The 62,283-nt window shown below is 42.1% G+C and overlaps 2 protein-coding genes across 10 annotated transcripts; one reads left to right on the top strand and one right to left on the bottom strand.

The window, feature by feature from the left end:
* The first annotated feature begins 16,614 nt into the window (after positions 1–16,614).
* Positions 16,615–57,568, top strand: rap1gds1 (RAP1, GTP-GDP dissociation stimulator 1). 8 transcript variants are annotated; one of them, XR_012952999.1, is made up of 18 exons: positions 16,615–16,985; positions 20,463–20,570; positions 23,327–23,449; positions 25,039–25,164; positions 29,417–29,563; positions 34,877–35,005; positions 35,815–35,940; positions 37,355–37,498; positions 38,281–38,412; positions 38,548–38,682; positions 40,049–40,174; positions 40,544–40,683; positions 41,900–42,026; positions 42,143–42,271; positions 43,551–43,788; positions 44,578–44,659; positions 46,842–53,385; positions 53,478–57,568. XR_012952999.1 is itself a non-coding variant. In XM_076087205.1 (15 exons), the coding sequence occupies exons 1-15, from the start codon at positions 16,982–16,984 to the stop codon at positions 43,676–43,678; spliced, it is 1,824 nt and encodes a 607-aa protein (XP_075943320.1). In that variant the 5' UTR covers positions 16,615–16,981; the 3' UTR covers positions 43,679–45,794. The 8 variants fall into 8 exon arrangements, 3 of the variants coding, with proteins under 3 accessions (XP_075943320.1, XP_075943321.1, XP_075943322.1); XR_012952998.1 differs by having other exon boundaries at positions 43,551–44,659; positions 46,842–53,057; positions 53,156–53,385; XR_012953000.1 differs by lacking the exon at positions 44,578–44,659.
* On the bottom strand, positions 46,949–57,332 carry tspan5a (tetraspanin 5a). 2 transcript variants are annotated; one of them, XM_076087208.1, is made up of 10 exons: positions 56,943–57,332; positions 54,367–54,417; positions 53,448–53,594; positions 53,187–53,357; positions 51,503–51,628; positions 51,335–51,382; positions 50,605–50,721; positions 50,461–50,522; positions 49,402–49,442; positions 46,949–49,300 (listed from the first exon to the last, which is right to left on the bottom strand). In XM_076087208.1, the coding sequence occupies exons 1-9, from the start codon at positions 57,021–57,023 to the stop codon at positions 49,430–49,432; spliced, it is 816 nt and encodes a 271-aa protein (XP_075943323.1). In that variant the 5' UTR covers positions 57,024–57,332; the 3' UTR covers positions 46,949–49,300; positions 49,402–49,429. The 2 variants fall into 2 exon arrangements, 1 of the variants encoding a protein (XP_075943323.1); XR_012953001.1 differs by having other exon boundaries at positions 50,461–50,721; positions 55,031–57,332.
* Positions 57,569–62,283: the final 4,715 nt, after the last annotated feature.

The following is a 62,283-nucleotide window of genomic DNA, read 5'->3' as shown; positions in this document are numbered from 1 at the left end:
AAAAGTATTTTGAGAGACTGGTGGGTGGATGCTCCCACAAAAGGACAATTTCAAAGATAAATGCATCAATCTGGCGAGCTTTGAGAGAAAACTGAAGAGGCTATAGTTATACTAAGAACGTTGTGCTCGTGCAACCAATTTTGTGCTCTTCTATACAATTGAATCATAAACACATATGTTGTGGAGATATGAATAGTGATGACAGCATGGTTAAACGAGACAGGGTCCGTGTTTCAAGACGGGTCGCTGACATTGCTGCAGGTCAGTCGCAGCGGGAAGAAATCCTCCCACACCGAGCTTCCCTTTCTGACCCGCTGAGTCGAATCTCCCTGGCAGACTGCACGGACCAACCCGTTGAAAAAACATAATCCACAGAGCTGTAACTATTTTAAGTGGATGGCAATTTATAGTTAAAAGAGGAAGTATTCTTTTTTCTGATCGGTCTTCTCTGGCTGCTTCAGCACCCAGTCACCTACATGATTGGTGCATAAGAACTTCTGCTCTCTGCATGGAGACTTGCCACTGCAGTCTAAGTTGATGGTGGCTAACCTTCTTTTTGGACATGTTGCAACTGCTGTCCATGGCAATCACAGAAACAACACTCTGTAAAAACAATGCCAGGGAAAATTTGATTCATATTCTATAAAATATACTCCTCACCAGCAGCAAACTAATAAAGAGCAAAGAAAAAAAGTGAGAATCCGCTGGACTTGAAGAGAAGAAGCACATGACCTCAACAGTTTCTACAAACAATTACTTGTGTGTGATTGTTTTGCCTTGTGGATTTCAGTAATTATTCAGTTTGTGATGGTAACGTCCCATTTAGCACAGTTGGGAAATTACAAATCCAGCGGCTGATTCATTCTGCTGTGAGTTCAACTGAAAAGATAGATGAAGGTATGAGTGAATGTTTAACTTATTCATTCTCAAAGTCTGAACCTGGTTATGATACAAACAATAACATTAACGTATCGCTTCTGTCTGGATGTGAAAGTGCTATGGAGTAGCATTAGCCAACCCAGCAGGAATTTCTAGCATATGATTAAATTAATCAAACATCATTTCTTGCATTGTAATCAGAGGAAAGGGATCATTTAATATCAGTTGGAAGCTCATGATTTTGTAAAAGGAATTTTGACCAAGAAATATAGCAACAACAGATCAGCGGGGTCTCATTATGCTTGTCTACTTCTGCTAGACACATGGGATGATCACTTGCCATTGACATACACTAAAGGATCTCAAGGCTAGCATCCCATCGTTATTAAACCGAAAATGTACCGTTAACAAACCTCACATTGCCTGTAGATGGCGCACATCAGCACGTTGTAGCTACAGGTTATAGCTGCAGGTCCACAACCTTAGGTTTGGACCCTGCTGCTCACACTGTGTGTGCTCCTATCTCACTCCATGATATTATAACCACACCAGACAGCATGTCAGTATCACTGACAGTAAACAGAGAGCACTGAAGGATCACAACATACCTGATACTCTCCAGACTCCGATGAGAACTTGGCAAAATCTTACTTGCTTTGTCAAAAATACAAAAGAGAATATTTAAAATGTTTCCGCCTCCAAAGATAGTAATAATCTCTCATTTTGGATGTGAGGTCGTTTGTAATCCAGCCTTTATTACTGTCAAGTTCCCCGTTTTTTACTGTTAAGTTAAGTTCTTAACGTCTGCATTTTCCCCACTTGAAAAGGATCGAGTCCACCTGAAGGGTCCCAACTGGATTCCACTCAGAAACCAAACAACTTTTTCTTTTTCCTCCCTTTATTTTTGGTAGGTTCAGTTCAGTTCAGCACGCCACTCAGTTCAGTTAGCCACTTAGTTCAGTTAGCTTAGCACCTCTAGCCTTTTGGCTTTAGCACTTTTAGCACTGTTAGCACTGCTCAGTTCATTCAGTCAATCAGGTAAAAAAACCTTTAAATAGAAAAGAAACAGAACCCATATTAAATACACAAATTAATTTACACAGGCAAAGCTTTCATGATAGCTTGATTAAATAAAGCACCAGTGTCAAATCCTATAATCTAAAAATGCCTTGATATTAATAACTACAGTTAATGTTATATCATGTATATTTACAATCCCATCAGTGAATAATTTAACCTCTTATTACAAGTTACCGCAACCAGATAAAACACATTTGTGGGCAGTCAATCATTAAACAACAGCATTCCAAACAAAGGGTTATCTGTGTATGCAGCTGTGAAGATCGCTGTGGCGTGATGCTAATGCTAATGCTAAAAAACTGGTCGGCAGTTCTCTTCACATCAGCTTCAAAGTCTCAGTTATTTGTGCAGTGTCAGCTCCCTTACCGGCTGCCTCTCCAGACCTTTCCGACTCGTCAGTCATGCAGTGACGGCCGCAGATCTCCACACGATACGATCTCGACGGTACTTCCTTGTCCAATTTTCGGACCGTATTTTCTGCGAACCTGTGTGTTACTGCGTCTCTGGTTATATACCTCCAGGCAGATTGGTTCCGCCCTGCTTTCCCTCCGAACACTCACACAGTCAGTATCAATCCCTTTACTAACGGCTTCATTTATTATTTTATTTACCATTAGTTTAAATTCCTTTCCGTTATCTATATTGTTTCTCTCTACATAAAAGAAAACCCCTGTTTGACTTGACACCTCCCACTCGATCTTCCCATGGAACCACTGGGCAGATCGCCAGCTTCAAAGGCAAACTTTGTGGTCCCACTTTGGTGCTCTTGATCATCTTGAGATGCTGTCCTGACTTGACTCTCCATCTGTTCCTCAGCAGGTAGTAAGACAATCAACCGCCTTACGTCTCTGTGAAGGATGGTAGCTTGGGCCTCTCCTTTCTGCTTGTCCAACGTTCGATGATTTGCTCTGGCCTTTAGAGCTTTCGTCACAGGAGCATGGTAACTTGGAATGATTCTGACGTTGACGTCCCTAACGATGCCTTTAGTGTCAGGATTTGTACTGATGACCCTGCCAAGCTTGAATTGCCCCCTCAGTGCATTTTGGTCACTTAGCCAGACAATGTCCCCAACAGCAACGTTTCTCTCTGCAGTGTGCCACTTGTCTCTTACAAATAGATTGGGACCAGCGAGCTGGCTCCAATTCTTCCAGAACCTGGTCACCTCTGACTGCATTGCTCTGAGTCTTTTGTAGGGGTAGCTGGAGAAGTCAAAAGTTTTGAAATCACCACTTTGAGATGCCCGGCCAAGAAGGAGCATGTTGGGTGTGATATATTGAATACAGTCTTCCCGGCTCTGTATCCTGGCGTCGATTGGGCGCTCATTTGCCAGATTGGCTGCTATGTGAAGAGTTGTCTGGAACTCGCTGTAACTGAGCTCAGACTCCTTTCCAAGACTCTGAAGCGCTTTCTTTACAATTCGTACAGCAGCTTCCGCAGCACCATTCCTGTGTGGAGAATCGGCTGGGTGGATTTTCCACATCCACTCTGTCCCGTTCTTTGCCGCTGTCTCCTCAAGAGCTGCATTGCTTAGGCCATCCAGGAATCTGTAAAGCTCCTCCAAGACTGGTTTTGCTCCAATGAAATTGGTGCCTGGATCTGACCAGATCTTTCTTGGGTGCCCCCTGAGTGCCGTGAACCTTTGGTAGGACATCAGGAACCCTTCGGTTGATAGAGTATTTACTAACTCTGTGTGGATGGCTCTACTGGCCATGCAGCAAAAGACCACCCCCCAGACTTTTAGTCTCACTCTTTTCTTTACGTCATCTCTTACGTGGTATGGTCCGAAAAGGTCTACTGTTGTGAACTCAAACAGTGCAGCAGGTTCTGTTCGTTCTGGCGGCAAATCACCCATTACTTGTTGACATTTCCTTGCTTTTGCCTTCCTGCAGATCATGCACCCATCAACAATTTTTTGGGCGATCCTCCTTCCCCGTATGACCCATGCTCTCCTTCTCATCTTGAGCAGGGTTCCGGCCACTCCGTCATGACTTTCACTGTGGGCCTCCCCCTAGCAGTGTGGACACCCATGCGTCATAGGGTAAGATAGGGACCCCAACTTGATCTTCTTTAAAGATTTGCACTCTGCCACCACAAACCAATAGCCCAGAGTCTCCCTCTTTATAGACTACCAGTCTGTTTGTCGTGGTGCTTGGGAAGGTTGTGCCCTCTTGTGCTGCAAGAAAGATGTCTCTCTGGGCATCTTCTCGTTCTCTTATTGAGACAACTCCTGCTAAAGAAACTGCCTCCCACTTTGAACTCTTCAGGGCTTTCTTTTGTCCAATGAACTTTTTTGCTGCTCTCCAGATCCATGCAATCGCTTTGACAAGTCGGGTTAAACTGCTGAACCTCTTGACATCGACAAGGCCTCGGATGGCTGACCCTGCAGGTGGTCTCCTTTGTTCAGTTTGTGCCTGGTTCTGATTTTGTTCTGCTTCCTTTGCCTTGGCTCTCGTCAGCGCAGCAACAAATGCTTTCTTTTGCAACTTGTTAATGCTTTCTCTGGCAGCGGTTGCTAGTTCCTTAGCCGATTTGATTGGCCACTCATTCACTGGCAAACTTAGAAACTTTGGTCCATTTTGCCACTCTGAGTCCTCATCCAGGTCTTGAGGGTTGGCTCCTCTGGTGATTATATCAGCAATATTTTGCAGACCAGGGATCCACCACCAGTCTTGGATCCTTGTGCCGTTTTGAATTTCTCCAATCCGATTTGCAAAGAATGTTTGATAGCCATAGCTTTCTCGCTGTACTGCACCAAGGACTGTTTGGCTGTCGATCAAATGGTACCACCGCTCAACTTGGATTCGGCTGTGTAGCTCAAAGTACCTTCTTAGCCGTGAGGCAAACACAGCTCCACAAATCTCTGCCTTGACAGCATCACCTTTGCAGTCCAAGGGAGTTAATTTTGCTTTAGACTCCACCAGCCTAACAACTGGGCCCTGGTCTGAGTTCCACCTTAGGTACATCACTGCTCCATAGGTATGCTCGCTTCCATCGGAGAACGTGATTGCCCAAGGTTTCTCAATGTAGCATGGAGGCGTTAATGCTCTGGTGAACATGACTTTGCCAAGTTGGATGTACTCTTCGAATAGCTTAATTGCATCCTCCCTGAGGTCGTCTGAGAGTGCTGTGTCCCATGTGTCCTTGACATGACATCTTTCGCTCTTTGCCTCTTGGAACGCCCTTCGCACCAGAATAGCTCCCTTTTGCTTAGCAGGAGTTACCAGGCCGACTGGGTCAAAGAGCCCTGAAACTTGGCTGAGCAGTTCTCTTCGCGTCAGGGGATTTGGTATCTGATCTCCGACTTGTCCTTGATGAAGGTCCTGGCCAATTCTCATCTTTTTCTTTCTTTTCGAGAAATTGATTGCGATCCTGACATGGAGCTTGTCCTCTTCGACCATGTAGCCCAGGCCGAGTGCCTTATTGTCATCATCGCTCATTTGGTTTGGCAGGACCATGGTCTTCGCCTTGGTCCTCTCTAACTTGTCCTTCCAACCCATCCTCCCACTTTGCCCAGAAAAGACCCACGGCTTGAGCTCAAAACCTCCAGCTTTCAAGATCTGCTTTACATTCGCTGTGATGGTTTTTAGCTGGTCCAGATCATTGTGGGATGTGAGAATGTCATCAACGTAGCTGTCTTCTTGTAGCACCTGACGCTCCTCGTTGAGGTGGGTGAAAGGAGTGAGGTTAGCAGTCTCGCGCATTGCTAGCTGTGCAATGCACCCTGCCGGTTTGTCGCCGATGTTTACTCTCGTGATTGCATATTCTTCCAGCTCTTCATCCTCCGAGTCTCGCCAGAGGAATCTATGAAGGTGTACTTCCCGGTCCTCCAACCAAACAGAGTTGTACATCTTTTTTATGTCACCCAGGGCAGCATGTACTCCACACCTGAATCTGAGAAGGACAGCACGAATCTGGTTGAGGACATCTGGACCTTTCATTAGCAGGTCATTCAAGCTCACACCTCTGAACTTCTGACTGCTGTTCCACACAAGTCTTACTGGGGTTGTGACAGAGTGTGGGTTAGGAGCTATAAGGTGACTCACATACCACACTGGCCCATTCCAGCTGTCTATTGCGTCCTTGGACAGTTTGATTGCAGCTCCTCGGTCAACCATGTCCTGCACTTGAGCGGCATAGGCAACCCTCCACTCTGGTTCCTTGGCTAGCTGTCTTTCTGTCCTGAGAAACGTAGCCTCCACTGTTCTTTTATTGTTTGGCAGAGAGGCTGGATCCTCTAACCAAGGATATCGGGAGTGCCAATGTGGTTCCTCGCTGTGGTTATCACCTGTGACATAGGTGAGGCCTTCCTTTACTATTTCGAGTTCCCTCTCTTCAGCAAGAGTCATTTCTTTGCCACCTGGCTGGCATTTTCCACAGCGACAACCCCCACATTTTGGCTCACATGCTGCACCAATACTGTCCCATTTCCACCACTCAAGGAAGTCCTTATTGGTGGTTGAAGTACTTGACTCCTGAAGCTTGGTGGCAACCTGTCTGCCTGGTAGAAGTCTTACTGGTGTCCTGCTAGTGAGCTCCTCGTATCTTACAGCCGCTGCTCTCATTGACCTTGCAAAGTGTGTCTTGGACATGTGGGCTGACACAGTGAGTTCCTCAAAGAGGTCTGGATGCGTTCCACCGACCGTCTTTCCAAGTGGTCCGTCCCACAGTACGAGATTTCCAACAGCTTTGGTTCTTTGTGGTGCTAGTTGACCTTCTCTATGACTTATGAGCAAATTTATTTCTTTGGGTCTCACAAGTTCATCAAGTGGTATGTCTGGGAAGAATTTGTGCAGCTGCTCCGGAGTCACATTTTTGTGGATATTTGCAATGCTGTCCAGTCCATAGCAAACCAATTGATGGGGTTTGAGAGTGCCCTTGGAAGTCTTTACTCTGATCTTTAGAAGATACCGTCTTGTCTCCACACGAACCTTCATCCCTCCAACTCCATGGACGACGAGAGTCATTTCCTCGCTCCTGAGGTTCAGTCTGCTTGCAGCCTCGTGGGTTATATAATTTGTGTCTGAAGCCAAATCAATTAATGCTCCGATTTTTTGTCCAGCATTGGCTGTGACCTCGAGAAGCATCATAATTACTGGTAGCTCTTGCAGTCCACTTTCCACCAGAAGGCTTGGTTGATCTTGTACAGTGCTGAAGGCTCTTGAAGCAGTGTTGGAAAAAACATCCCGGCATTGTTTTGCCAATTCTGGTGAAAGTTTGTTGAAGAACTCCTCTTGATTATCTGTATATTTCCTCCTGGCTTTCTCCCCCTCTGGGCCATATCTGTGACTTTTCTGACTCATGCTGTTTCTTTTCACCTCAGCATTGGGGCACAGGTAGTAGTGATGCCCAGGAGCATGCTCATCTTTGCAGCCTTTGTTTTTACACAGAAAGTCAGTTTTGCAATATGAAGAGTCATCATGAACCTCAAGACACCTTCTGCATGCTCCCAACTTTCTTACTGCAGCCTTTCTCTCTCCCAGCTTCAGTGCGCGAAATTGTCTGCAAAAGTAGAGCTTCTTCCTATGCTTTCCATCACCACAGACTACACACCCTAAATGGTCATCGTCTGATTTGGTAGACTTGGTTCTTGCATGTCTTGGCTCCCAACTGGTCTCTTTTCTACTTGGCTCCTCATCCTTCAGTTGCTCGAGCTGCTCATATATGCTTTCTTGCTCTTTGAGGAATGTCAGGAGGCTGTCAAATCGATTCTCTGGTGCCACTGCATTTGTCCTGTCAGTGACATAGACCAGCCACTCCTTCTTCAGAGTTTCTGGAAGTTTGCTTTCAATTGACCTTGTTACCAGAGGGTTTCTGATTGCGCCTGCGTCTCCAAGATCGTTCAAATCTTGAAGCGCCTTCTCCACAGCTTGGATTAATTCCACTATCTTCCGTGGCTGATGACTTCTGACAGCTGGCATTCTCTGCAACTCCTCCACTATTTCAATGGCAATAGCAATTTGATTGCCGTAGCGGTTCTCTAGGACTCGGAAAATATCACCTGCAGTGGTATAGGTGGTAAGGTGAAGGTCTCTCGTGACTTTGTCATCCAGACTGTCCAATAGTTGAAACTTTTTCACCTCCCTTGAACCGGTCGGCTCACCCTGCTTCTGGAGTGCTTCCCAGTCTTTTTTCCACCTATGGAAGTCACGTTTATTTCCAGTGAACTTTGGAAGGGCTGTAGGTTTCAGTCTGATGGTGGCTGGCATGGGGTAGTTTGAAGTCATGGCCCCAAGTGATCTTTCAGCATCCTCCTTTCTTCTAGCCTGTATGTAGTCCACCTTTCTGGAGACCAACTTTGGAAGGAGTTGAAGTCCTTTTAACTGGCCCTGAAAGTCCTCTTGCTCACTTTTGGGGATCCATAGTTTCCACCGACTGTGCACCTCCTTTGCGGTCTTTACCAGTCCTTGCAGGTGGTTAAGCATGAATTCATATGCCTCCTGGTTACCATCGGGCCGCACAGCAGCAGCACGGTCACACTCGCTCTCTGCTGCCTGTAATGCTGTTGACAATTCACTTCTCCCAAAGTTGACCCAAAGTGCTTGCTGAATCAGACTTCTGGTCTCCTTTACTTTCATGTCACACTCATTGGAAGTCCTCTCTAGGTCAGCAGTTTGCTGTTCAGTTAATACAGCATATTCATCTGTATCCAGCTCCGCCTCCAGTTCAGCAATGAATCCAGCCTCCACATCTTCGTTTGCTCCCATGACTTTCTCAGCTTCGATTTTGGCTTATTGAAACTGTCTCTGAGCTCCTCCTCAGACATGTCCTCATGAGTCCTGGTAATGCTGTTGACCAGACGTGTAAACAATCTTTTTGCTGTAGTTCGCTCCACCTTGAGTTGTTCGACTGATTTCCCAGTAGCTTGATCCGCCATGTCTAATTTCAATCTGCAGGTTGATTTCAGGCAAGATGGTAATACTCTTGTTTTCATGTATCTTTAGTTGATTGTCTTCCTTCCCCAGGATTCCAGTTTATTGCTCCTGCTGTTCCAGCTCCTGGTTTATTCAGACTTTCCAGTTCCCCGGTCTAGCCGGTTTTTTACTGTCAAGTTCCCCGTTTTTTACTGTTAAGTTAAGTTCTTAACGTCTGCATTTTCCCCACTTGAAAAGGATCGAGTCCACCTGAAGGGTCCCAACTGGATTCCACTCAGAAACCAAACAACTTTTTCTTTTTCCTCCCTTTATTTTTGGTAGGTTCAGTTCAGTTCAGTTCAGCACGCCACTCAGTTCAGTTAGCCACTTAGTTCAGTTAGCTTAGCACCTCTAGCCTTTTGGCTTTAGCACTTTTAGCACTGTTAGCACTGCTCAGTTCATTCAGTCAATCAGGTAAAAAAACCTTTAAATAGAAAAGAAACAGAACCCATATTAAATACACAAATTAATTTACACAGGCAAAGCTTTCATGATAGCTTGATTAAATAAAGCACCAGTGTCAAATCCTATAATCTAAAAATGCCTTGATATTAATAACTACAGTTAATGTTATATCATGTATATTTACAATCCCATCAGTGAATAATTTAACCTCTTATTACAAGTTACCGCAACCAGATAAAACACATTTGTGGGCAGTCAATCATTAAACAACAGCATTCCAAACAAAGGGTTATCTGTGTATGCAGCTGTGAAGATCGCTGTGGCGTGATGCTAATGCTAATGCTAAAAAACTGGTCGGCAGTTCTCTTCACATCAGCTTCAAAGTCTCAGTTATTTGTGCAGTGTCAGCTCCCTTACCGGCTGCCTCTCCAGACCTTTCCGACTCGTCAGTCATGCAGTGACGGCCGCAGATCTCCACACGATACGATCTCGACGGTACTTCCTTGTCCAATTTTCGGACCGTATTTTCTGCGAACCTGTGTGTTACTGCGTCTCTGGTTATATACCTCCAGGCAGATTGGTTCCGCCCTGCTTTCCCTCCGAACACTCACACAGTCAGTATCAATCCCTTTACTAACGGCTTCATTTATTATTTTATTTACCATTAGTTTAAATTCCTTTCCGTTATCTATATTGTTTCTCTCTACATAAAAGAAAACCCCTGTTTGACTTGACAATTACTGTTTATTATCATGTCTCCTGAAATATCAGTTCACATTATGCCAGAACATCAACTCACCAAACACCTGGAAAAAGGCATTAACTTACAAAACAGATCTTTCTTATACAATGATTATATATAAATATATATATATATATATATATATATATATTTCTAGCAGGCTAGAAATATGCATCAATATGCATCTGAAAGATTTGCTTGGTAGCCAGGAAGTTCCAGTGATTGCTAATATGTTCACAGGTCATAGTACAGCTGGTAATTATTAGCAAAGCAGGTTGTGTAAACACAATGTGTTTAATGTTTGATCCTCTGTGACACACTCCAAGTTAAGTAAAGGCTAACGTGCTGACGTAGCTGAGCTAGAGTAGTCTGCTAAAACAGACCGTCATTGTTCTTTGTGAAGCTTGATGGAAGTAATGTAATGTAGCCACAGTGTTTTATTTGGAGTTATGCGCCGGACTCAGTTTAAAAAATAGCCTTTTAAATGCTACATTGTTTGTCAGCAATCAGTCACACGGTGACTTAGGAGGCTATTTGGTCTTGTGTGCTCTGACTGATGTGGCATGCAGTCATAATTTAGTTTGAATGAAAACTCAATTCCTGGTGTTCTTCACCTCTATTTTAGTAAAAGGAAATAACGGAAGTGACAGGCGAACCAGCTTTAAAAGAAATTTTGTTGGCTGTGTTTTGGATTTAATTGATATCGATGTGAAGAGTGGTTCTTGAGGATTTGGTAAAGTAACTTAGAAATATTTTAAGAAATTATTAAATATAAGTATATTTGGTAAATGGATTTATACTTTCTAGTTCTACCATGGAAGGTGCCACCTGCGCAAACTAATCCATTCACATCGTCATTTACACATAGAGCCGGGGATCAAACCGCCCGTCCTCTGACTGAAGGAGGATCCGCTCTACCAATGAGCCACAGAGGTGCAGTTTAGTGTGGTGGGAGGTGATAGTACGAGTGATGAGTGCTAGTCATGAATTAGTCAGCTTCAAAGGTGTTGCTAGGTGTATTTTTGAACTTTGGACAGAGCCAGGCTAGCTGTTTCCCTCTGCTTCCAGTCTTTATGCTAAGCTAGGCTAATTGCCCCCTGGCTGTAGCTCTGTACTTGAACACACAGATATGACATTGAGTTTCCCAGCTCACTCTCACGAAGAAAGCAACTCAGCCAAACGCGTTGAACTCTTCCTTTAATGTGCATGCAATGTAAATGTGTTCTGTAATGCCAGCAGACACTGACTGTAGCAGAGGACACGCAGCGTGTGCTGCTGGGACTCCTCACAGACCCAGAGTCAGCTGTCCCTTCAGTCTGGTCACATTTGACTAAGACACGTCCAGACAGACGGAGGACAGAGGCTGTGTCTCCTCACCCACACCACCCATGCACCATTCTTTTATGAAAGATTATTATGAATTATCATTATCCTTTACACACATTCAGCACGCAGTGTTGCTGTTTAGTCAAGCAGTGGCCAGCTGGTGCAGGAGAGGTTGATTTATTTACAGCAGTGACAGCTGCTGAAAGCAAATGTGAACGCTAAAGCAAAGAGGGGTGAACAGATAAACAGCGATGAACATCTCATTCTCTCAGCATACATGATGAGGCATTCAGGGGCTTCCACGTACCGAGCAGCACTGCCAGAATCGTGGCAATCAGGAGCCAGTTCCTCTTCAGCAAGCCTTTGAAATTCACGCCTCGTCGCTCTTTGTTACCCATCATGTCCACGGTATTGTTATTTCTCAACAAAAAAAAAGAGAGAGAGGGAGAAATCACAATGGAGACGCCACAGACTCCTGCGGGTTTGGATGTCAAGAGGCAGACGACGCAGAGCAGGATGGAGAAGCCGCGTTGCTATACAGCGGAGGATGCAGCCGTCAGACGCTGCTGCTGGCCAGCGATGGTGTGAGGCGGGGTGTGTGTGTGTGTGTGTGGGGGGGGGGGGGGGGGGGGGGTGAGAGAGAGAGAGAGAGAGAGAGAGAGAGGGAGGGAGGGAGCGGGGAGCGAGACGGTCTCCTTCTCCCTCTGCCACCCTTCCCCCACACAAGGTGTCTGACATTTTCTCCTTTCATGAGTGACATCATTCTGTGTTGTAAGTAGAATGATGAATTATATCAAACTATAATCATGTTAGAGGATGATTCCAAAATGTTCTATGATCTAGTCTGACCTCAACCTGAAGCAGCTCCTCAAGGTAAAACTATTATTAATGTTGTACCTCAGTCTGGATTCCATCAAATGTTTGGTGGTCTTGCTCCTGAAGCTGTACCCAGACAGACTATGTAACTGTATGAAAAGTAACTAAAAGGCTTTACTTTAGGTTTTATTTTATCTGATAATTCCAACCTGATCTTTTTATATTGCTTGCCTCTATAAACTGTTAGACACTGGTGTATAGTAAAAACATTTGGGCTCCATACCTATGTAGCCCCTATGAGCCCGCTCCCCCTTCAACCCTGTCTCCTGCAAAATGACGTTCCCATACGACCAAACCACAATTACGTTTTCAGGGAAACATATTTTCACCCGGATAGTGGTAGTTCTAAATGCGTGGTTAACGTTGTAAATTGAAACAAAACGATATAAAAACACTACTGGTTAAGTAAAACTTAATGATTTGGCTCAAAATAAGTATGTTTATTACGTAATTTAAGTTACAGACGTCAATTAAAATAAGTCAATGCTGACTTGTGGTTTTAGACGGGACACAAACAGCGATCTCCTTGGTGAAAGTCCTGCGTCTATCTACCTCAACACCTATATATGCCAGCGAACAATAATTAGAAACATATTTGTGATACGTCAAAAACCAACCCAGTATAGCAGTTTTTTCTTTTGCCATTGTACGTTTCTGTAAACCATGAAATAGTTGAATGATGATGTTGATGCAGATTTATTGTATGGGAAAGTAAGACCAGGCTGTCCATTTTTATCCCAGGGGCGTCGTTAGGCCTATTTTAGGGGGGCTGAAGCCCCCCTAAAATTCTGGTTCTGGTTCTGGTTTGTATGTTTTCTCCCCCTTCAAATTACAATCCAACAGCCTATCATCATACTTAACAATATAAAGTTGACACTGTCAGGTCCATTCTCCATCCATTGTGTGCGGTCCCTTTAAGAATTAGGATGTGGGAGTGACGCGGATATGAAAGCTAGTTTATCCGTCTTTCCTTTACAAGCAGGAAAATGATTTCTCTCTTTATTTGAGAAAAGTTCATATTTGTGTTGTCAAATTTCACTATGACCCTGAATTCTGTCTCTTGTGTTATCATATACTGAATGCAAGCAAAACTACAGAGCAAAATCACATTCTTTCTGATTGAACCAATCTATGAACTGCCTGAAACAATGGATATCCACGGCCCCAAATGGGCCCCAAAAAAATTGCCCTTGACGCTGCCCTTGGGGCTAAGCCCCCCCTTTCTTTGAATCCTAGAAATGCTCCTGCCATATCCACTGTATAAATGATTGAGTCAACAAGTAAACACATGCATCTGTAATGGTTATTTGGGCTTGGAACACACTTCAAAATATCTCAGCATATTTTAGCTCTCTTATCCCCCCAAAAACATAATGTCTGCGGAGTGTTCCCTCTGAAGTTTTACAACATTAGGCTATAGAACATTCGTCCCACTCATTGAATATTTATAAGAAGTGGACATAGTCCACGTCTCATCACCCATTGGTTTGTGGACTGTCCTTTTAAGCCCAGAGTTTGACATTTTGGCTGTCGCCATCTTCTTTTTTTGCAGTCAGAAGTGGCACGACGTGGTGGAGCTAAGACATTTTTAGGCAACCAAATAGTTACAATTAACTTTCATGAAGTGAAAACACACTGTGAAAGGGTTAAAGTTCTAAGACAAAAACACAAACAACTCCCAGACCGGACAACGCCATGGGAGTGACCTGTCAATCACTGTGTAGCCCCGCCCTAAAGCATCCCCTGCTTTATGGTCTGTTTGACTCTAAATGGACCATAATGTACTAAATGAACATCATGCTGTATTGAAGAAGACTTGAAACTAGAGATTGAGACCATAAACTCATGTTTACAATGTTTACTGAGGTCATAAATCAAGAGAGAAGTAGAGTCATTTTCTCATAGACTTCTATACAACCAGAGGAGTCGCCCCCTGGTGGACATTTCTGCATTGGCTTCACTTTCAGACCAAGAGGTTGCCGCCAGCTCCCACTGCAGGTTTGTAGGTCTTCATTTTATGCTGGGCATAAGACAACTCCATCTTACTCTGGCCCCTACACTGAGAAGGGACTACTATATTACTGTATATCATAATAAAAGACAACTGAATAAGTCTTGGAATTTTGTGTTATTTGCAGAATAAGATATAGGTAAATTAGTTGTGCTAGTCCAGTCTGTTGCAACATACTGTAGGTGGTACTGTATTAAGACTGAAAACAAAGGATTAGGTTCTGCTATCACTCTCAAACTGACTGACTGGTCTTAATATAGGGAGTAATGTTAAATAATAACTTACTGCTTAAGCTTTATTTTCATCAGTAATGTTTGTAAAAACAATAATAAAATTGATAGAATTACAACAAGTATTACCTTGGAAACATTGAACAAGTATTGTGTACCTGAGCAATACACTGAACCCCAGGCTCCCCGGGCACCTGTCATTGGCAGCCCACTGCTCCCTATATACAGGGATGGGTCAAATGCAGAGGTATATTTCCCCCTTAAAGGGATCACTATAGTATAATAAATAAAAAAATAAATAAAAAATTGAATTAATAACTTTGTGACGATGAACCACTGCTTACAGGTATCTATTATGTCACTATACTGCCATCTACTGTACCATCTTGGGACTAGATCGTGTGACAAATAGTCTCATGTCTACGTCTACGTTCTCTCTTACTGAGCTCTCAACCCAACCCGACCACCCAAAACTGTGATGTTGGAAACTAACAAAAAATAAAACCTGAAATACTCTCAATGACAATTTTTGTAAAATATTTGTGATATTATATCTGCAAAACATGGTTAAAGTTAGACAACAAAAAAAGGTGGACCTACATTATAAAACCTTAATTGGATTCTGCTTTGCTGTTAAGTGCATCTCACAGTCTTCCTTCAGTAAATGGAAATGGTCACATGACCTACAGTCACATGATGGTTGTGTATGTGTGGAGATGGTAGCCTCTGTGTCCGATCAAAGATGGCCTCTCACATCTCTCAGATGAGAATGTTTCTCTTGTCATCCACTAACTCCTGGTTGATGAAGTCAGATCCTCCACTTAAGCAAAAGTACCAAACTACAGTGTAACATTACTCAATAACAAGTGAAAGTCCTGCTTTTTAAAATCCTATGTAAGTAAAAGTGCAGAAGTATTATCAACTGAATTGACTTACAGTATTTAAAGTAAAAGTACTTGCTTTGCAGAAATTTGGCCTCTGTGACTGATATATTATCATATATTACAATTTGAATACTGATGTATCAATGTGTCAGCACGTTACTGTTGTAGCTGATGAGGTGGAGCTAGTTTTAATAATTAGATTTACAGTCAGCAAGTTTAGTCTAGAGGTTCCCAACCTCCAAAAGAGTCACAGGATAAATCTGAGGGGTTGTGATGATTCAATGTGCAATGTGTAGTATCTGGTCACTGCTTCGAAACAAATAAGGGGCAACACCACAACAACTACTACTACTACTACTATAACTAACAGCAAAATTCAACCAAACTGCTAAAACTCTGAGAGTCGGGAGTTAATAATAATAATAATAATGCATTTTATTTGTAACGCACTTTTCATTCAGAAAATCTCAGAGTGCCAGGAGGTTGCTAAAAAAGAGAGAAAAGAAAAGGATATGCTGATGATACTAAGCTGTATGTGCCTATAAAGGCGGATGATCATTCCCACATTATTAAATTAGAGGGCTGCTTGTCTTCAGATATTTTCAGATAAAACTGAAATGGTGGTCATTGGCCCTGCTTGACATAGACAGTTTGATCTTTATCTGAAGTAAGGGTACAAGGACAGAGGGTGTCATATGCTGTATAGATTGTAAATCCCCTTGAGAAACATTTGTGATATTGGCCTATGTATAAAACCATGTACACTTTATTGACTTGAGTTTATTTCTAAAGTGAGATATTTGCAATTTAAAACTGAACTCGTGGCTTTTTGGTCACATCAGCAACACTTTAAAGAATGACTTCACACCAATCTTGTCTTTGCTGACCTCCAGTGGTTTAACTTTTCACCTTGATGCAGTGAAGTACAGGTGGACTCCAGGACACTGTGACATCACTGTTGCTTGTGGTTCGAGGTGCAACACAGCACGTTTGTAAAAATAACACAAACTACTACTACTACTACAGTAGTACTACTAGTACTAGTACTACTACTACTAACTGCACTACTTTTCAGCCTGGCGTTAAATTAATCTTCAAAACAATGGTTCCTAACCTTTCGGTTTTTTTGTTCTTTGGCCATGGTAAATATCCGAATCATTGCTGAGCATCTGGCTTGGGCTTCCAGATAAGTCTCAGGCTGCCATCTACCGGTGATGTGCCACATGACACCTTCAAATACTTTTATTTTGAAGACTCTAACCGGAAATCGTATTCTAAATCCTCGGCTGTGGCATGTCAGACTGAGCCAGTCGTCCAGGGGAGCGCCAGCCACCAGGTCTTGACTGTTGGTGAGAATATGAGAGGAAGTCTCATTGTGTTAACCTGCTAGTCACCCGGTGTACAAGCCACTGTACAGCAGCATCCATCTGAGCACGACTGCCCGACCGGACCGGTGGCTGCTGTTGCTACCTAACTGGCTAGCTAGCTAGCTAACCTCAACCCGCTAACTTCGCCAGTTTAAGGCGGTTTAACGGACAGACAGTGTGTGGAAAGCGGGGCCTCCGGCTAGTACGACTCGGTTTACAGCTGGAGAGCTGAACACCCCTGCTTATTTTCCGAAGCAACATCCTGCTGAGATGGGTGAGTATACCGCTAGCAACCAGCGCACTCTGAGCCGAGTTAGCTAACAAGAACTGTTCTTACCACTTAACGTTAGTTAAACCTTAAAATGGTCATTTAAACGCGTTTAAGCGTCATGTATGGTTGATGGTTGATTTGTATGTATCATGCAATAATGTCTCTATCACTGTGATTCCATCTCACCGTATAGCTTTCTGCTTTCTAACTCTAATGTTAGTTAGTCATATGAAAAGCTGACTGTAGCTAAATCATGTATACGTGCGCGTGCTTCGGTCCTCGGGTGGGGTAGCTTCCCTGACTCTCGCCGTGCTCTATCCGCTCTCTGTGGTCCTGATGGTTTTCCATTTGGCAACGCCAGCTCTGACAATATGATGTATTCGCTTTGCCTTCGCTCTTCCTCGCTGTTATTCAGCGGGGATCTGAGATGGCTTCAAGGTCCCAGTGGCCAAATGAATGTGCATCCCCTGAAATAGCAGTGCTGCTGCTGATGTAGATGGCACTCCTCCATCTCCACAGCTGTTATGCAATAGGATCCAGCAGCCCACTTCGTGTTGCTGTTTGTACTGCACTGCTCTCTAGAATGGAACTGCTTATACTGCTTATTGATCATGGACACTCTGATTACTGATGTTTTTGTAGTGTAGTAGTCACATCTCTGAATACAAATTTACTTTAAAAACATGCTGTATATTCACTTAATATTACCTCTCCATCCATCACATTTATAACCAGTTCCCACATGTGGCACATGTGGGTTATTTGTTTGACAGTGTATGAGGTATTTCATAAGGTCTAATCCTGGGCGGGATCACTCATGTTGTCACTTGATATCAAGCATCTATCATGGAGGATGGACGTGTGGGTTGTGCAGTGCACAAGCAACCGACAGAAACAACCAGGTCACTGCAACAGTGTCTGCAATCCTTATGCAACTTATCAATGCCTGGTTTGTTGGCACAATGCTGGGACAGCAGTTCACACTGCTATTGCAACACTTCTTAGCATTTCAGATGATTAAAATTAATTGTGTTCTTTATTGACGGTCAATGAAATAGACGAGAAAGTAGTGTGTCAGCCTCTAGAGTAATTAGAGTGCGTTCTGGACCAAACCCGACAGGCCAGTCCTAATCACATTTAGCAGAGAATGTAGACTGTAGGCTGTGAGTAATTATGCAGCCAGAAACGGAGCGTTATAGACCCAGTGAATAAGCATCCCTCTAATAAGACATACTGAATTTAAGGAACTTGCTTTATAGGCATTCATCAGCCATTAAGCACATGGTCACCTTAGGATGTTATGAGGAAATAGACAATCTGTAATTAGTTTATTTCACTGATCAATAAGAATAACAGGAAGGATGTCATAGACGTGCAGCAGTTGTACATCTTCAGTATCTGTGGTTAACATGGCTGCCAGTGTAGTAGATTGATGACTTGTAGTCCTCTTAATTGAGTAAAGAGAACAAGACCAGTATATAGCTGGACCATGTATGGTCAATGTGTCGTCATCGTGTCAACGCTTGCCTTTTTATTTCAAGATGGACGAGTTCAACATTTTTTTTCTCTCTTTTTATTGAATACAGAAGTTTGTGGAATGTGACATAAGTTCATTGCAATACAACTGAGGACACAACTGCCACATATACTGCACATGATCTAATAAAAGCAAATAATGTTAATTCATTTTCGGTAATATGTCTCATATGCCTTTTAAAAAGGACGGCCAATTTGTTTTTAAATGCTTAAACAGCAAAAATCAGCATTTGAATAAATACTATTTTGCCAGCTCAATAAAATAGTTTTCAAGATATTCAACTTTTCAACCGGAGTGTCATTACACATATGTGATGATACAATATCTATAACTTGTCAGGCTGGCAACCAGAAATCAGCATTTGGTTACCAAAACTTGAAATATGGTTTCCATTTTTAATCACCTTATATTTTTAGTATTTAAGATTTAGATTTCTGCCTACTTGCTCTTGTTGAAGAAAATAAGTAGGGCTGGCCCCGAATATTCGTTCGCTGGCTAGGTATTTGGTTTTCGATTTTGGAATTGAGATTAGGGCTGGGTGGTATACCGGTTCAACCGGTATACCGGTTTTAATTTCCCGTATGATATTAATTTTTCATATACCGTCATACCGGTGCACAGCCGAAACAACTTCTGTCGCTCTTCAACAGGCAGCAAAATACATTATTCGCTGCTGTGAGCACTACTTCTTCTTCTAGTTTTACGGCAGTTGGCATCCATCTTATTGGTGCATTACTGCCACCTTCTGCTCCGGAGTGTGGATCAGACAATAGACTGAGCGCTGCGGTCGGAGCTAGTTATTTTAACTGTATTGAGAGGGAACCCAAGTCATGGTTGTAACTTTACAACAACAATTAACAACCTACAACTAACGCTATTTAACAGGGCAAAACACCACGACACAACAGTTTGTGACACATAAACAATTTGTAACACTAATAATTGTACATTTATAAAATTTCACCGCCGAACTGCATGCTGGGTATAGCTCGCTAACAACAGTCTGCTAACAGCTGGGAGAGGCTCTGTCGCTCCAGTAACGTTACATTAAAGAACAGAAAAGAGCGATGCAGGATGAACACAGACTGAACAACAAAAGGTATTTTGGTCAGACACATATGCAACGCTGATTACCGTGTGGTATTTGTTATAAATGTACGTGATAAGAAGCTGTACATGGAGGGGCTTAGGATCCAGGGGAATGTAGGTGAAGGAAACAGGAAGTGACGGAACGGAAGACACGCCACACAAACAGTTGTTCGCTTAATACCATGATATACCGTGAAAACGCCAGAATCTTACTAAATACCGTAATATGCATTTTTGGTCATACCGCCCAGCACTAATATTATATTAGTGCTATGATATTCGTTTTTTTTTTTTTAACCCCTCAGGATTACAAACATGCATAAAACACACGAAACCTTTTGGGAAAGATGTTTTTATTAAATAACAATACAAACAATACTGTAGAATAACAGAAACCTTAAAAACAAAAGGCTTTAATTAAACCGCAGGACACACTTGTGGCCTAGCTGTGCCGTTCATCTCAAGCAAGAACAGAGAAATGTCTGGCTGAGTCCTTAACGCCATGGAGACGAGCCACGTCGGAGCTCGGGCCCAAAGAGCTGAGTGGAAGCCTGGTTGCTTTACGCACAGGCACTGCCAGAGAGGTGGTGCATAATGGGTGGAGACAAACACCACTGTTTAGGGGGAGGGGGCTGATCGTCGATTAATTGTTATCATCCCTGTTCCTCCTGTTATGTTTCTGCTGCGCCATGTTTCAGAAAACAAATGAATCCAGGCTCAAGTATCTGGTCAAAGCTAAATGTGTTTTGCAGCCTTCATACCGGCCACACTATGACTGACTTGAACGGTCATAGTGACAGACTTCATGGCTTTCTGTCTCCCAGCCTTTGTTCATTAAGTGTCTCTGTTTTCAGACAACCTCAGTGATGCCCTGGAGAAGCTGAAGCTGGCGTCCACAGACAGCGCCACTGACAGCGTGGAGAGCTGTCTGGACTGCCTGCTGAAAGCACTCTCCAACAACAGTAAGTAGAGCCTGATTTACACCTCCATCACCTCCCTTCTAAGGCTACATCCACATGACTACGTTTCCATTTTAACACGCATATCTTTTGCTGCATGTACACTGAGCGTCCACACTAGTCCAAAGTTTTAGAGCAAACAAAGGAGTTAAGAAACGCTGCTGGAGTTTTAAAACTCTGGGGTTACCTCGTAGTGTGGACAGGCACAACTGCGTAAGTTTGCGAACGATGACTTGGACACTCGCGTTCGCTACTTGATCTGGTCTTAGCAGTCGCGACGTGTCCTTTCCTGATTCGCCACGCCATATCGCGTGAGCCTTTTCAGAAAGAAAACAAACAACAGCCTTGATTATCAATCGACTACCAGGTTAATTCAACATGGACAACTGATTACAGGCATTGCTCTATACTTGCAGCTGTTGTGCAGTTCAATTCTGCATTTAATAATTCTACTACTGCCGACATGTGGAGGAAGCAGCTGTTGTTGGAGCGATTAGCGAGCGGCGTGTCCAGCGGCGTTATCAGACCTACGGAGCGGACGTCTGAAGTCACGGTTAGCGGCTTTGAGGAGGACAGACACAAAACGGAGGACTTTCCTTTTCTTAATATTGCTTATTTTGTTCTGCACAACTATTGTGAAGTTCACAAAGAAACTGTTAAGGAACAAAAGCATAAATGCTCTCCAGTGCAATAGAGACTTCAGCCACCAGCAGAGCAACGAGTGTGTTTATAGAGGACGATCTTAAGTATCACCTTTTATTATTAAAGACTATAATACTTTTACTTATTTTCTAACTAAGCAGCCAATCTACTTCCTGTTTACACTGGCACCTGCATGCCCAGTGTACGTGAATAGTCATGCGATATTGGTTTTCAGGCGTGCTAGTATGGTCGGAAATCATCATCGTTTTAAAACCCCCATTTCTAACCGAAAACATATTGGTATGGATGTGGCCTAAGTTTCCCTTAAAAGTCTCTGAAAGTCTGCCCACTCTGGACCTAGTGACATTCCTGTCATATTGTTTGTGTTATTTAAATGTAGGTAAAAGCATCATCTGATTTAAACTCTTAGATTCAATTCCTCATTTTATAAATTCTATCCAGCCAGCATTAAATTTGACAGTGTCAGAAATGAAACACCAAATTCTGTCTGTGACCGTGTGTGACTGCTGGTACGTCCGACGTCTGCAACTCAACCAATCAGAATACGACGTGAAAGGACAATTCACAGGACATGACGATACCACACTGGTGTGTTGAAGTCTGTGCCAATTAAAGTGTTTTGAGCTAAATGCTAACAATGGCATGCTAGCAGGTGTAATGTTTACCATGTTCACCATCTTAGTTTAGCATGCTAACATTTACTAATAAACAATAAACCCAAAGTACATCTGAGGCTTATGGGAATGTCATTAGTTTTGCAGGTATTTGATCATAAACCAAATTCTTGAACAAAAAGAGGAGAAGTGTTGACCAAAGTTATTGGACCCCATCCTGAGGGGGACACCAATGTCTCAACCACATTTCATGACAATTCTTCCAATATTTATTGAGCGACCGACAGACAGACATCCCATCCACGATGGCCAAAGCTCTGATATCTGCGTCTACATATCTTTATCACATTCTACCACTGCTATTCAGGCACTGGTTGCACAATCTGACATAAATTACGATACATATTTTACAGTGTGAAACAGAATGCGACCAAATTTTGTGTCGTGCAATAAACCTGCGAGATCGCTGTTACTGTAAATATACTTGTGATTCCCTCTCCCAGCCCTCCAACCTGTGATCTTTGTGAGTATATACGAGTAGTATAGAAGCAGTGTCTCCATGACATAGCTGGCTTATCAAACAATGAAAAAAATCATTTTTACACTATCAAAGTATTTTATTCAGTATATGGATATTGGTCACAATTCTTATAAAAAAGCACCTTTTAAGTGATGTTTGTTCTTTGTTGTTGCAATAAAACTAAAACTGAATAGGTTCATTTCTGTATCAGCGTCCAAAATCCTGTCTGTCTGGCTACATAAGATGTATTATGTTAATGTACTCCATGCATGTAAGAGTGAGCAAGTTGCACATGAACTCTTAGTGAATGTTTAATGCTCTCACTTTCATTGATAAATATGTAATATTATAGTAATAAGTTAGGTAGTCAGGCTCGAGCAGTTGAACAATTTTCATTTGGCCACTTTAATGTCACATTCTGATATCTTCATCAGCAAACACCTTCAGTTAGAACTTGATATGTCTCTGTACCTTGTGTTTCTGAGAAGCATGCATGAAAGGATAGTTTGGATGTTTTGAAGTGTGGAAAACAGACATGAGAGCAATGTAGTGTACTGCTGTGGACGGAGGCAGCAGCAGAACCTATTTTAAATACCCCAAAAAATCAGTATCAGTTTAAGTGTTTGCTCTGTTTAGAAAGAGTATTTCCACTGCTCTATCTTGCCGTCAGACGGGGAACTGACCTGAAAGTTAAACTATTCCATGATCTTTTCAAAAGCCACGAGATGGACTCCATTGACAAAAACAGTATAGCTAAGGTTCAGTTCTCGGCGAAAAATATTGAAAGTATAGTGTACACGCTGGATTTGTTTAATTGTCTCAAATACATTTAGCTGTTGCCCACTGTAGCTTACACACTGACTATGGAGAAGCACCTCAGACAATCATGCAGCCACACTTCCTATTTACTGCCTATTGAATATCCCTTTAATGCAAATTCATTCTCTTTATCTCTCCTGCAGACACCGAGGCCAGTGTGAAGATCCAGGAGATGGGCGTTCTCCCCCTGCTTCCCCCCTTGCTAAGCCCCCAGTCCTCCTGCACCCCTAAAGTAGCCAACATCATAGCTGAGGTGGCCAAAAATGGTAAGGTTCAGTTTCCAAGCCCATCCACCCAGGAACACCCTGACTTTCTGTTCCTCCATTCGTCAGTATTCAATTTAGAGCCTTCCTCTAGCTCTCATCCTTTTTGTTTTTACATCATAAATACATTACTAGTGAAGACTGGGGGGGGACCATGTCAGTCATGGATATTTCTAGAACATTTCTATGGATTGAAATATTTGAAGACTCAAACAGTAGCATGTTTGATTGACGGGCCATTTCCGAGCTAAACTGTCACCGACTGTGAGGTCATTGTGTGAGGACTCGCATGTTGCATAACTGCAGCGTCGCAGAGCTTCAGTTATCCATAATGCCTCTGTGTGAGCACAGGAGAAGCTTTTAAAGTGGGAAGAAGCCGACGTGAATAGAATTAAGGGCGAGAAAAGGTTAAGATAATGAACGGCTTTTTAGCAGCTTGCGAGACTGCAGCTAATGATTAGGCTACTCCCCAGCAGTTTGCAAGCTTGGCAACAACCCGCTGGCATTTATCTGTCACAGCTTCCGGAAATGTCTGCGAGCAAGCCAAGTGACTGTGGGCTAAAGACAACTCTCCATGTGTCTGACAGTCTGAACTGACATGATGGTTTAAAGCCGCACCAGGCAAGCTTGAATGTAAAAACACGTCTGATTAATTAGCACAAAACACCACCAAAGCAGAGAATCGTGTCTCATCCCCACTCAAAGCCAGATGATGCAACATGATTTCCCAAATGGATATCTGATCACAGTGTGGTGACTAGTGAGAAATCCTTTTCACATACAGGACATGTTAAACTGTCTCTTTGTCAGTGAATCATGGACCTATCCTCTCGTTCTTTGTGTCCCTCATCCTCTCATGTATCCCTTGATTTAAAGCATTACAGTTTAGTTGTGCAGGTAGCTATCGGGATGCTACGGTTAGGTGGAAAGTATCTTAAGCCTCCTCCTCCACTAACACCCAGTAACATCTGGATTTTGCCTTCTGTAGGAAAGGTTACAGTCTGCATTCATTCCAGTGACTAATAACTAGTAGTCACGCATATTTATTGGCTCTAGCTCCGTTTGGCAGTGATGCTGTGCATGTACTGTCTGTTTCTCCAAACTCCATCTACTGTAGTAAGACACTGACTATGGAGAAGTACAATACAAGCACACTTCAAAACATCCAAACTATCCCTTAAACGTGAAGTGGAGGATTATGGGTTAAACTAGTCACAGCAATGTCACATTTCTCCATCCGTCTTTGATGAGGATACACAAAATAACTTTTGCTTTGATTGAGACTTCTTAAGTAGATTTGGAGCCGACATTTTCTTTTCAGTGTTCATGCAAACATAACGATTGTCATGAACAATGTACTAATTGATCATATTAGTTTGGGATCAGTGTCAATTTTTCATGCCATTTTACCTTTCTTTATTTGTTCAAGGCACTGCATGTCTTGATCATGTGATCACTACATGTACTACAGATACTATGAGTAAAGTTATAGGAGACATGTGAGTAATATAGCAGTTTGACGCTCTTAACTTCCCCGAGCACGTTTAACTTGAGACCGTTTCATACTGACCTGACGCCTCTCCCTCTCTCAGAGTTCATGCGGAGTCCCTGCGTCGAAGCCGGCCTCATCCCTCCTCTAACTCAGCTGTTAAACTCACCCAACCAGGAGGTTCTCCTGCAGACTGGCCGAGCGCTTGGCAACATCTGTTATGACAGCCGTAAGTAGCAGTTTGCTTTACACAGGGAACACTGAGTCCCTCATGAGCCTTGACATCACCACCACACAGAAAATAAGTCATAAAAGTGATTCTGCTTTTGAAAGCCTTGATGTTCAACCATGTGTTTCAGCCGCACACACCTTTAACAGGCTGATAGCTTTGCATTCAGGTTAGTTCTGTTCAGATCTAGTTAACCAGACCCCATTTACACTTGAATTGTAGGGAGTTGATTGGTTGAATTTTCACCAACATCGAAGCAAAGAGTTTGTTTATTTAGAGTGGACAATAACTTAACAATTAGAAAGACATGACAATCGTATCCTGTACACGCAGTATGAGCTCACCGACAACATAAGAAGACGGACACTGAAAAATAAGTAGAACTACAGTCATAATGACAACAACTAAACTAAATCTTGAGACCCTGCTCTGAACCTGCTTTTTTTAATGATACTTTAAAAGTAAACACTATTTTATGAAGTAACCTGTTGAAGGAGTGACTTGCATTCATACATCGCTTGTTACACGTTAGAACGTTGAATTGAGTTTGTTCTAGTTTTGGCTAATACTGATTTTTTTGATATCATGTCTAAAAAATCTGGTATGATTCATCAGTTGATAGGAATTTATACCAAAAAACCAGCATCATTTAAATAATAATCTATTGCTCCCTTAGTTTTTGGGGTAGTGACTATATTACCTACCGAGTGGGATGGTGGCACTTTTTATGAATGACCTTAAACCTCGTTTGGCATTTAGTAATTCACCTTGGTGAAGCTTCAAATCTGAACCAGATGTTCTGATGATTATGTCCAGACAGAAGAAATGTTTGTAGATTAGGATTAACTGTACTTTCAAACAGCAGACCCACTTCATATGCATTTCAACTTCCTTCAGCAAATATAGATTTCAAAGTAATCTTTACTAAACTACAGTTAAAATGTGACCTATGCTTCCGTTCAGTGCTTCAAACGTAGCATTTCGGTGTCTTTGCTTTGTTGTTAAGCTGAAATTTACATCATGTAGCTGCTAATAGACAATCATATGACACATCAAACATTTCTAACGGTGCAAATGTGTTCGACATAATGAGCTCCCATTCTAAACCTTCCTAGTACCGGCTCGTTTGCAACTGAAAGGCGTCCAACTGCGTATATATTTGAGGTAACAATATTACTGGACATGGCTAATGGAATCTCTATATTTCTTAATGCAAACAAACTTTGGTTGTTGTGTTTTTGAAGTTGGGATAAAGAAGAGTTTATGGAAAATATAGTTTTGAATTTGAGAACTGTGTGTGATAACAAAACTACGTTACCATTTGTTTAGTGATGAGCAAACTATAAACTAAAGTATCACAGTTTATATGACAATATTACCGATCTGTGTTCTGTGGTTCACATGTGGCACCATCAGTGAATGTAGCAGTGGAGGCTTTGAGTTGTGACCTCAGGGAGGAGCAGCAGATTTAAGCCTGATTTTACAGCCTGCTTTAGAGGCTTTAATCACAGCTGTCAGTTGTGCTGCATAGTTTGTCCTCTTGTTGAAAAGCTGCCGATCTGTGGAATCCGGGGGGATGTGACATTTGTTTGAGTGTAGGGGGGCATGGTATCATCAAAGACGCACTGGGAGAGTGTGAAGAAGCAGCTGCCTGTTACCTTAAAGAAACACTCACTCTAATATGCCTCAGTTGCTTTAGTAGATTAGAGAAATCTTCTCAAATCACGTGCAGTTCAACATGATGAAAAGGGGTTCACCTGTGCTGCTACTTTATATACATACATACATAAATACATACATACATGTATACATATACAATACTCTCACATGAAGTGACATGATCGCTACAAAGTCAAGAGTTGCAACATGTCACATTTTATAACATTGAATTAACTCCCTAAATGGGACAGTACATTACATACAAGAAGATAAATGATTTTACTATGACTTTTTGATTTTTCAAAAACATTTCTTACTTTTTATGACATAAAAAAATTAAGGTATATTCAGACACACCTTTGCAGTACTTTGCAATATTTCCGAACCACCTCAAGGGACCCCTTTCAATGTGAAGGAGCAGCGGTTCTACTCCGAGCCTCTTCCAGATGTCCGAGCCTGCTCTCATAGCCTTCTGACTACATCCCACTGCCTTTCTGATCTTCCTCCAACTATGTCTTCGTAGCCTGGACGTGATGAATCGAACACATGGTGATAACAACATTCACTTCTGGACATTTTCTCTGAGAAGGCAGTGTTCCATTTGGTTGTCCACATCAAAGGGATGGGAGAATTTGTGTGATTGCCCGGTGTTCTCTTTCAGTAACTTCCAAAAATATTCGGATGCAACCCCATGACCATAGGCAAGGCGAATCTAGAGCTTTGCCTTCATGCTCAGCTCACGCTTCACCATGATGGTCCAGAACCAGTGCCTGTGCTGGACGGATTGTCTGTTGAACTCATGTTACCCTCACTCATGAACAGGACCACAGGATACTTGAAGTCCTTCACTTGGGGCATCAACTTGTTCCTAACCTGGAGTAAACACTGTTTTCTGGCAGAGTACTATAGGTGTTGGCTAACTTTTATCCTGTCCCTTCACACTCAAACTGTCCAGATTGGCAAACTCCCATGACGTCCCTGGATTTCTTGCTAGAGTAAAGCAGGAGAGGTTTCTTCCTTTTTTTTTTTTCGTTCAAGTTTTTTTTTGGGAAGTTTTTCTTTATCCGATGTGAGGGTCCAAGGAAACAGTTGTTTTTTTTCTACAATTCGTACAACATAGAACATCCTGATATGTGGGCTGTAAAGAAATATGTAATGGAATAATGTCCACCAGGGGGCGACTCCTCTGGTTGTATAGAAGTCTATGAGAAAATGACTCTACTTCTCTCTTGATTTATTACCTCAGTAAACATTGTAAACATGAGTTTATGGTCTCAATCTCTAGTTTCAAGTCTTCTTCAATACAGCATGATGTTCATTTAGTACATTATGGTCCATTTAGAGTCAAACAGACCATAAAGCAGGGGATGCTTTAGGGCGGGGCTACACAGTGATTGACAGGTTGCTACCACGGCGTTGTCCTGTCTGAGAGTAGTCCGTTCACTTCATGAAAATAAATTTGAACCTTTTTGGTTGCTTAAAAAGTTGTTGTGTCTCTTCTGGTTGCAAGAAAATCCATGATGGCGATGACCAAAATGCCAAACTTGAGGCTTCAATACTGCAGTCCACAAACCAATATGTGATGTCATAGTGACTACATACACTTCTTAAATACAGTCTATGGAGTAAAGAAGGGATCCACTCCTCCATGACATGGAACAAATCCACATTGCTTCTAATGAGGTTCGACCAGCACCCTGACATAGACTTTTGTCAGAAGGCCATAATCAACTCCACCCAAAGGTTTTATGACAATAAGACTGCATTGATTCAATTGACTGATAGAATAATCAAATAAGAGCACTCTTCTCTTTTAAGTGCTTCTTAAAGGAACAACCATCAGTAAATTCACTCCACAGAGCAAACAATGTATTATAAAAACTCTATGATCATATACAGTGTGTGTGTATACGTGAGATAATGATCTCAGACTTGCACATTCATTTTCTCATAAGCTATAATTATAATGTGTGTAAAAGTGTGGCGGTTACCAATTACATTAGGTTGCTAATCCAAGCACAACACGAGCTGTAGTTCTGTTCTCTAGTGACTGAAAGTAGCAGGGACACGGAGAACGCTTCCTTACGCAGCTATTCTACCAGACAAAGCCCAAAGAGACAATCACCATTACAGTGCATTTACCGTTTCTCTAAAGAAACAAAGAAATGAAAGAAAAACACCAATACAATTGTTCGTAATTGATATCAAAGGTAAAGTGTACTGGCCTTCAAAGGAGTAAGATCTGTGAATGGACAGAGCGCACTGAGGCTTGATTATGCCAAACGTATCCATCATCAGCAGTCTGTTTATTCAAGCTTGTTTTCTTGTTTAAGATTGCCGTTCTATAATTCTGCATTTGTGGATTGTGTTGATTTTTAATTCTTGGCAGCAATAAAATCATAATTGGTAAACTGCTATAAGTTGCCACACAACAATTGTGAATGTCTGCTATCCTTAGTTTGCATTCATTTGTATATTTTGTACTGCTTACCTGATATTGCTTTCATATGTATATTTTCAGGTTGTGGTTATTTTTCTTTACTTTTTCCTTTTCTTTGTGGTTGATTTGTGTCCTGGCCTCTTTGTTTTGCAGATGAGGGCAGGAGTGCAGTTGACCTGGCAGGAGGGGCTCAGATAGTAGCTGAACACATTAAATCCCTCTCCCAAAATACTGAGCCGGAAAATGAGAAGCTCTTGACTGTCTTTTGTGGCATGCTGATGAACTATAGCAATGATAATGGTAATGACCATCTTCCCCAAAAACAACTGTTAACTAATCTCAACTAATCAGCGGATGTTCTCTTTCTTATACACAGACGATGTCTCCTCATTCTTTTCTCATAAGACAGTATGGTTGCACTGAACATTCTATGCTTTCCTCTTTTGGACTGACCCCCCTCCTGATCTTTTCTACCATGCTGTCTGTTGCTTTTCCAACTCCATCTCTGAGGTAATCTGCAGTTATTAATATTTGCAGATAGTCAGCTGTTATGGTAGCAGTACCTTTTCTCCCTCTTCTTTGCTCCAGTAAGTTTATTTTGTAAACATAGACTCAGCAAGTAGAACATATTCATTAGGTAGTTCCTCTCCCAGCTTTTTAGCCATGTTAGCAATGTGTCTCTAGGGATGGCAACACAAGTCCACCACTTCGGTGTAGAGTGGATTGCCATTAAATGTTATACAGACATTCCTGGTCTCCAGAGGATGAATTCTAATGACACGCTGACTTTTGGTCTAGCACCACCAGCAGACTAATAGATGACTGACACAAATGATTTACAGACATTCCTGGTCCTCGAAGGATTGAATTGAATTACATTTATTTTGTATAGCCCAAAATCACAAATCGCAAATCAAAGGACTTTGCAATCTGTACAGATCAGTGGCGGGCCGGGCGGTTTATACCTGGGCCTTCAGTGCTGTCCTGCAGCTGAAACACCACCTAATAATCTCATTGTGACGCGCAAGCTACGGTTATTTGTTTCTATGGGTGTAACATCACGTATTCGTATTAAACCGTTCGGTACGAGGCTTACGAACTGAACAATACGTTTGAATAATACTAGTGCATTTGGAAAATGCAGAAGCTTAAATTTTGAGAAATATAATGTTTTCGGTGGACTTCGCTTACGTAGGAGACAACGGACTGTGACCTCTGAACCCGGAACAAAAAAAACCAAAACAAAAGACAGCTGAGGCCCCGCACTTCCGGGAGTCTACGCTAAACTAGCTTAACAAACAAACAACTCCGTGCATGACGGTATGCTTCCTAACGGACAATGCATAAAGTCCAAATCTATATAATTAACACAATGACAACAACAAACTCACAAGAACCAGTCACATATATTCATATGACAACAGAGCAACAAATCAATCTAGCAGACCTGCAGCGGAACACGCATTCTGCTACACACTCGAGGGCCATTCAGATATTAGATGTAAAAAAAAACAAACGCTGTTCACTTAAAGACAAACTCCATCCTCCTTTCTCTGTTGACAAAGAGTTTCATCCCACGGTTAAATCCCAACTCACAAATCCTTTTCTCCTTCTTCAGCCATTGAATGTTAAAAAAACAAAGCTAGGTTAAAAAAGAAAAATAAAAATAAATCTACACCGAGCAAAATGCAAAAAATGTAATTTCTTCGATTTCTTTCAATTTGAACTCTAACTACTCTGACTAAACCTCTGCTGTTAAGTTTCAGTTCACAATAGTCACGTGCTCGCCCACTGACCAATCACAGCACACGCTGCACCTCACTGCAGAGCTGCACCTGAAAACTGAGCTGCCCGTTAATGCTGACGTACTTGTAGGCCAGCTAGCAGGCTCTGACACGTCAAAGAATACGCCCAACATGTCAAACTAAAGATCTGATTGGTTGAACACTATGACAATCAACAATATCGTCCCCGTTCACTTAAACTGCACATGGATTCACTTGTGAGTCTGCAGGCCTCTGCCTCTGTTCTTACCTAGAGACACAGAGGTGAGATCTGATTGGATAAAAGCTCTACTTAAAACAAGCTGCACTGGAAGCAGAGCAACTGAGGAAGACAGTAGCTGTGCAATGAGAAAATAAGATAATGGGAAAAATATTTTTATAAATTATAATACATGTAGTGTATTTAAGAAAAATTATAAAATAGCTAGCTATAGCATTGTGATTCTGTTTCGTCCAGCAGAGAAGGCCTTGAAGGCCCTGACGGCCCACCACTGCACCATGTGACATCCTCTGTCCCGGGACCCTCACATCGGTACAGGAAAAACTCCCCCCAAAAAAAACCTTTAACGGGGAGAAAAGACTAAGAAACCTGAGGGAGAGTAACAGATCCCTCTGCAGGATGGACAGAAGTGTACAGAATGACTGGTGACACCCTGATATTTGGTCTACCTCCACCAGCACACTAATAGATGACTGGCACAATTGTTTTTACAGACATTCCTGGTTACCAGATTATGTATCTTTATGACTTGCCATATAGCTCCGCTATGAGGTTGATGTTTGTGGTTTTAAGTGAAATATCTATATAAAGCCATCACTATTGGATGGATTGCCATGTGTGTAGCGCTTAGCAAATGTTATCATGCTAACATGCTAAACTACGGTGGCGTCCATAGCAAACATGTGTTAAACATCAACATGTTAGCGTTGTCACTGTAAAGATGACGTTAGCATTTAGCTCAAAGCCCTGTTGTGCCCAAATACAGCCTCATAGAGCCCCTTGTACGGCTGTAGACTATTAGTCTTGTTCTGATCGTGTGCAGTTATGTCTTTATGCTAAGCTAGGCTAAACACGTGCTAACTCCTGCTCTGTACTTGACACACAAACGCAAAATTGTCACTCCTTATCTCGTTCTTTGATCTGACCTATTCCTTGTAGTTGCAGGACCTTTTTAATGAACCTGTCGGGCAACTTGTGTAAAATGTTTTAGAAAGACCACGATTGAGTTGAAAGTAAAGGTACACCTCAGGACGAGTATAGATTGAAGTAATTTGACCCAGATTGTATGTTCCCATGCTTAAAAAGGTTGCAGTTTATCCTGCAGTTGACATGGTATGCTCTCTTTACCATATGTCTCTATCTTCATTAAGTATCTGCATTACTTTCTATGGGCTTACTGTGATATTTACTATGACTTTACACGAGAAAGGGGAATTTCCCTTTCACTGTATCTCTGCTTACATCTTTCTGGACTATGCTACAGCTTGTGTCTTTGTGACAACAAGGCTTGTTGACCGGAGCAAATGTATGATCTGAAGGATCAGACCTCCTGCCAAGCGTCTTTTGGCACTCGACAATAGTTGGATCTGTTTGGCTGGGGGATGCAAGGTTTTGTGTTACGCTAACAGAATGAATGTGACTTTTTGTGGCTTTCTGCAGCTTTCAGCATCTATCTGACTCTTCATATCTAGCTAATGTTGAGACAACTCCCCACTTATTAACAACAAATCAACGTAATCAGTAAAAAATAATGGTTAATTTATTCTAGTAGAGCAAAACCAATACTTGCTGATATAGATGTTGCAGTTTAAAACATATATTGGTCAATATTTTATTGAAAGGTGCTACATTTTATACTATACTGTACATACTTTTCAGTAGGCCAACATTTCTATATTAAAAATCATTTTTTTAATTGGTCTTATGTAATATTCTAATTTTCTGAGATACAGAATTTTGGGTTTTTATTAGCTGTAAGCCATAATCATCAAAATTAAAAGAAATAAACGCTTGAAATATATCACCGTGTGTAATGAATCTATATAATATACGAGTTTCACTTTTTGAATTGAATTACTGAAATAAATAAACTTTTCGATGATATTCTAATTCATTGAGATGCACCTGTATGGCCATACTGATGATTCTATATAAAGCAAATCTATGACCACGATACACTAATACTAATTATCAATCAGGTTTTTACATGTCATTCCAAAATCAAACGGTTGTAAGATGGCTTCTGGGTCACACCAGTGCTATTTTGTCCTGGTATAATTTCCCAGAATGCTCATGCTACCTGCCCGTCCCCCTGTTTTGGTTGTCTACTCAAGTCAAGTGCATTTGTGCAACCCATGGTACATTTATTATCTCAAGGCTCATCAAACAGGAAACCGGTGGGATTATATTAACATTAATGTCCGTCTCTGATGACAACACATGTAGCATCTGTTTAAGTGGCTTTTTAACTTCTTACTTTTACATGGATTTAAGGTTTAGCTTGTCCTGCTATTATACGTTCTGATTGACATTCAAGGATCTGAAAAGATCTTTTTGAGTATTGTTCTTGAGACTTTAACTGGACTTGCTTCTTCTCTCATCTCTTCTGCTCATCTTCCCACTCTTATCTTCCTCCACCATCGATTCATTCTCTCTGGTTTTTAACTAAATCTAAAGCCTTTCTTTTTGCTCTCCAGGCACGTTTGATAGCTCTACTACTTTTTGCCATTTGATGGCAAATGCATGTCCACTTCCTGTGGTGTGTAAAGGCCAACTACTATTTAATGCACGTTTCACATACAAACCTGCGTTAAATTATAGTTCATCGTTTAAAGGTAGTTGTGATTGATCTGACGTGTCAAAAATGTACTTAAAGGTGCTAAATTTGAAATTCAAAGCATTGATAATTGGAGCCCAAGACTAATTTCCCTGCGGGACAATAAAGTGTAACTTATCTTAGCTTAATATAGCAGCAAACAACTATTATCTATGTGAAGGAGTAATCTATCTGAGCAGAGAATGAAGTCGGTCTCCCTCTGCGTGTGCTGTAATCCGAGTTTCTCTGGACTTTGTTTACATAGACTGTCAGGTCGCTCAGCACTTCAGTCAAACGGCGGTTACCGCTGACCCATGGCGGCGTCACAGAAGCGTAGCGCCCACCCTCTGTCTCCACCTCAGGTTTACACTGTTGGCTCTGTCAGCACTTTTGCAGTTGTTTGCACTGTTAGCACTGCTGCCTGCTAGCCGCCGACTCAAACGTAGCCATGTTGACAGCCGTGTGGAGGCAATCCCTCAATCATAGATATGCTCTGAATTAGAATTTAGCCCCTCTATGGGAGGAGTGGCGTTTCGGTGACTTAATTACATTGTCAGTTCCCAGTTTAAATCTGTTAGCTGCATGTCACCATGTACTTTTATATATCCTCTGTTGTATTTGAAACTTTTCCACATAAGAGGAATGGTCTGCCGACAGTTATGAGATAGGAGTCAATGGTACAAATACATATTTTGAACAAACTTATTTTCCTGCTTGCAACCAGGCTAAGCTAACGAGTTTGCTAAATGACTGTTTGCTAAGTGACCGTTGGCATCAATCATTTTTATTGAACTAAATGGTGTATAGTGGTGAACACAAAGCTGGGGGGGTTAAACGGAACAACAGATAGAAAGTAGAGAAAGCTCAGCAGGTTCATTTTGCTCAACCACTTAAGGCTTAAGCAAAAACTCTTAATGTCTCACACTTTCCTCTTGACCGCCTCACCTCTACATCATGTTTAGAACAACAGATCGACTGTCTGTCTTTCTGTATCTTTCTGTTTTTTTTTGCAGATTCCTTGCAAGCTCAGCTGATCAATATGGGGGTGATTCCCACTCTGGTGCAGCTGCTAGGCATCCATTCCCACAACGCAGCCCTGACAGAAATGTGTCTAATTGCCTTTGGGAATTTGGCTGAACTTGGTGAGTATTCCTAAACACCCGTTTAGCCAAGCTAAACACACCCACCAACCTTTCCAAAATGGTGAAAAGTATTGTCAACTTCTACCTACACCGCTTAATCTTACAAATTACAGTCATTTCTATACACGTTATTTTGATCTGCCAGAATCTGCTCACCATGGTGAAAACACGCTCACTCAGGCATAGGGGTGCCCCCTGGAACTCTGTTCTAAATGGGAACCGGCTCTAAATAACAACCCGGAGTATTGATGCGGTCCAGAGTTAACGCTTCTGCTGTCGGTACTTTAGAGGTTCTAGAGTGAGATGTCCTCGTCTCAAACCTCCTCTCTCTGTGTCTTTGTCTTTGTGCTTTACTCTGACACACACACACCGACTGAGTCGGTTTGATCACCGAGTTTGATCAAAAGAACAGGATAATCAATGAAAGCTAATCACTTAGCTAATAGTTTAGCTGGGAATGTATTTTAAAGATTTTGGAACTTTTTGTACTGCTGCTCAAGAAAGACTTTGTTTACATCCTAGAATAATAAAGCAATGTTGATTCTTTTCTTAATTCATTTTCTTTTCTTCTCACAATATAATCAAAAAGAACCGATAAGAGTATCGATGAGAGTACTGGTATCGTTAAATCCTAAGGATACCCATCCCTAGGGATTTGAGATTCACTGTGACCTGAGTTTTTAGTGTCTGTGAAAGCAGATGACTAATTGTGTTTGAACCATAGTATAATGCACATAAGATGTCCATGAAGGGTAGAGGAGTTCTTCTCATTTATGACATGCCCGTGGTACTCCCCTCTTCCCCTTCAGAGTCCAGCAAAGAGCAGTTTGCCTCCACTAATATTGCTGAGGAGCTGGTGCGTCTTTTCCAGAAGCAGGCCGAGCACGAGAAGAAGGAAATGATTTTTGAGGTTCTGGCTCCACTTGCAGAAAATGGTAATGTGTCAATTTCTTTGATCTTTTTTAAAATATCACTTAGTTCTACAAGATACCATATCATATAAAATAGTGAGACTGCAGTGTTTTCTCATGTCCTCCGACTCAGTGTGAGTCATGCTTTCCAGACTTGTGTGCGTGTGCATGTGTGTGTGTGTGTGCGCTCCTACATTGTCAAGGGCAGCGACCTTACTCTAGAGAAACTCTCTCCCTCTCCTTCCTTTGTCACATTGCATCTTGTTTATTACATTTCTAGAGAGACTACAATTAAGCATGATGGTAAGACAGGGCTAATATATAGAAGTTTAATATTGACAAATGTTGTTTTTACTTTTCACTGCTTTATTTTTGAGTGATTGCAAAATAACGGGCAACGGGTTTCTCCTTGTATAGAACTGCAACTTTACTATCAATTCATCTGCAGATAATTTTTTCAATGAATTGTTTGGTTTATTAAAAAGTAGAAAATTGTGAAAATATTTCAGAGCCCCGAGGGATTTTTTCAGGCGTCTCGTTTTCTCCGACAAACATTCCAGAGCTTCATATACAGTTTGGTAGTTTAATCTATGACAATGCTTTAGGTATTAGAAAATGGTTGTAATGTTTTGTATGTCGAATCTTGATCTAAAAAAGTAACTTAAAGTGTTAAATAAAAGTAGTGCAGTACAATATTTTCCTGTGAGATGAAGTGGGGTAGAAGTATAACGTAGTTCAAAATGGTAATAGTCAAGTAAACCGCTACACTTCAACCACTGGTTGATATTTACTACAGGTGTGCTTCCCTCAAACCTATTTTCAATGTGCTCATAAAGACGGCTGGATGAAACGCAGAAATAACTGGAAAAACTTGAAAGCAGAATGCGAGAAAGAGAAATGGGAACACACTTGGCCAATGAATCATGATGTATTCGAAGCATGACAACTAAACGTCCTCGAAAGCTTCCGCTAGCAGTAGACGAAAACATCAGATTTGTGGATGATGAGGTGACGTCACCCCAAATTGATACATGAAATATACATAAAAGCTATATATCCATTACGTGCTCTACTTGGTTTTTCTGCTGTTTGAGCTCCTTTAATGACCTCATCTCCTCCCTCCTCTGTTTCAGTGGTTTAATGGCATGTGACTGAGAATTAGCTCCACCAACTCTTAATCTCAATGCTATCTCTGTTAGCATTATGGTAGTGGATAGAAGTGCACATTGATTCACATTTGACTCTTGTTTTATTTGTACATTTGGTTCAACTTGTGCTTCACATGCTGTGCATAGTACGCTGGGTCGCCATGAGTCCCATGTGTGCTCACTGCATCATGTGATGCATATATGATGTACCACTGCATTGCAGCGGCAGCGCGTTTCAGACTGCACACTGAGGTCTGCGCTCAATGTCTCCTCCTGCTTCCCTCTGACAGATGTGATAAAGCTCCAGCTGGTGGAGGCAGGCCTGGTGGAGTGTCTCCTGGAGGTGGTGGCTCAGACTGTAGACGGAGAGAGGGAGGAGGACATCGCCCAGCTCAAGACTGCCTCAGACCTCATCGTCCTCCTGCTGCTGGGAGGTAAACACCTCAGGGCAACTTGCTTAGGTTGATGTGTTCTGTCATAAAATGTGCAGTCAAATGTTTCAGGGACATATTTTAGGATGGAGTGTGATCTAAAAACATTTAAATCCAGTTCTAGAGCATACTGTATGCACAGGCAGCCATATTCAAATCCCCTCTGGGTCTGAACTTCAAAAGAACCTTGTGTAACAGTCATTACACATTCATACTTACTTTGAACTCCTTACTGTTGCAGGATGGATACAAGGTCACCATCATCCCCTCAGTGACTACACTATGGACAGAAAATAGAACCTACACAATATAGATGCACACAGTCTTCTGCCCAACACCCATCTTAAGTATTAATAATTCAACCGTTATGTAAATATTTGATAGCAGTGGATTAGACCTGAACATGGTGTGTTCTAAATATACATAGTGGAATGACACAGTTCACACATCGAATGAGCGATTAAGCATTAAAATCGTCCACTAATGCTGGAAGTCTGTCCTCTTTGTTCCTATGCAGACACTGAGTGTAGTGTGCAGTTAGTAACGGACGTTTGGTGGATTTTGTTGAGGACGATATTCACAAATACTTGAGTAAAACAACATGAAGCTATAAAAGAGAAGGGGACATGTCCCCCCCCGTTCCCAGTGTAAATAAAGCCCTTATTGCCTTTATAACACAGAATGACCAAATGTTTTCTATGAGGTTATTCATCCATACCCGCCGACCCCGTCAGTGACATGTTGACTATCAGCGTACAGTAACCTGTCTTCCCTCTGTTGTGTAGATGAGTCCATGCAGAAGCTGTTTGAGGGAGGAAAGGGCAGCGTCTTCCAGAGGGTCTTGTCCTGGATTCCATCTCATAACCACCAGCTGCAGCTCGCTGGGGCTCTGGCCATTGCCAATTTTGCTCGCAACGGTAAGCACAATTAAACTCCATTTAGGATGTTTAAATATAAAAATCTGACAGTAATTGAACTGTGAGACCCAGCACTGATCAGGATCTGACACAACATCAAGGTCTCCGCTCTTGTGTTTTTATTTCTGAGTGTAGATGGGAATTGCATCCACATGGTGGACACTGGCATCGTGCAGAAGCTTCTGGAGCTGTTGGATCGGCACGTTGAGGAAGGCAACGTCACCGTTCAGCATGCAGCACTGAGTGCCCTGCGGAACCTGGCCATTCCTGGTGAGGAACTTGCGCACACACCAGGGACCTATGTCATCTACCCTAGGTTAAGAACCCCTGTTCTAGATTCCAGGTCTTCAAAGGTCCACTTGGTTTCTAGTAAAAAGACCTGACCCAGGACCCGTCTGACTGTCCTCCGTCTCATTGAGAGGGTTATGGTACCGTTGTTCTTCACTGGCTGTGTGTCTGCTACCTGTTATACTGACAGCTGTTTCTATTATTTTGGCCACCCCATTTATATCAACTAAATTACAGCAGCACCTCTCTGTATAACACCATACAGTTCAACAGCACTAACTGCAGCCTGCAAAGTGATCTTTGCACATCCGCACCAGCCCGGTTTAAAGAAAATGTCCATTCTGGGCTAATGTAGACAGATGTAGATAGGAAGTACATATAAAGGGCTAATTCTAAGCTAACGAGAAACGCAACGATTCTTATTTCAGGGTTTTATACACTCATGACCCACCTTCCGGTTCCCCCACAGGTAAACACGTTAGCCGTAGTTTGTGCCGTTAGCCCTGTTAGAACCGTTAGCTATGAGTGGAACGGACAAATTCAATACCTACACTATGGTGTACAACTACATGGAGGCTCCGAAGTCCCAACCAAGATGCCAAACTTTATTACTCCTTTCAATCTTGACAAAGGCAGCGCAGACCAGATCCATTCCTTCCGTTCTTACCTTTCACAATAAAAGCCCTAGATGTATACACTGCGTAACTGTTTACCAGAGGGAACTGAAATTTACTCGGATCATTTTGCTAAAATGAAACAGTATAAAATAGCTCACAGTAGCGAAGGCTGAACAACAGTTCCCTTCAGACAGACTGCCAGACGCAGCTCTGGTTCAATAGGATCCTGGTAGTTGGTCCTCTGCCTGCGTGGATCTATTGGAACCCTTTATTGAAAAAGTGCTGCAGCTGTCGCAAATTTGCATTGCTGCCAGTATAGATAGTTTTGATGCGGAAAATTCGCAGGTGAGTATTCTGCATTTTGTTGTTGTTTGTTCGTCGTGCCCCTGGTATGTAAAGGCTCAGTCTTAAGACCGATTCTTCTGCCACTCACCTTCTGAAAGAAAGCCATTTGATCATAAGTTCTGGATCTGAAAACAGTGCTCCTTGCTATATTTTTTGGCCTATCATACTACATCAGGTTGAGTTAAGTACAGTTCATTTTATCAAGATATCACAGCTTTAAATCAGCTCTACTAAACAGTTGAGAAGACTATTCTTGGTTAAAGAGATATGTTTTCCCATAAGACAAATCATATAATACATTTGCTAACTACAAAGAATAGTTGTTATCAATGAAAATCTTTGCTTGATTGCTTCTGTGTTTCATGTGCCTTGTTTCCTCTCTCCAGTGGTAAACAAATCCAAGATGCTGTCAGCTGGTGTAGCAGACGTGGTGTTGAGGTTTTTGCAATCAGAGATGCCTCCAGTCCAGTTTAAACTCCTGGGGACGTTACGCATGCTCATCGATACACAAGGTAGAGATTTGATCACTTCTATCTTTTTCCCTGTGAAAGATGTTTAAAGCAAATCATGAGTTGTTCTCCGTCAGCTCTGTTTAAGCTGTGCTGTGATAATCAAAAGATTCTTTTCAGCCTCAATTCTGATTCATGAAGACTCACAAATATGCTGACTGCTGCTCAAGCCTTGACACTGGACAGATGGTTTCTTATGACGAAAGTCTTCATAATCAGAAGTAGTTCAGTCAACAAATCCAAACCTCCAACTTCCATTTGAGCTTTTTCCAAAAAGGCTGAACCAAATGAAATGCAGTTGGGTATATTTGGGTACAAATGATCAGAAACCCCCGATTAATGACAGTAATCTGTGTGTGTGTGTCGTTTCAGCTGAAGCTGCAGACCAGCTGGGAACCAATGGGAAGCTAGTGGAGAGGCTAGTGGAGTGGTGCGAAGCCAAAGATCACGCAGGGGTGATGGGCGAGTCCAACAGGCTGCTGTCGGCCCTCATCCGACACAGCAAGTCCAAGGTCCGACACAGAATACCGTCTTTAGGAACCGTTATTATTCCTCTTCCTTCTACTGTAGATTCAATTCAATTCATTGTTTGGCTAAAATACAGACCTAGTTATTTTTAGTCATTTAAATGTGCTCAAGAATTCACACAAAACATCCAATAAAAATGCATAATTTCAAAGACCAATCAAGACACATCATCAGGTAGACAAATGTGTTTTGTCACCGTTAGCTGGCTAACGTTTCCTCGGATGCAGTGACACAAAGTGGATCGTTTTTTAAAACGACAAAGTGCCCCAGTAAAAGCTCCAAAGAGTGTGGTGAGGAAATATGACCCTGAAAACATTGAATATGGATTCATAATGTCAGGCAGTGATGGTGAAGGGAAGCAGAATATATATTTTGGTCATTATAGCTAACGGCAGCACAACACATATTTAAAACCCATTTTGTTTTTCTCCAAAGAGAGATCAGCTACACATTCAGAAAAAAGAAGATTCATTTATAGAAGGATTCATTTTAAGACGATTCAAATTGTGCCGGACATTATGACCAATCCAAAGGGGTGGGCAAGCATAGGATGCCGTTTATGATTTATCAGAATCAGATCAACTTATATCATTTATAATACACCCTTTACACCTCTATCATTTAAGAGATTATCAGTCCGTTTTCTGCCAAATTCACTCTCGGGGAAAAAATAGATCAGAAGGATGGCGAGCCGGCCACAGAACTCCACGACACCAGGCGTGCGTGCGTGCGTGCGTTGCTTCGGAGCAAATGAAAGAGCAGGCAAAAAGAAAATGAGTATTGTAGACGTTTCACTTCAGGATGGCGGCGTCATCTGATCGACCTTTACAGAGACAAACGATCAAACTACTTCGAACAAATAGCCGATAATAATTGTAACCCCTGTACCATGTTAACTATCACCAGATACTGCCGTCACACAGCTCTATGTAACAGCAGCACAAATAAAGAGGAGTCGTCTCTAAAATCAGTGTGCTAACATTAGCAGTCATAAGCTACAGTAGCAGCCAAACCTCGAAGTGCATCCACTTGAGAAACTGTTGATGTTTATTGCTTATGAATTCAAATGTTTTTGCGGAGGAGTTTTGTGTTATTTCACCCAAAAGTTACAAAGTCTGGCTTTAACAAATGATGGTGTCACAACATCCTGAGTTGTTATTCATTCTGAAAGTACTTCACAGTGATTTTCTTTTTTTTCAGGAAGTCGTCAGGACTGTCATCCAGGGAGGAGGAGTCAAGCACTTAGTTACCATGGCAACTAGTGAGCATATGATTATGCAGAACGAAGCACTGGTGGCTTTGGGTCTCATAGCAGCGCTGGATTTGGGTAAGAGTGAGAATGAATCATTTGTGTTTACAGTTACACACGTCAGCAACTCTTTGTCTTATCTCTGCAGGCTTAGCAAAGCCCCTCAGTGACACTCTTTTCTTTCTGCTTCTCAGTTGCAGCTGAGAAGGACTTTGTCGGAGACAACTTGGTGTCGGTGCTTCACAAGCTGCTGTCAGATGAGAGGAGCGCACCGGAGATCAAGTACAACTCTATGATCCTCATCTGTGCAGTCATGGGCTCAGGTGAGCCTCTAAATGCTTTCAACAAATGCAAATCCTTTTTATTGAAATGAAACCCTAAGTTTAATACATAATAACAAATCTGACTTGTAAAAGGTGCATATTTAGACATTATTTCCATGCTGTTCTTTTTTCAAATGTAACATTGATGATGCTGCTGGTAATAGCTACCTCTTTGAAACTAGAATGCAAATGCAAAGCTTGAATTAATGAATTCTCAAATAGTGATTAGAGAGATAGGCTTCTATTAGAGACCGACATTCAGTCCTAGTTTTCCTGCTGAAGAAGTAGATTTGATCATATTTTTCATTTGCTGTAAATACAAACGGGTCACTCTCTATATGACAAATGTTCTTGATGCATCGTGAAGAATGTGCTTTGTCCACCAGTACAGCAAGTCATGAGCTCCTTTATTTTTCAACAAATAGTAATTCATTTACTAATACATTCACTAATTCTGTCAACAAGTAAATTCAATTCAACCCTTTCAACAAGCTCTCCAGTGGTTTGAAGGGCAGAATATCTTTCTCTTAGGTTGGCTTTAAATGTGAGTCTTTCATTGACAGCATAGCTCAAAGCAGAAGATTGCAAAGTATGAGCCTGAAGCTGACTCACTGTTATTCAACTGGATGGAATCTGAACCAGTTCTTTGAGGGTTCATTCTCCTCTCTAACCTTAGCTGATCATATGTTAGTGAGACGTCTTGCTGTCAATGCAAACACGTTCTCCATTATGTTTATTTGTTGTCTTGATAAACATAGTACATGATATATATGTATAGATACTTCTTACTAAAATATGCTCTCTCTCTCTCTCTCTCTCTCTCTCTCTCTCTCTCTCTCTCTCTCTCTCTCTCTCTCTCTCTCTCTCTCTCTCTCTCTCTCTCTCTCTCTCTCTCTCTCTCTCTCTCTCTCTCTCTCTCTCTCTCTCTCTCTCTCTCTCTCTCTCTCTCTCTCTCTCTCTCTCTCTCTCTCTCTCTCTCTCTCTCTCTCTCTCTCTCTCTCTCTCTCTCTCTCTCTCTCAAAAAAATGTTCCATTCAGAAAAACACTTATTTAGTAATATCCATATGAAGTATGCTGTTCACATGATCTTGTCATATTGTGTATAACAGCGTAATGTAAGTGGGCATGTATACGTAGTCACTGATATTGGCTTAACAACACTGATGAAATGGCGATCTTGATACTTTTGGAAATATTGGTGGCTTTAACTCAGAGCAGCAGATCAGTGTGTATGACATCACATTGTACTTTAATACCCCCCCTTCTCCTCTCTCTTTAGAGCCCCTCCACAAAGAGGTCCAGAGCCTGGCATTCATCGACGTGGTGTCCAAGCTGAGGGCCCACGAAAACAAAACGGTCTCCCACCAGGCGTCCCTCACAGAGCAGCGATTAACTGCCCAGAGCTAAATGACTGTCCGACCCACACCCATCCACCCAAAACGCCTGCCTGACCACCCAATCACCCAGTGACACCTCATGACTGCTCTCCCCTCTGTGCCCCATCGTCACGTGCCAAGGTACCATTTCGCGTTAACTGCCAGCCAAGACCTGGTCATGTCTCTGCCCTGCCCACCTCCACCAGGGTTAGACTGATGTGGATTTATTATACAAATCATGAAATCTGAGCATTTTCTAATGTCATTTTATTTTGAATTACAACAATTCACCGAGAATGAAATCGTCAGGAGGGTGGAAACGCCTCTGAAACCGTTTTTAGACTTGTGTGGGACACCAACACTCTCCCTTGAAAGCCATAATAATGAGATTTATTTAGGTGGGTTAGCAGGTCCTTAACAAAGCCACGCCCCTTAAACGCTCAATGGACACCGTAGACTTCCTGGTCTACCTGCATCGGTCCAACCCTGGTCCCCTCCTCTACTTGTGCATGCATCTTCTGCTACAAGTAGCTCCACAAACAGCCTAACGCAATAGATAAGAGACGACACTCTTTTACGACCATAGCTGTGAGACCATCCACCGGTAACCCACCAGTGAAAAAATGTGCACAAAAGAACAAAAAAAAAAAAGACTTCCTGTTGTGATTTTTCCTTCATTTTTAAGAAAAGCAGCCATCCATGATGTGCCCAGTTGTGTCCCATGTAGCTCAAGTATAAATTGACTAGAAACTGTGCATGTTTTAGTCCTGTTTAAGGTGTGACAGTGTTCATTTGACCTCTCTACCGCTCGCATAGTCCCAAAGTCCAGCCTGCCCTCCTCCACTGACACCTCCAGTCTTGTACACTTTTGTTTGCACTTGTTGTTTACGACTCGGATCGAGAGATTTTATCAGATTTTTAATTCCACAGTTGTCCGAACACATTCCCTCTGCTCCAGCAGCTGTACAGTGAACTCCGCCCCTTCCCTGAACGAGGATCCTGTAAGAACCAGGTGAAGCAAACGTAGTGGAGCACAGAGCTGTAGTCAAGTCTACCTTCAGTCTGCTCCAGGTCAGCTCCAAGACCGAGGGTACAGTCACGGTGAAGTCCAGACCACAATAGGGAATTGGAAATAGAATTCAATGAGTAACAAGTTGAACTATCAACAGGGGGCTCTGATCCAAAGCCGTCATAATGCGTATCAGTCCAAAGTTCAAACAGAACTTTTCATTTCAAAAAGATGTTGTAAATACATACACAGCAACCTATAAGGTGAGACTGTCAGGTAGGTGCAAAGTAACAAAACATGCAATTGAGTGAAAAAGAAAGGTCTCTTCCATTAACATCAATACAAACAGTGTGGAATCAAAGATGTCTTTGATTCCACATGGATGCTTTTGACTTGAATTAATTAAACCTTGTTTTTCTTACTTTGCGCATACATGGCAGTTTTTCCCCATCCTTTATGTCGTTAAGCAGATTGCCTCTCCAACATCTCTCCATTAGTTGCCGATCACTTTGGCACCTTGCGTACCCAGATCTCTACAGATGAACGTCTTGTTTGCAGCACTGTGGACAAACTCAGAAAATATCAATAGAAGATCAATTTGAAATGATATTTTGGATGGGCATGAAATGGTGGAGTAATCTATGAAGAGCAGCCAAGAACAAGTCAGAGCAGACATGAGACTAAGAATTCAGAAAGTAGACTAGAGCACTACAGCCTGTGAGATACAGTTATAACGCACCATAGAGCCCCAAGAGATGATCACAAACTTGCTGTAATTCTTCCGTATGAAATAAAGTGTGTGTGTTGTGGAGCAGTGTGAATGCTGCCTCTGAATGGTCACTGTATTTAACCACAGGCCTCTCTCTCTATGTACCACAGTTGCTTTCTGCTAACACGTCAGCATGTTCACATACCACCCCGTCTCCTGGTCTGGGCCCATGCTTTTTCTTTTCTCTTTTTTAAAGGTATGAATGGTTATTTATCAGATGTGTGCTCTTTCTAAAGACACATGCCTGTGGAGATGTATCCATAGTAACTGCGTGAAATCCTATAAACTTAAGTGTTTGTTGTAAATGTCATGAGTTGTACATTTGGAGGATTGTAACTCAGCAGATAATTAAAAGATGATAGCTGGTGATGGCTGACGTCTTCAATCCCTACTGTAGCTCGGCCACGTGTCTGAAATGAAATGTTCTTATAAACATCAGGTTTAAACTTAGAAGCAGTGACACATGGAATGAAATCCCAGCTGATATCTAGCAGCAAACTCTGCTTTCCCCTCTCGTCTGTACGCTGATGAATCAGTCGTACAGTTGGGGGTGTGCACGGTGTCTTTTCATCCGACACATCGTCAGGCTACCTCGGGACAATGTGCATCCGCTCACATCTTTCCATTGACTTTGTATGACTGCGCTGCCTCTAAAATTAGCTTTGCCTTCTATGTGTATTTATGTTTATGACGGTCTATAAGTACCATTGTAGGGTAAAAACAATTTGAAACAAAACTTTAAGTCACAAGTTGCCAACAAGCAGCCGAGTGTCTTTGCTTCACTTGCGGTGTATTTAGCAGTAGCTGCTTGTGAGGGCTGTGCAGCGCTGCACACGGCTTCTCTTCACATGATGGTGATGATTCACATGAAGTCCTCTATTGGTACCACTTTCAGGGTACTGGTGTTTGTACTGGCTTGGTAGTTTTTTTAACAATACCTCGCCCTAGTGATATCTCAGGAACGTCTGGGAGGAGTTTCTTCTAAACTCGACACAAAGGATGAACTGATTAGAATCTGGTGGTCAAAGTGACATCACAAATCCTGTTTTGCACCATAACTCAAGCATTCGTATGATAATTATGACAATTTAACACAAATGTCTGACAGAAGAAAATGCTGACGTGGTGGACAGACGTGTCTGTTTGGCAGAAGCTGAAACCACGAGGCGGTACTTCTAGTTGTTTCTTTGTATCTACAATGGCACTAATGCGCACATGGAGTGTAGACAGAATGTGGTCTCACTTTGTCCGTGCGTTTTTCATGACTGCAGTGCACGTTCATTCCCCCAGATGACCAGTATTCACACGGTACAAACGTTAGCTGCAGGTTATATATCAAATAAACGGTGACAGTCGTACTTGCACATGGTTTAAACATCAATCAGTCCAGTTGTTCAGACGAGTTTCTATCAGCAGCGACGGGAACACTGACAGACGATGTGTGGGAAGTGATGCACAAACAAACCAGCAGCTCTTGGTGCCATAAATCTGAGTGAAGAAACACCACTTTAAAGACTCAAGTATGCAATTGTTTTCAGTCACTTTAATTCATTTTAATTGATATTAAAACCAGTCCAATTTCAACAGGACATGAGACGAGGACATTAGAGGAGGTAGTTACATGACAGTGTTTGTGGGATTCCATGTGATCATCTAATCTGTAGAAGTGGTGCAGCTGGTGACGAGTGAGGCCTGAACAGGACCGTAGGACGCCTCACCGCAGCAAATCAGCTTCAGTAGTAACCAATGTTTTCAATGTTCAATAGCACAACTACCAGGGAAGTTACGATCAGATGTACAATACATTTTCAGTATGAAAAGCACTACTGATCCCTTGTTGCTTAACACTTCCACATTTTCAGTGTACGAGCTCCACAATATCAATCTGAACATACTTTACTGGAAAAATACTGCAAATACTTTGCAAAACAAGTGATGCATGCTTTGAGCAAATCGCTTCAAACCATCGAAAGGAACGCAGAGGAAAATCAACATCCTAACACTTTCCATTTCATAATTCTGTTTTCAATTTTGTTCATTCAACATTGTGTTTACTGATCAGATGTGCGTCACAATACAGGCAGTGAAAGACGACCACTGGAGACACGTGCCAGGTTTGTTTTCATTCGAGTAAGGGCAGAAATGTTTAAGACAATACTGAACATGTTCTCCTCCTGAAGAAGTCAAGACAAAGGACTTGATCCTCGTGTTGGAACCAGGTGAGTGAAACACAACCTCCGTATCATGGTTCTAACCAACATATGAAATGAAATGACAGGTGGGTTACAGCTACACACGTGGATCAGAGCTTCAACATGATCCAGATTATTTAAAATCTTCAAAATGTTTAAAAAGGTGTGAAATAAAGGGTTAACTTAAACTCGCAGGACTGTCAGAAGATCTGCTCCAGTTTTACAGACTTCATATTGGACATAATGTGACAGTAGGACCGGGCTGCCTGGGCTAGTGCTAGCTTTGCTACAGATGCTGAAACTTGACTTTTTCAATTCCTTACTTTGAGAAATATAAATATATTTTCAACAAATTTTTCATTGAAAAGATTAGTTAAGATTTTTCAAACCCCTCTTAACACCAACATAATTCTTCCTGTCTGTTAGCCAATCAGCATGCGTATCTTTCTTTGGGGTGTTTTCAGATGCTGGAACCAGACAAAGAGCTACTTGATTTGGGCGAACACCGACCGTTAAAGGCCCAGTGTGTTGGATTTAGTGACATCTAGTGGTGAAGTTGCAGATTGCATCCAATGAAATAACCCTCCCATCATCCTGTGTAGTAGAACTACGGTGGCCTTCAGGTAACATGAAAAGGTGAAAGGCTCTCTAGAGCCAGTATTTAGTTTGTCCTTTCAGGGCTACTGTAGAAACATGGTGGTGCAGCGTGGTGGACTCTGAAGACTGCTGCCTTTGTAGATATAAAGGACTCATTCTAGGCTAATGAAAACACAGCCGTTCTTAGTTTCACGTGATTATACACTAATGAAAACATAGTTATTAATACTGTATTCCATTTCTGGAAATAAATCCTAAATCCTAAATCAAAGTGAGGAACACTTTAGTTCCTCACATTAGCTTCAGCTTTGAACTCTGGAAAGCATTTTTTACTCTCAGCGAGGACTGTGGATCTGCGCGCCGAATGGCTACGTTCACCATACAGACGGCATGTCTTAAATGTATTGTATTGACTTAGACGTCAAAATATCCATTTACAAAAAAAGTTTGCATTTTAAATGTTTTCTCAACGTAAGCTGCTTTACAACAACTTTACCAGAATTGGAAAAGAAAAGGAGTCGGAGTTCAGAGATGAAGTCTTTGACTAGATTGTTGAAATTGTGAGATACATCTTGTGATGGAGTGTATGGAATCTGCTGTAACACACAAAAATCCTAATCCTTATCCGTATTATGTGAGAGAAGAAAGAAAAAAAAAAAAAAAAAAAGCGACATCCTGTTTTCAGTTTGTTTACTCGGCCCGCCAGAGCGTGAGCGGTGGAAAGGTTTACAAAGCCAGCACTCAACTTTAAAATGAGCCGATCGGCGGTTTCTGGAACACAACTATGTCACGGTCCTACATGATGGGTTTAGCAGTGGAGCGTCGGTTCCACAGTGAAAAATACCGATCTATTATCAAAAGATGTATCAAAACCCCAACTCTCTACGCGTCACTATCAAAACCCAGCGACCTGCATGTAGTGCATGTTTAACCCTCGTCTCCAACAACTCACACAGTGTTATATACAGATCGGTTCACGTGGTAGTGCCTTGGAAAAAAAGGTGCTGGTTCGGTGAAGAAAAACGGTGCAGGAGATCGGCGAGGTCCTCTGAATGCTCCCCCGGCGATGTGTTCAAAGACCCCGAGCTGACAACACAAAATCCAATCAACATTATTTAACATTTTTATGTGATTGTGTATTTTACGTATACAGCCAAATTCTATTTCAGCAAAAAAAAAAGGATTACCTGTTTGAGTTGAAATGCTGCGTCAGCATCAGGTAAAGAAACTGGAAAAGAGCAGATGTAAAGTGAATTCATCAGAAAGCCGGCAGAATCATTTGCTTATGAACAACAAGCCAACAACAGAAAGCAGAAAAGTGCCGGGTTGGGATCAGCAGTCTGAACCAGAAGGCTGCAGAGAGAAGACACTTTGAGGCAGAGAAGAGACAAATGGAAGAACGTCACACAGGAAGAGAAGGCCACGAAGAAAGACAGGACTGTTGTCAAAGTCACATGACTCCAAGGCTTATTGATGCAAACTCCATAGCTCAGTAGGAACATGAATTTGGTATTTTGCAGTTCTGGCAATTCTGAAATATTTCTATCGGCTGCCACCGCAAAGATGACCCCCGTCTCAAAGAACCACATTCACAATAACGGATAATATGAATATGCCTTAATCCTACAGAGTCGTATTAGTGCCTAAACTCTGAGCGTAACCATGTTTAGAAGTGATCAAAAAGGTCTTTTTCAGAAAATGTTAACATCTGAACCTACAACATGGTGGGATTTCTACTACTGCTGCTCCACATGTAGAATGTAGATCATGTTGGCTATGGGGGGGGGGGGGGGGGGGAGAAGAGACTTTCATGTCAAAACTTGGATCTTGTGCAGAAACCGAAACAAGATTACAACTGACGCTCATATTTTATGTGGACAAAGTATGGATTTTTGTACAAAGCAAGACGGTGACTAGTGTGAATATGATACAAATGTATTGAACAAAATCGATTTATGGATCTTGTGTGAATGAGACGATAGGGGCTCTGTACTTTCCAGGCCTGTGTGCAAACCTTGCATCAAGCTTTCTTGATTCTGAAAAATACTGGTATGTTTGAGTTAAGCAATGACGATGCCAATTTACTTCAAACTCAAAGATCCAGAATCTGTTCATAGTATGTGAACAACATGGGCCTTTTGTGAAACAAATGGGTGCAAATCGAGGGAGGGGAGCCTCAGAAAAGCTGCTGTCTGTATGAGGACACGTGAGATTCTGAACTGAAGTATTAAAGATCATTTTCTCACCAGCTCGCCCGCACAGCTTCGATGTCACTCACTAGGTTTTGGGCCAAACAAATACCAAAAATCTGTGGATGAAAGACAAACAAAGGGTAACATGGACTGATGCTGTCTGTCATCATGACGGGTGAACATGTGAAGGGAACTGACCTGCAGTAGTGCAACTCCAATAAAGATCCCGGCCACCAGGGTGAGGTTGTCCTGCAGCCACTTCTCAAACTGCGGCACGCAGCCCTTCACGTTGATGTAGTCCTTCTGCTCCGAGTCCTGATCAACACAACCGCCTGTCATCAGCTTCACATTTCACCTCCGCAGGTTTAAAAAAACTAAAAACATCTGCCATTTGAAATGTCTAAATGAAAAAAAGGTTCCATGGAAAGATATCAGCTTCATTAGTGTAGGCCGTCCGGTACAGAGATGGATCACCATGTGTTCTTGTTGAGCAGAGACTGGAGGCCTGCTTTGGTGTTCCGGACACAAAGACCTCAAATACATTTTTATGTTCGGCATCTTTTCATCTGCCTTTGAATTATCAGACTGTTACTCTTCCTGGGAGAAAGATCTTCGGAGATAATAGTTCTAAAATGAATATGTAATTAAATGTATCATATCTGTCATAGCAGAGCTTTTCCCACCCTTTCATTTTAAGGACACAAATTGGTAATTGTTATAAATCTTGGCCTCCAGAAGCGAGATTTAACGTAAGAAAAATGAGGCATGATGGCGATTTAACCTGTTCTCAAAATCACTGTTTGTGTTATAACTAGCACTAAATAACTACGGAATCAAGTAGGAGAGATGAAATATTACATTTTCCTAGTGAATATAAAATAGAAGGGCGGCTTCAAAATGAAAGAGTGAGAGTGAACGAGTCACTTACTGGTTTAGCTCGAATGTCGTATCCACACTGAGTGTTGATTACATCCTCCTGGAGACAGGAAACAAGGCGTTAAACTGTCTCAATGATGTTCAGCAGCAAATGACAAATGTATAAAAAAAGATGCGATGGGGTTAAAATGTCAATGAGCCAGGCTTTATGTGCTCGTACCGCCGGGTCCTTGGTGCAGCAAGAGAAGGGAACGCCACACTTTTCTCGACTGGGATTCCCGTCAGTGCAGTTAAAATAGATGTTCAGGTTCCAGTCGTCTGCTCCGAACGCACCGCAGCAATCCCACTGAAGTCACACCGAGACACAAGAAGGGTTAAAAGGTTCCTGTTGTTGGAGTTCCACATTTCCTCCATATGTAGATGGGGAAGATTCAAATTTCAGACCCATCACCAGCGGACATTTACTTTGCTTAAGTACACTCAGAACAGTGACTTTTCAAGGTCAAAGCCTCCACAGAGCAGCTTTACATCAGTGAAAGCATCCTGCAGTGAATCCTCATGTTATGTCCGTATTAACAACGTAATATTAAGCTGTGCAGTTGAGACCTTTAGTGTAGTATCACCGCTTGTTAGCGTGGTGAAGAAAGTACTCAAGTACGTCACTTAAAGTACCCGTACAACAGTGTGGACAAGATAAAGTCCTGATATCAAGATTGTACTTGAGTTTAAGTAAAAGTATTATTAGCAAAATATACTTCAAGTACTAAAAGTAATGCAGAATAATATACATCACATGATTGGATTGTAATTATTGATGCATTCATGTGTTCATTGCTTGAATGTTTCAGTAGATGGAGCTCATTTGAATTACTTTACATATTGATGGGTACTTTAATATACAATTATACATCAGGGTGTATTTGTTGATTATATTTTGTATTAATAAATGTAATCTGCTAAGTAACTGTCAGAAAAATGTTGAGCAGCAAAAAGTACAATATTTGCCTCAACTACAGTACAAGTACCTCACATTTGTATTTAAAGGTATATTATGCAGGACTTTCTGGGACAGCAATGTGTAGACTCATTCAAAACGCGGCACCTTCCCGCACGCTTGTTGTGGTGCAGAGCCGCGTATATTTGTGCTTTTGAATGTAACCGCCTCTTTTCATTCACTCGCTATCTCGCTCGTCCACCACCGCACTGACTGTATATAAGAAGGGGACGTAGTCGATGTGATGTCACTCATTGGTTTGTGGACTGCTGGTTTGAAGCCTCGAGTTTCCAATTTTGCCGTCGCCATCTTGAATTACAGCCGTTGCCATGTTGTTTTTTCGCAACCAATGAACGGAGGTTATCATATTTGGAATGTGGAGGCGTGACGTAGAGACGCCGTATACGTCTCTGGTAGTGGAAGCGACCTGTCAATCACCATGTAGCCCCGCCCTAAAGCATCCCCTGCTTCATGGTCTATTGACTCTAAATGGACCATAATGTACTAAATGAACATCATGCTGTATTGAAGAAGACTTGAAACTTTTTGTTTACTGAGTTAATAAATCAAGAGAGAAGTAGTCATTTTCTCATAGACTTCTATACAATCAGAGGAGTCGCCCCCTGGTGGACACTAGAGAGAATGCAGCTTCAAGACACTTCAGCATCGGCTTCACTCGACAGAACCGAAGGTTGCTGCCTGATCCAACAGCACTGCTCTCTCTCTCTTGCTCGTTGAGCTGAGGAGGAGGGGCTAACTGTGAATGTTGTGTTTACAAACAGTAAGCGACACATTCCGGCATAGTGTACCTTTAAGCACAGTTCTTGAGTAAATGTACTGTTACATACATCAGTAAGCAACTGCTAACATTATTTCCAGGGTCATGATTGAACTGTAAATGCAAACGTACGTATTCCTGAGTGAAGTCGATGAGGTTCTGCAGATCGATGTCGTCGCGGTACGCCCGGATGTTATTGTTGATGAACAGGTTGAGCTGGTCTTTAATCCAGTCCTTAAAGACGAACGCCAGGACTCCCGTCGTCAGCTCCAAGAAAAAGATGATCCCCAGAAACACGGAGAACTACGACAGGAAGACAGACGGCGATACTGTGAGTTTACCCATCATACATCACGGTGCAAATTGGAAGGTCTTCATGTTCATGGAACATACAAACTTGAGTAGAAAGGTGTTTTCCCGCAGCGCTCCAATGCATCCCGCAAAGCCCAGAATAAACATGACCGCCCCGACCACCATGAAGAGCCAGACTGGGTCCAGCACCCCCAGGTCTGTGATGGACGAGATGTTGGACAGAACCCCCTGGAGGGGAGAGACACAGAGAGAACACAAAGTGTGAGCCAAACAGCTGTCTCTTTCAGGACCAAAATAGTTCGGATGAACTACACAAATGAAGACAATAACAGAGGGTTTACCTATTTATATTTACAGCTGGGAATATAAACTGATTCAGTGAAATGTGTCTTACTTATATCACCTGGGTTTCATCAGCAAATGCATAGTAAACTCAGTTTGATAGTTGAACCTGGTTTTAAACTATACAGAATTATTTCAAGGATAAAACTGCAAACATTGGGCCGGGATTTAAAGCTGTATTCTTGTTTTTTGCCCACTAGGGGGCAGCAGAAGAAGCTGCTAGAAGCTAACCAATGTTTGTTAGCTAACTGCTAACTTTGTCTGCTGCTGCTGCAGGTCGTAAAACCACAACGAGCTAAAAGAGGCTCAGCAGCTCAGTAAAGCAGAGAGGAACAGCAGAGTTGGTGATAATTAGTCATTTGATCCAACTATAAATCTATTATTAGTGGAGCTCCATGGTAGCTGAGTGGTTACAGCGATCCCATAGAACCACATCCACCTGGGTTCCATTCCAACCGTGGGACCTGTGTTATGTCATACCCCCCCATAAATAATCTTCATAATAAAAAAATGAATTAGTGCAGCTATTAATAGCAATAATATGAAAAAGAGAAATTATTATTATTCATCACACAGCAAAAAAGAAAAGTTGTCAGCATGTCGGAAGGTATTTTGAAGTGAAGGAATACTCCAGGGTAGTACTGGTGTGTCTGCTTACCTTCTCACTCCATGCCCACAGTCCGATCCCCACCAAGGCCATGCCCAGCAGCTGCAAAACACCACAGTCATGTCAGATCACTGCAGAGATGGGTTGATGCTCAGTGACACCATGTCCGTCACATTGTTATTCAGACACGGCCACTGTGAGCCTGCTTCATCTCTTACTGTCTTTATTTCTCTCTCAGGATGATGTCATAGCTCTATTGTTTGTTTCATAGTATGTTGACCCTCACATGAAGTCAGATGCTGATTCAGAACCAGTTCTTCCTCCACATTACATCATCACTCCTGAAACTTGCAGTCTTTATTATTGTTTAGCTTCCACTTCTGATATTATTACGAATGAATGGATTTTTCTTATTATTTATGTATCGTGGTCTTCCTCACTTTGTGTTGCATTGTGAATTCTTTAACTGCAGTCAGCGTTCCTAGAAGGAAAGGCATGTTTGCCACCCTGCACATTTCACATTTGTACACTTCAATAATTTGTAATTGATGAGCTTTCTATTAACTTTTAGCCACAACAGTAGATCAATGGATTGACAGAAAGTTAATTGGCAACTGTTTTGATAATTGATCAATCCTTTACGCCATTTCTTAAGCAAAGCGCCTCTTTTTCGGCAGTTCAAAGACCAAGACAAGCAGTTTGGTATTTTCCTGACCTTCTCTTTGCTCAGGAGGAGGTGGGAGGAGAGGAACAAAGTGGCAGCACAAAGAAAGCTGTTGCTCTGAGAATAGAGTCTGTTTCTGGAGCAGTGTCACTCTGCTGTCAGTCTGGTGATTTTGTCAACAAGAGCAAACCTAAAAAGGTAAAAGTGTAAATATGCATTCATCTCTAGATGCGTGTCTGTTGTGCACAGCTGCTTTACACCGAGTGAAAGGTTTCTCCTTCGCTTCATTAAATCCCTGCAGCCATCTGAAGGCAGCAGGACGGACTGCATGTTGATACAAGCTGCAGCCTCTGATTGGACAAGAGCGGCGTCAGAGCGCAGTGACATCACACACACTGCTCACTGAGTTCACCTTCATTGAATGAACACACACACACCACACAGGTCTGTTAGAAGAGGTCTTCTTCTGACTGGAGCTCAGTGTTACAGCCTCCTTTACCTAAAGCTACACAATCTGTGCTTCATCCTTTATTCTTGACATGTTTTATGGTGGTGGGTCACTTTTTAAGATATGATGTAACATTTACAACCTGAAATAAAGTAGAATTAGGACTGATGCACAGATCACCTAACTATCATCATAGATAGTTAGGTGAACTGTTTGAAAACACATCTGCACATCTGTGTGAGCTGCACAGTGATTGGCCCAGCTGTTTCAGAGCAAAGAGACCAGCGATGTGATTGGCTTAGAGTGTATTTGTTCATCATCTCACCCTCCAATCATTATTGACCTTCACCCAGCCCTTTAGTACTTTGTGAACGAAGCAGCAGGTGTGTTTGGAGTCGCCCACACAGAGACCCACCACGTTGTGCCTGTGAGATTAAAATAAGGCCCCAAATGGCAAAAATGTGACGGTTCCAGGTTTTCAAAAGCGAAAATTTGCAGCTTTTTTTGGTCTTCCATGATGGTAAATTTAATAATTTTGACGATTTGGATTATTGGTCGGGTAAAACGGGACATAAACTTGGGCTCTGGGATATTGTCATGGATGTTTTTCACAGTTTCCTGATGCTTTATTGACCATGCAATTAATTGGTCCATCGTGATATTAATCAGCAGATACATCAATAATGGAAATCATTGTTAGTTGCATTTTGCAAGTTTAAAAATTCAAATAATTAAAAATATGATTTAATTTGCAATTCATGAAGATTTGGACCATGTTTCAGCTGACCCCTCGCTCCCCTATTATTCATGCAAAATATATCAAATAAAATGGAAACGCATTGACATTAAAGCTGAAAAAACGAGTGGATTTATTGATTATAAGTTGGACAGACAGTTGATCTATCTCACGTCTGATTATGAATTCATTAATTAAGACATTTTCAAGTAAAACTATAAGGAATAGCGCTGAAGATTCACTGCTTCTCTCTTGATAGTAAAGTGACTTTGTGGGAGCTTGTGATAGTTCGTTCTCTGACATTTCATCAGTTTATTATTAGTATTCTTCACATGAACTGGTAGTTTACATGCAGATTATATTCACTGGAACATCTCATAGTGGCCTTTAAACCGGGACGTTCCCCACAGATTGTCTGGCGTCTCCCATATGTTTGACGTGAATGACATCACTTCTTGAGACACATGACGTCATGTCTACATAGTCATAGATCGAGCTGTCATTGTGGGTGTGATATGAATGATAAGCCTGCAGCCGGACACCGAGGCTGAGCTGTCATTAGTTCGCTACAAAAAGCCGATTAGCTGTGAGGCTGCAGCTGCTCCACCGGACCGACAGAACCACAATAAGGCGCGCGTGCATTGATCCGACTATTTATGAATATGAACGATGAGATGCGCTGGTGATCGGGGCCTTCCTCCCTACTGGCCGGTGGACACGATAATAACCGAACTGAACCAGAGAGAGGCGCAGACCAATAAAAGAATAAACCTTCTCACCCAGAACAGGATGTTGAATCCGAAAATGAAGTATTTGATGCAGCAGCTGACTTCGTTGCCTTTGTACTGATTCCCCGACATGTTTGAGCATCATCGGCGCGTCGTCTCTGCGTGAGGGAAAAAAACACGGCCTGCTTCACAGGCTTTGTGTGCGGGGTGGAACAGGTTCAGCGCTCCGGGGAGGCATTTCCACTTGGTCCGCTTCAAACGTTCTCACAGCCGGCTTCGGATCCGCATCGGGAGCATGTTGTAAGCGGGTTCAGGGCGCGTTCACACACGTAGTGTGTAAGACAGAAAGCGGACGTTAACGCGGTGAAACGCAGAATAAAAGAAGATCCGCTATTTTCTGGGCGAATTGCGCCTGGAGGAGGCGTACCGCTGCTGCGGGAGGTCGTCAATGATTGGCTGGAAAAAAACACTCGAGAGACTGATAATGTAACCAATCACGTTAGAGGACAGACATACCACTTCCGGTGTCCGGAATCATGCAGCCTGTTACTGATAGAAGAGATGCCGCTACTCAGTAATAATGACACAAATTACCAACCAGAATTTTTTCGACAATCAAACTTTGTTAGAAAAATCGGAATATTTTGAAATAAATGTTTTTGTTATTTTCACTTTAACTGCTCGAAAATGACTAATTATTCTTTAGTCTGCTTTTTTTTTGCCTAAAATAATCTAAATATGAATTAGCACTAAAACATATCTAATGCATCTAATTGTAGAATATAAACCTCTTAAAGTCGTTGTATGATAAATATTTATGAAATGAAATGATTATAAAATGTTAATAACATGACCGTGGGTCATTCCGTGTCAGATCAGATGGATTTTGTTTACCATTTATTTTTTGTTCAAATCTTATATATATGATATTTGAGACCAAAGTTCTGTAAAATGTTTTTGAGAATTGTATCGTTTTTGAGATCAATATCCTCAGAAAACTTCAGCAATGTGTGGTAAGGGTATAGACAAAACGGTGTACAGCACGCAAGCAGATATCTTTTTATTATTGGACCTTGTAAATGGAAAAAAAGTGCAAAATGGGTTTTAAAAAGGGCCCCGGGCAGTCCCCCGAAGTATATGGACGTTTCAATATTTCCTGCTAAAAATAAGGTATTTGATTGAAATTTCAGGGGATCTAAATAAAAAAAAATCTGATAGATTGCAAATATAACAAGCATGGGTTGCAATTAGTTTCCTTTTTGAAATTCCAAAATGGCCATTTGGACTCATTCTGACTACTCATGAAATCGTAATGAATCAAAAAACACAGGACATGATGTTTGTCTGTCCTTTGTGCCAAGGTGGTGAGCACTTCCAGGAAATTAACCTTGTTTTGAGTGGTTGACGATCTACAAGTGGAGGTTTTCCAGCTTGTGTGGGGTGTATCTTGGTTTGGTTTAGGTTGTAGAATTTTGGGACAGTTGGGCCCAGAACACATCATCAGTAATGTTCCCTTGTGTCATTGAGTGTTTCGGCCTTTCAACACTATACACCAGGGGTCACCAACCTTTTTTAAACTGAGAGCTACTTCAAGGGTCCGAGTAGTACGAAGGGCTACTTATTTGATACAAACTTCCTGAATAACAAAATTGCACAGATCACCTTTTATTAATAATAATATATGTGAAGAGACTGTTTGATCACATGTCAGTTAATTATTCCTCACAATAATTATTAAGAATGATTTCCACAACAATGGTGGTATAGCTACACATACATATTTAAACATGCAACTTTTATTTCTGTTAATCCGTTTCAACATTTGAAAGTCAGAGGTATCACATCTCTGATATTTTTGTATCATCACATGATTAAAGCCGGTTACATTTGCACATGGCGCCTGCTGGTGAATGATGCAGTGGTAATGTAGACATTTTGGGAATTCTGGGTCACCTTTGCATTGTGCAATGAAGCCTGCATGCCGGCCCGTCATCGCGGGAGCACCGTCTGTTATCACCGACACCAGCTTTTCCAACGGTACCTTTTTCTCCACGAAGAAACTAGTAACCAGTCTCGTCTATAGCCGAGCGGGGGATCCAACCCTCCGAGGCGCGCGAGCGTCTTCGGGCGCCCGCGTTCAAACCTCTAGTCTGGGCCTTTTCGGTCGGATTGCGTTGCCTCGCCTCTACCCCCGCCACCCCTGAGTTGTTGCCCCGCGGCCTGTTCCGAGGATTTACGGACCTGACGACGGGGTGCGCTCGCGGCGCGCGTCTGGCGCCAACGGGAAGCACCCGCCATTCGGAACCTGAAAACCTAGTGCGGTACGGCGGCCTCGTCCTGGCTGTCCGCCGTGCGCCTCCGGGTACCCAACTCTCTTATGACAAGAAATATTGTCATTTTAAAATCTACACTAATGCAAGCGTTTTTGATTAAAAAAGAACAGCAACTACAATTTTAGACGGAGCTCCATGGTGACTAGTGCTATTTTTAGAACATGTCTCGCGGGCGACTCACGTGGTCCCTGCGGGCTACCTCTGCATACACCCTCCCCAAGGGCCGTGCCCAACTGTCTCAAACTTGACAACATTGAGAATGGTAGACGCTTGAATGGTTAACAGGTGGGGATTCTCAAGTGGGTTATGCTGACCTATTTGGAGCCCAGCATGGGTCATTCCGCTTGATCCAAATCCACTGGCTGCTTCTTTCAGCCGCCTCTGAGACTGCCTTGATGGTCTGCCTCAGAGCCTGGCCGTGGCTTCCCAGCTCTTTCAGCAGTCTGATGGTCGAAGAAGCCACAAATCCTCTGCATCCCACTTCCACTGGACAGTTTTTTGTGTTCCAGCCACGCTGCTTTGCTTCTGCTGCAAGCTCTGCATAGCGTAGCTTCTTACGTTCATAGGCCTCTTCAAACGCGTTCTCCCATGGGACCGTGAGCTCTATGATGTACACAGTCTTCAGTGAAGGGGACCAGAGTACCAGGCTGGCCTGAGGTTGGTTAATTCAATAGTGCTAAAATAATATGGCAAGTGAGGTGGAGATCAATGTTGAATTACAAGTAACACATGAAAACAATGATCAGAAGGTGATTGATTGCACATTCACTCATTTGCAGAAAGGCGCTCAAAAGACTGCAATGTTTCTGCTAGTCTGAGTCTGGAGCTGGGATGGTGGCATATCACACATATCATCTCATGAATCTCATCTATATATCCAATGACATAATATAATCTTAATCTCTTAAAATCTGAAATTTCGAGAAATAAAAAAGGCAATATAATGTTGTGTTACAGTTACTCACTGTGTCCGCTGGAGGGCAGTGAGCTCCCATGATTGTCAAACAGACATCGCAAATCAAGTCAGACACAACAGCACTAAGACTTCCGGTGGAACATTTTAAAACTAAGATGAAGTTCTGGTGCAGTTTAGTTTTTTTCTTTTTTCTCAGAATAATGATCAGAATGTTATCGTTACTTGAAAAGGCCTAAAGGCCACATCCTAAAGGAAATGCTTAAAATGAAAAGCATTCATTTGTCCATTACAAGTAAAGCCCTAAAGAAAAAAGAGAAGAATTTATTTTAAATATATATATATATAAAAGAAGCAGACAATGGTTTATTTTTGTTTAGGCTTTGTTCATCTCAAAGTTACAACACTTTACTCATATCAGTATAATGTGTTCTCACCCCCTTTTCCAATTTTGTTATGAAACATCCAGCATATCAGAGGTGGGTTAGATATGTTTAATAAAAATGACGTGATCTGCACACTAAAAGTGCTCACAGTGTTAGATGTGGAGGGGATGTGACTGGTAAAGCACCAGTAAGGGTTCACTCAGGGAGCCTCTGTTCAGACAGTAAAGACTCCGTGTTAGGGCTTCATGAAGGACCAGACTCCCACTCTCATCTGTATAACGCAGCTGAAAGCCCACCACCTCCAGAGGCTTCACAGGCAGAACAGCTGACACATCAAACACATCATATCCAGATGAGGATCGCTGATCCAAGGTCAGCAGTCTCTCCTCCAGGGCAGGACTTTCTGCCAGAGCTCCCTGTGAAGCTGTGACACAGTGCAGGGCGACAGTCACACTAATGGGATTGGGGTGCAAGGTCTTCCTGTACATAACCAGCTCCGCACCTAGCATTGAGGGGTTCAGGCCGCTAACATTGAACCAGATCCATCCTGGAGGAGCTTGATGTGGACCTGGGTGATCCAAAGAATGAAAAGACAAGGGACTGATTAGTTAAGACTGCAGTACAAGGCTCAAAGGCTTAAAAGGATCATACAAATGTGTTTTTGCTCTTTAAAGGTTCTCTATATGACATTCAGAGGAATAATATAGCAGCAAAATACTACATGCAACGTAAAGACAGAATGTCAACAGCGTTCATAAAACCAAGGCGCGTTGCTAGAAACACGTCTCCAGCTAAATAATTTTTTCCAATAGCACACCTGCCATGTGCTCCTCTCTTGTGCCACGTGTTGCATTTTTCTAGCGGTTTTCTTTCAGTTTATATTACAGTTAAAATATTCTCAACATTTCAGTGCCAGGTCACATTGCTCCTCAATGTCACACTTGGTCCACACAGCCCATCAAATCAAGCAAGGAACGGGCTCTACTCAGGCGGCAACCTCCGATTCTGCCAAGTGAAGCCAATGCTGAAGTGTCTTAAATCTGCATTCTCTCTAGTGTCCACCAGGGGGCGACTCCTCTGGTTGTATAGAAGTCTATGAGAAAATGACTCTACTTCTCTCTTGATTTATTACCTCAGTAAACATTGTAAACATGAGTTTATGGTCTCAATCTCTAGTTTCAAGTCTTCTTCAATACAGCATGATGTTCATTTAGTACATTATGGTCCATTTAGAGTCAAACAGACCATAAAGCAGGGGATGCTTTAGGGCGGGGCTACACAGTGATTGACAGGTTGCTGCTGCTACCAGAGACATATCAGGCGTCACTATGTCAATCCTCTGCATTCCAAATATGGTTACACCGTTCATCGGTTGCAAAAAAGCAAAAGATGGTGACAGACGTATCCTAAGATGGCAATGGCGAAATCCCCGAAGCTCAAGGCTTCATAACGGCAGTCCACATACCAATGGGTGACGTCAGCATGACTACGTCCACTTCTTATATATAGTCTATAGTTCTAATACTTTACCACTTCCTTCCTGTTTTGACGCTGGTTGGGCTGGCTAGCTAGTTAGCTGTTGGGCTGTGAGCTAGCACCGTTAGCTGCCGGCTCATTACATTACATTACAGTCATTTAGCAGACGCTTTTATCCAAAGCGACTTACAATTCAGATTCTATCACATTCATACACCGTAGGCACAGCTACGGGAGCAATTTTGGGGTTGAGTGTCATGCTCATGGACACATCGACATGCGAC

This window comes from Anarhichas minor, unplaced genomic scaffold, assembly GCF_050575085.1.
Source record: "Anarhichas minor isolate MPS153535 unplaced genomic scaffold, ASM5057508v1 ptg000009l, whole genome shotgun sequence".
NCBI classification, from domain to species: Eukaryota; Metazoa; Chordata; class Actinopteri; order Perciformes; family Anarhichadidae; genus Anarhichas; species Anarhichas minor.
This window is presented reverse-complemented; position numbering and strand designations above follow the sequence as displayed.

Excerpts from the sequence above, each read along its gene's own strand:
- tspan5a (XM_076087208.1), bottom strand. The coding sequence starts at position 57,023 with ATGTCGGGGAATCAGTACAAAGGCAACGAAGTCAGCTGCTGCATCAAA. Across the intron at positions 51,383-51,502 it reads GCTGCACCAAGGACCCGGCG|GAGGATGTAATCAACACTCA; the intron begins GTACGAGCACAT and ends TCCTGTCTCCAG. Across the intron at positions 50,523-50,604 it reads TTGGAGTTGCACTACTGCAG|ATTTTTGGTATTTGTTTGGC; the intron begins GTCAGTTCCCTT and ends TTTCATCCACAG.
- rap1gds1 (XM_076087205.1), top strand. Across the intron at positions 29,564-34,876 it reads GAACTATAGCAATGATAATG|ATTCCTTGCAAGCTCAGCTG; the intron begins GTAATGACCATC and ends TTTTTTTTGCAG. Across the intron at positions 38,413-38,547 it reads TGCCAATTTTGCTCGCAACG|ATGGGAATTGCATCCACATG; the intron begins GTAAGCACAATT and ends TTCTGAGTGTAG.